At 54.2% G+C, this 69,571-nt stretch overlaps 1 protein-coding gene across 6 annotated transcripts; it reads left to right on the top strand.

Moving 5' to 3' along the window:
* Nucleotides 1-15,741: 15,741 nt before the first annotated feature.
* Nucleotides 15,742-50,339, top strand: LOC306644409 (uncharacterized protein). 6 transcript variants are annotated; one of them, XR_013759368.1, is made up of 9 exons: nucleotides 15,742-16,080; nucleotides 38,401-38,578; nucleotides 40,134-40,284; nucleotides 40,818-40,954; nucleotides 43,794-44,034; nucleotides 47,456-47,696; nucleotides 48,537-48,752; nucleotides 49,603-49,769; nucleotides 50,146-50,339. XR_013759368.1 is itself a non-coding variant. In XM_079111364.1 (4 exons), the coding sequence occupies exons 1-4, from the start codon at nucleotides 15,818-15,820 to the stop codon at nucleotides 40,862-40,864; spliced, it is 639 nt and encodes a 212-aa protein (XP_078967490.1). In that variant the 5' UTR covers nucleotides 15,742-15,817; the 3' UTR covers nucleotides 40,865-43,054. The 6 variants fall into 6 exon arrangements, 1 of the variants encoding a protein (XP_078967490.1); XR_013759369.1 differs by lacking the exons at nucleotides 47,456-47,696; nucleotides 48,537-48,752; nucleotides 49,603-49,769; nucleotides 50,146-50,339 and having other exon boundaries at nucleotides 43,794-45,371; XR_013759372.1 differs by lacking the exons at nucleotides 43,794-44,034; nucleotides 47,456-47,696; nucleotides 48,537-48,752; nucleotides 49,603-49,769; nucleotides 50,146-50,339 and adding an exon at nucleotides 42,044-43,054.
* Nucleotides 50,340-69,571: the final 19,232 nt, after the last annotated feature.

Genomic DNA, 69,571 nt, shown 5'->3' with positions numbered 1-69,571 from the left:
TCCCCGACTTCTGAGCAAAACGTCCTCCACAGCCCAGCAGAGGAGACAAACCAGAAGACAGCTCTGGGCGACTCTGAGGGGGCGGAAGTGCAGAGAAGGTGGCTCCTGTACCCTGGAGAACAGGACTCCTGGCGAGGAATGTGTAGAATGAGCAAGGGAGGCACTTCCCAGCAGAGGGACCCGGGGGCTGGTGCCAGGGCACAGCGGGGTGTTCAGAGAATGGGGGCACTGGACGGGCAGGGCTAAAGGACGTCGTGCTTTATTTAAAAGAGGGGGGCTGAGGGGGAGGACGGGGCCAGAGAGGGAGGGGAAGTCTGAGGCGCTTTCTCCACACACCCTGCTGGGCTGGGCCCCGGGCTGGGTGGATTCTCGCCTGGGTGGGGGACGCTGCTCATGCTCGGTCAGGAACAGGCCCCAGCTCATGGGCAGAGCAAAGGCTGCCTCCGCCAGAGAGCAGAGGTCGGGCTGAGGAGCAAGGTGGGCCCGGGTGGAGCCGTGGTCTCTGGGCTTTCCCACCGTTCTCCTACCAGCGCGGCGGGTCTTTCTGCTGAAGTGCCCGGTTCCCTGGAGGTTCGGAGCCTGGCTGTCTGCCTGATCTGTGCCGCCTACTCGGGGCGCTGGGTCCCTTTCCGCCCTCACGCCTGCCCCCCTCCCCGCCCCCTGCCAGACTCGTGGCCCCTGGACGTCCATCCTGCCCGGGCAGAGTCAGGGCCCTCCTGGCAGCCCATCCTGCTGCCACCCGAGGCGCGGGCGACGGTCACACGTTTCCGCTGGGCACACGTGTGTTCACGTCCTGCCCCAGACGGCCCCAGAGTCCTCCCGGGCCCGCCGGCTTCCAGAACATTCATCAGGGCCTCTGTATGTTTTTCTTGTGTGGGATTTGAAATGATTTCTTTAAACAAGGTCTAACGGGGATTGATTTCCTCTCTTTATTTTGAGAGGTTTGTTTTGTAATGTGGTTCTGTTAACAGTCTAAATTGTGGGAACTTGGGAGGAAAAAAAGGGAATTTTCTGACTTCATATAAATACGGATTACTTTATCTGCCTTTGAAGACTTCCATGTCTTTCCCTTGAACAGGCTGGAGCCGAGTTCGGTGGAGTCTTTTGCAGACTGCTGTGAGGAGAAGGGCACACTTGCCCTGGGACTCTGTTCCAGGCCGAGAAGGAGGCCAACTGGCCCTTCCACCCACCGGGGCCTCCTGCTTCTCTCCAGGCACATCCATGTCCACTCCTCTGCTCTCCACCGCATAACATTCCTTGAATCTGATCTTCACACTGGCATGAGAGCAGAGGAAGGAAACAAAAACCCTCCTGGCGGAGAGCGGAAGGGGCTTGCTGGTCAGCCGCGGGCCTGGCCTGGAATCGCCCCATCACCGCTCCAGAAGCTCAATCATCTCTGAGCCAATACTTCCGAGTAGTGGCTGTGCCAGGCTCTGAGCTGGAAGCGACTATGAAATGAACTCCTGGGCTTTTCCCTTCTCTGTTTGAATCTCCCTGCCTCCAATCCCTTGAAGATTGCAGCTCCCTTCTTCTCTTGCATGCCTCCAGAGACGGGGAGCTCACCGCCTACTGGGGCAGCCCATTCTGACTGTGGATGGCTCCTTACGCAGAGCTGAAACCCTCCCCTGGTGTATGTCACCCACGCTGGCTCCTGGGTGTTCCTACTTGCCCCCAGCAGTTAGGGACACACCCTACCCCATTCTCTCTTTTTTGGGGAGCAATCTTTGTCTGCCTGTGGGCTGTGGCCTGCTCCTGAATGAGCCCCAGCTTGGGGTCACCTTCCCCTCAGGTCCCTCACACAGGTGTGGCCCACCTTGCCCTCCCTGGAGAGGGACCCTCTGTCCCTTTTTCTGCATCTCCTGAGGTGACTCCCGGGGTGCTCGGTTGTCTTGGCCGACCTGTAGCCCCCACTCCAGACTTCTGCGGACAGCAGCCTCTTCTTTTCTTCCTGCCCACCTTCTGCCCGACAGCCTGGACAGAGGAGCGAGTTCATGTGCAGCGCTGCTTTCCAGAACCCTTTCAGGTGAGGCTGCCGCAGGCCTTTGAGCCCTGTGGATGCTAACTGGACGGCACTCCGGGCTGCGTTCCTGGGGGCCTTGCTTGCTGATGCATCTGGCCAGCCCACCACCCACTTCCCTGTCCAAGCAGGAGCCCTCCTGGAGAGGCAGAGCCCAGGAGAGGCCTTGGCTGGCTCTCTGGTTCATCAGCCGCTAATCCTTGCAGCCAAGCTATTTTCCAACTCATCCCTAAGGAGAAGGCGACCTACTTTGTCAAATGTCTATGGGTGCATTTCGCCTACTGAATCTGACTGACTCCCTAGCCAGGGAGTCTGTTAAGAAAGAAACAAAATTAAAAACAACTCATTCTGGAAGCTCGCCGACGGTTCCCAGGGCACAGGCCTCTCCTGGCCTCTTCTCCAGGTGTCCACCGATCCTCTGTTTACTACTCTGTCCCAAATAGGGTGAGGCTAACAGTTTTGTACCTAGGGCTGCACAGGGTTCCTGGAAAGGAGGTCACAGAAGGAGTCAGAAAAGGAGGCCGGAGCCAGAAGCTGGGGAGGGCCAGAGGCACAAGGCCGATGCCTGTTGGCATCTGAACATGCACACCCTCTCTGAGCACGCTCTCCAACCCCCCGCCCCTCTCGTTTCTATAGGGACAAACCGCAAAGTTGACAGTCTTGGTTTTAAGGTTGTGTATTTGGTAGCTTTAAACCTTTCTGTATGGGGCAACCATATAATTTACCTTTCAAACTGACGAGGGAGAGAGAAAGGAGACAGAGAGAGAGAGAGAGAGAGAGAGAGAGAGAGAGAGAGAGAGAGAGAGGGAGAGAGAGGGAGGGAGGGAACACTTTTAAAATAATCATGCCGGGACACTCAGGGTCAACCAGGGCTTCCCTGGACAAACCTGGCTCCCAGTCACACCAGTGTCTCTTGCAGGCACTTGGGTCATTCTGGAGCAGACTTTGTCCCCAGCACTGGGGCTGCACAGTTGGGAGTGTGGAGAATGGCAGCTGAGGGGCTGAATGTTTTGGGTCTGCTACAGCCTCAGCCACGTGATTCCCCAGCGCGCGTTTCCCTCTCACTGGCCACGGCGTGTGAAAAGGCACAGTCATTTCCAACGGCTCTGATGCCCTTGCGCTCAGCTCACTGAGAACATCGGTGGACCAGCGTCTTGCGTCCCAGGAGCGCGCCCCGTGGAAGGCGCCTCTCTTTGAACCCCAATGGCTGTTTATTTTTGGATTGGAAACTAGAAACTTAGAATTCCCTAAAGTCTCAGGCTCAGATCTTTCTTTTCAGAGATATCTTGTGGACCTTATGGAATGGAAGGCTCGGGAAAGGCCCCCAAGGGGAGGACTCGACAGCTCATTTCATCCAGGCCTCTCACATTACTGATGGACAAACCTGGGTTGAAAGAAGAGGGAGAGATTGAGTTAAGGTCGTCCAGTGTTTTCATTCCTGTGCGCTCATTTCAAGAACATTCCATGTGTGGTATTTTGTAGGAAGGGAAGCAGTGCCTGGGAATCACAGGCCATTTTATTATACACGATCACTCACTGTTCCAGAAGTCCTGAGGTCATGTGCAGACCTTGGCAGCGGTTTTGGGAAATCGCCTCCCTTGTCAAGTGCAGAGCCGAGTTAAAGACCATTTGCTGTGGAAGAGGAGCAGGACAAGAGGACACGAGGACAAGAGGAGTCAGTGCCTGCTGACCAGCAAGGTTGGAGAAGGTTCCTGCAGCTTCACTGGCATGTGGCCCTTTGGTGTGGCCCCTGTGAAGATGTCCCAACAGCTCAGTCTGACGCGTTCAACTTCTTCCTCCTCAGAGCTCCATCCTTGGGGCAGCTGTCCCCAGCCAGGACCTCCAAGCCAGGCCTCGGGGGGCTGGGTGGGAAGTGGGAGCATGGCCTTCACGGGCCAGGTGTGAAAACTGGCCCTCCACCTGAGCAACTTGCTGAATGTCCCCGAATGTCCCCTTAATCTCAACACTGGAGCCACCATGATTCCCTTCTGCTAGTTGTGTTCTGTGACATGCTGTGCCTGATAGCATCCGCTCTATGTGTCCCCACAGTGGGTGCTCAGGAAGGTCATTCTTTCTGTCCCTCTAATCCAGGGATCTGAGCTGTGCACAGGATGTTGCCCTGGGCACTATAGGAAGTCCCGCAGCATCGCTGGTCCCTGCTGCTGGAGGCTGAGTGTGCACACCCCAGGTCATGGCAATAAAAACGTGTCTGCAGACCTTGCCAGGAGCCTCTGAGCAGCACCCCATCCCAGCTCCAGGTGGTTTCTTTTTGTTTTGTTTTTGTGGTGCTGGGGATTGAACCCAGGGCCTTGTGCATGCGAGGTAAGCCCTCTACCAACTGAGCTATCTCCCCAGCCCCCAGCTCCAGTTGAAAACCCCCACTGCCATTCCCTTTGAGAGCCCGATGGCACCTGGCACCCCACTGCGGGGGAAGAGTGTGGATTTTGAACCAGACTGATGTGAGTTTAAGTTCAGGCTCTTTCAGCGTGGCCATGCGACCTTGGGCAAGACCCTGGATCAGATGTAGCTTTGTTTGCTCATCTGTAAAATGGCCTAACATCGGCTCTCCCTGCTGGTCATTGAAAAGGGGATTTATATGACGGTGTCAGATCCAGAGAAGACGTGGAGGACGGAGGTTCGTTCCATCTGCTCTCCTCTGCGATGTGCTACTGGGGCTCCTCACGTCAAACCTCACGGGTCCGGCTGGCCTTGTGTCGACCGGATGTCAGGAGGCCGGAGTCTGTAGCGAAAAACCGGAACTAGATCCGAGATGTGTGTCTTGACTTTTCCTTCCAATTCTTGAAACATTGCTGTCCTTGTTCGAGAACATGTATTTCCACATGCTGTTCATTTGTTTAAATGTACTTGGTAACTTTTCTCCCTTAGCCACAGAAATAACAGCTTTCCATTGTGACTCGTCCACCTTTGAGCAAATTATGGTTCCATTTGGATTACTTAATCCTCACCCGAGCCAGGTCCTACCTGGTGCATTTTTGAAGGGAAGTGAATCCCACAGAACAGAAGTGAGTTCCTTAAGGCTACACTGCAAGCCAGGGGTTCACCTGACTGGCCGCCAAGTCCTCCTGGTGCCACAGGACTCTGCCCGGCTGTGGTGATGTATGGGACAGCTGCCGTGGAGGTGAAGAAGAAGGTGCCAAGGGCTTGGATAGGAGAGAGAGACACAGGACATGTTCATTGTCTGGGTCTTCTGTCATCATGAACTACAGAACAGGTGGCTTAAACAACAAGAATTCATTTCTTAAAATTCTGGAGTCTAGAGATCCAGGGTCACAGTGTTGGCAGAGCCAGTTTCTCCCAAAGCATCTCTCCTTGGCTTGTCGATGACACCTTCTTGCCTTGTCTTCACATGACCTTTCCACTGTCCTCGTTCTTGTCCAAATGTCCCTTCTAAAAAGCATGCCAGTCATGTAGGATGAGGGCCCACCCTAATTACCTGACTGTAACTCCATCATCCCTTTAGAAGACCCTGTCTATGAACGCAGTTACATTCCAGGGTACTGGGGTGTTAGGACTTTGTCATTCGGCCCACAGCAAGAGGGGAGAAGGGCATCTGGGTACCAGGAACACAGGGAAATGGGGGAACATAACGAGAAGGAGGAAGACTGAGTGGAGAAGGCACAGCAGCCCCTGCTCATTCCTGTGGGATACAATCCAAGATCCCAGTGGGTGCTGGGTCTGCACACAGTACCTAACCCCACATACCCTAGCTTTCTAACACACATACCTTGATAAGGCTGAATTTATGAAATCAAGGTATAATGTATGCCTAATGTAAGGTGCTGTAAGAGATTAGCAGCGATCAAAAATAAAACAGACCAATTATAACACTGTTTTGCAGTAAGAGTTCTTTAGAAGTCATGTATTGTTCATTTCTGGAATTGTCCTTTTGGTAGTTTTGGGCCACAGTTGACTCTGGGCCCCTGAAAACACAGATGAGGGAGGCCAGCTGTAGGGGACACGGTGGCCATGATGCAGCCTGGGGTGGAGCGAGGGAGGGCCCAACTGGGCTGTGGGGTTCTCCCTCCTTCACCAGCCTTTCTGCTCTGGGGTCTTCCTGCTTCCCAGCCTCTCGCTCCCTTAGCTTCTGTGACTCTCCAGCATGCTGTCTCTTTCCTCTGTCTTTGATTCTCTTGCTCTGGAACTTGCTCAGCAATCTCTCTATAAGAGAGCAGACATCTTCGGGGAGTTGGAGTGGGAGGCAGGAAGGATTTGTTGCATGCAATTATTTCAGTAAGCTAAGCCAGGTTTTCACCCAAACCCACTGTAAATAAATGCTATTCCATGAACAAACAGGTCCCCTTCTCCCCATAATCAGCTCAGAAGCTGCATCCACGACACATGCCAGTCTGTCCCGTGTCTGCCTGATCCCTTTCCTCAGCTTGGCCCCTCAGTCTCGGTGCCTCATGTCTCACCCCCACCTCCACCATCCTGGGTGAAAAGGGAGGCAGGTGACTTCAGGCATGTCTGCCCTCCCTGGCAGCAGATACTATGGATCCCAGATGTCATCTTGACACAGTCCCCTTATGCGGACAAGGGGACACTGAGGCCCAGAGAGGAGGTGTGCTTGGCTCCAGCTCACACAGCTCAAAGTTATCACAGCGGCAAGTGTCGGTGCCCCTATCCCCTGCCTGCCCCGTGCAGATTCCCTCCCCTCACAGACCCGGCCCTGTGCAGGTCCTTCCCTCCCGTCCCTGCCTTGGCTGTGGCCATGTGCAGGCTGTGTGGGCTGCTAGGTTCTGCAACTTGCACCAGCCTCCAGGGCCCAGGGTTGGCTGCCCAGACCCCAAGGGTCACAGTTCCCAGAACATCCCTGAAAAGGGAGCAGATGGTGAAAGACCCTTTATTTCTGTCCTCAGAGCTTCTCTGAGAGGGGAGAGAGCAGGCCCAGCAGGTGAGGGTAGAGACATCCTCAGGAAAAGAGGTTGGAGCTCTGAGGGAGCAGCCTGGACTGCCCAAGGAAGAGTAGGGAACAGAGAGGCCTGGGGCTTGGAAACTGGCCAGGAGGCTGGAGAGGTGGCCTGTGTTCTCCAGGGCTGGGTGCTTAAAGAAACAGACATTTATTTTCACATTGTCCTGGAGGCTGGAAGTCCAGAATCCAGGTGTCTACAGAGCCAGGCTCCCTCTGAAAGCTCCAGGCGTGGATCTGTTCCAGGCCTTTCCTCTGGTCTCTGTTGTTGCTGGTAATTGTGGCATTGCTCATCACCCAGTCTGCCTCCACCGTCACACGGACTTCTTCCCCTGAGTCCATTCTCTGTCTTGTCCCTTTTTATAGGGACGCAGGTTGCTCTGGATTTGGGATTCACCCTACTCCAGTCTGATTGTCTCTTTATCAGCAACAACCCAATTGCCAAATAAGGTCACACGCTACAGTTTGGGGAAGGACACAAATTGTATGCTATTCTATTCAACCCAGAGCCTCAGGGGAGCCAGGTAATGGCAGCCTCGCTCTGCTTTCCCCAGGCCGGCAAAAATAAGTGTGGGAGACCAAGCTGGCATCAGGGCCGGGTGGATGGGGGAGTCACGGGCTTCCCAGGCAGTGAGCAGACACCCCTCTCCTCCGCTGGCCTCCACGACAGGAGCAGAAGCTCGGAGAGGCTCTGGGGCACCAATACCTGCTTATGATTCTTCGTGAGAGGTGGGAGCTGGGGGCACTCTGTCCGTTTGTCATCTGCCTCTGAAGGTGAAGGGGGTCAAACAACCATCTGCGCCGGAGCTCAGGGTGGGTGCCCGGCAGACCCGGGCGGTCTGACTGCGTGTACTTGGTTGGTGCAGCCTCTCTCTTGGAGGTGGGAAATTATTTCCTGAAATGAAAATAGCTTTGGCCAAGGCCACGCTGCCACATCGCTGTCCTGGGCAGCCTGGGAGACTGAGTTTAGACCTGGAAACGTGAGGAAGTGTCGCCACGGTGAGCTCATGACTCCGGCTGGGACAGAGCCCCGCCTGGGCTTCTGGAGGCTGGACACGGCTTCTACAGCGCCCGCCAACTCCATTATTAAAACCTCATCTGCGCAGCTCGTTTCTCATGTGTAGCATGCTTTAATTCAGCGAAGCTCTTTTACACGCTTAATCTTACTTAAACTTCTCATTATCCTCTTGGGGTCAATAGATAGTGTAATTTTTACTTTTCACAAGATAAAAAGCCGAAGGCCCACCAATGAGCAGGTCAGAGCATTGAGACTAAACCCTAGCATGACTTAATCCAGGGTCCCAGCACCCAAGGATCTCCACGCCAACGGACTCATCCCACACCTGCGGGAGGACAACCTGTCACTAGTCAGCCAGGATCCTTGGCCGAGCCGGGCCAGGGGGGCGGGCAGAAGTCAACAGACTGACAAAGTCTTTGCTCTCTCGGAGTCTGCATTCGAGAGGAGAAACTGGCAGCAGCCGGCGGATGGGATACCAGGTGGGGCAAGTGAGGCCCGAGGAGAGGGAAGGGACCTTCCAGCAAGAGCCGGAAGACAGCTGCTGCTGCTGCGTGCAGCGTGGACACAGATGGTGGCTCTGTCAGGGTGGCACTTGAGCAGAAGCCTGAAGCATCTGAGGGTACGAGCCTCGTGGCTGCACAGAGAAGCCTCCTGGGTGGGGAAAGCGGCAAGTGGGAGGAGCCTGCCCCACGTGCTCAGGAGCACAGGGAGGCCAGTGGGCTCACAGCTAGCTGCTACTTGAGAGGCCTCCCGAGGCAACAAGGTGTATCTTCCCAGGCCTTTCCAAACACCACGTACTTTGGAGATAAGAATACGTCAACCATTGCTTTAAAGTGCAAGACCCCGAGCAGCCTATTGCCCTGGGGACTCTCCCTCCTTGAGATTGGCAGTGGTCCATCTTCTCAGAGGATGTCAAAGACCGATGACGGATTTCTGGACAGGTCTGAGTAAAGGACAAAAGGGAGATCCTATAGTTGGCGTCATGAACCCAGCCAATTAGTGAGTCACTGAATGTCTGCTGCCCCAAATTAGCAGAGCAGCTCATTAGGGGCTGACCATGAACCTCCAGACTGGACTTGGGGGAGGGGACACAGTCCCACCTTGTAAGACCCTCTGGTCCATCTTGGTCTAGTCTGGGGTCTTGAAGATTCCAGACTCCTTTCTCCTTTTCGGAGTAGAATTCCCTGAATTCATAGACTTTGAGCCTCAGCTGTGGAGAAGTGGGGTTGAGTAAGAAACTCAGAATGACATCAATCAGTTAGTGACAAACAAATATTTACTAAGCCGTTCCTAAATGTCACACTCTGAGTTTGGAGAGAGGAGGGATACAGAGATTAATAAAACCTGGCTGTTTCTTTCTTGGGGCTTAATGAGTAGCTGGGGATAAGATTTATGTTCAGCAAAGGTTAAATAACATGCAGGAGAAATCACAGAGTAGTTTCAATGATAATTCATCTGTCTGACGGAGGAGGCTCAGCTTCTGGCCACAGTAGAGGTCATCTGGGGAGCTTTTAAGTGTACCTCAGCAGTGCAGGAAGAAAGGACCTTCGTGTGTCCTGACACTTGGAGGGAGGGAGTGCAGTGGAGTGCTCTGGGGACAGTTACCTGTCACCTCTGAGGAGGCGACAGACTTTGTAGGCCAGACAGGGCCTGAGATGTCAAGTCCAGCAGATCGGGAGGCGAGGCCAGAGATGCTTCTCACCTGAAGTCTCACTCTTCAGTTCTCAGACATCATGGCTCCGTAGGCTCCAGGTGAGCTGAGCCTCTGGGCCTCAGGTGTGTGGTTAGAAGAAAGGAGGGGCAGCCTCCATCTGCAGGTGACAGAGGCCATCTGTGCCACTGCCGTGGGGGACAGGTCGGGTTGGAGTAGCTGCAATTGGTCTCTTGGACGAGGGTGGACTGGGGGTCACGATGGTTGTGCTCAGTGCCTCAGTGGTGCCCGTTTGTAAAGGTGAAGCTTAAGTGGACACAACAAAAGCTAATGTATTCAAAGTCAAGTTTTGTCTTTGAGTCTAAAAGTGCCACTAAACAGGCTCAGATGGAGGTACAGATGTCATCTAGGGGCATTTGAGAAGGAGCCTAGAAAGTTCTAGCTAAGGGTAAACTCAATTTTATGGGCCGACTGTGTCTGAGAGTGTTCGGTCAACTGATGTGACTTCGGGCTGCATCACCAGAGATTCGGTGCAGGCTGCAAGGGGTGGGCGGCTCTCGCTCTAGTCTGTACTGGTGCGTCCTTTCCTGGAACATCATTTTTAGCTGTTTAGAGGTAGAGTGGACTAATTGGTAAGTGGTGGAGGATAAGGACTAGGGAAGGAGCAGAGAGACAGCAAGGTACTTCCTTTGGGGACATCTTGAAAGAAACCAGGGTCTCATCCTAGAGTTGAGGGGTGGGGGTAGCAGGAGGAAAGGATTTGACTGTGAATTTGTAGGGAGCTGGATGTATTCCATAGAGAGACGCCTTAGACCTTGGTTATTGATTGACAGTGATTTTCAGGGAGGCCAGAGAAGAAAGAGAACAAGGACCACAGTAGTAACAGCTGCCCCTTGTGAGGTCTTCCCACGGCTGTGTGCTCTTCACGGTATTCACCTCACTTAATTTTTACAGCAACCCTGTTAGGCAAATGCCATGATTACTCCCAGTTGACAGAAGGGGCAACTGAGGCGCTGAGGGCTGCTAACTTGCCCCGGGTCCCACAGGGATTCCACCCCAGGCAGTGCGGCTCCGTGCCCAGGCTCCTACGGGACCCCAAGAGGCTCCTGCAAGGATACCTCTGAGAGCCTTCCTTCCTCAGAGCCTGAGGATTTAGGGAGTTCCCTGCTGGGACCCTGCTGGAGTGATTGACTTCCTTGTGGGCTTTAGGTCATGCGAGGGGACAGACGCTGCTGAGTCATTTTCCCCAGCTGTGCAGCCTGGGCACAGAGCCAGGCCACTCGTCCAGCTTTGGTGACAGGTGTCGGCTGCTGCGGTTTGGCAGCGGGTCAGCAATTGGGAAGAGGCCTCAGAGGCTGACCTTAGGCAAAGCAGTGTGTCCACAGATGTCTGGGCTTGGGGACCTTCAGATGGGCATGTTTGAAGATAGGAAAGATGCGCAATCAGGAGCACAGAATGGCCACGAGGAGTCGGAGAGCCCCAGAGACCTCACTCAGAGCCAGGGTAGGGGACCCTCCTCTGGGACTAAATGGTAGCAGCCAACAAGCCTCCCCAGCATTGTCTACTCAGTCAGTATTTACTGGACACCTCCTCGAGGTCAGAGAGGGTGCCATGGCCATGGAGCCACAGGCTCCTGCTTCCCAGTGGTCTGCAGAGCTGCCCACTGCAGTGCTTCTCCAAGGTGTTCTGTGGGGGAGCAAGCCAGGAGCAACAGGCTCTCCCAGGCCCCTGCTGCCCAGGACTCAAGGCAAGATCTCGTTTTCGCTCTTTAGGAGAAGCTGGTTTCGCTTGCTGGGTGACTTCCAAGCCAACTTTCATGTACACAGAATGCCAGGCTCTGACCACCATATGGCCTTCCTGGGATGTGAGGGTGACCCCCCCACCATCTTTCTGCAAGTTGAGTACAGTAGATCCAATGTGCATGAGCAGATCACCTTGCCAAGCACAGACGCCGTGCCCAGAGCTAAGATCAAATGAAGAGGGCAGACATCCTGAACTGTGGGCAGCAGCTGCCATGTGCCTATGGACAGTGGCCACACTGTACCAACCCTGCCTGGCGTGGTTTAGGAAGCCCATCTGGGAACACTGTCCTGCATGCTGCTTCTCTTGTGCTTGAGCATAAGTCCTAGAAAAGCCTAGATCTCTGGCATTGTTGGCTTCTTCCAGATCTCTATCTTGAAGTGAGCAAAAGGACCCCAAACTGATTAGCAGTAATCAATCCATTTCATGGCATGTGGGCATCTCTCTAGGGAAGCTCTGCTCTAAAACACAGAGGTGACCATGTCCCCTGCTAGCCTCCTGCTTGCCTAGAACTAAAATCCGAGCTTTTCAATTTGGCAATCCAATGTCCTTCAGGGTCTCATCCCGGGGGATGCCCCCAGCCTGTCTCCCCTCGAATGTCCTGGGCCACGTCAGCCTTCTTAGCCTGCAGGGGTGGTCCCCCGTCTGGGATGCCGTCCCCTAGGTCTCCACTGCCTTGCTCCTGTGGCCCTCGCAGACCCACTTCAGGGTCACTCCTAAGAATCTCTTTTCAGAGTGCTTGTCATGCTGCCGGGGGTTCCTGGTTGACTGGCCCATGATCCCCGGAGACAGAGCTCTTCCTCTTCTCTGAGACCGAGCACTCACTGTGGTCCTCTGCCTAGGCGCCGGGGGAGGATGGAAAGGAAGGCGCCAAGACCAGGACAGAGGTACGCGTGGAAGCTAGAAGCAGCCCTAGTGCTTCCTTGCCATTTGGTGAAATTGATTGTGGGGCTCACTTCCCAGGTCACTTATGGGACGGGTGGGTGACCCCTCAGCGGGCATCTGACCTGAGTACTTCCCTAGCTCTGGAGCTTTGTGTTCTGATCCCTGAGCCCCCACAACCCCAGGTCCCACCCACATCTGCTTGTTCTGACCCCACCCATCGCCACACATCCTCCTGTCCATCAGTTTACTTCTCTTCTGGAACCTCCTTCCTCCACTGTCCCCTTCCTCCCACTTTAGGTGTCCCTCCTGGGAGGCAAATGTCCCCTCTCTCCCTGCAGCCTCCAGGGGCGTGGTAAGGCCCTCCACCACCAGCAGCTGCCTTGGCTGCATCGTTCTGAGATGCGTGTTGAGTGGCCTCCCCACTAGAGCTGGTCCTTGGAATCCAGAGTTGGCTCATTTTTACTTCTGTATCCAGCACCTCATGTGGCAGGTGCTCTGTTGTTCATTTGAATGAACAAAAGAACGAATAGAGAGGCTGGACCAAGCCCGTCTCACTCCTCAGACAGGCCAGAAAGGAAACAGCACAGGAGACCTAATCTCATAATTACGGGTTGCTCTGTAATTTGCACAAATAACCCACTTCACTGGGTCCCACGCCTCTCAGGAAGCTACCAGCTCCCGCCTCTCACCTCTGGCATCCAGCAAGGAAGCAAGTTTTGCATCAGCCTGCTCAGCGGGTCCCAGGCTGAATTACTGTCCCCTTTCTCATGGTGTCAGTGGCTCTTCTAGGCGCCATCTGTGTGACATCGTTCCACCCAGTCTTAACCTCCCAGCCCCTGCAGCCCTGCAGTCTTGCGTCATGGTGAAGTCATTCATCATCATCTCTGTGTTTCAGATCTGGGACTGTCGTGGGGAGGGACTGAGGTCAGGGACACAGCAGGTCTGCATCTCCAACCAGCCAATGTATCTGTTGCGTTTGGGTCCTCGCTGGTGCAAGCTGGGTCTTCAAAGCCCCCAAGACTTTTCTTTATCTTTTCCAGTCATGTGTGACTGTGATTTGCATCTTCCTTTCCAGAATGTCTTTAAAAAAATTAAGCTTCAGAAGCTTCCCAAGCGCCTTTCCTGAGATTGCCAACATCCTTCTCCCGCTGTTTCTGCCTGAACTTCCCAGGATGATTTGGAGTCTCCTTTCATGCAGCTGCAGTGGTAGATAGGTTTTATTTGAGTGGGGCCTGCAGGGGGGATCAGCTGCACGACCCCCACTCTAGACCTGCCCTCCACTCACCTGGGTGGAGCCTCCTGCCTTGCTGGTTCGGGGTGTGGGGAGCAGGTGGCACTCTCTTGAGAGGGAACTCTTGGACAGGAGAAGGCACCCAAGTCCTGTTATTGCTTCTAAAAGAAATTCCCTTTGAGTCAGTGGTTCCCAAACTGGTCTGATGAGAAAATGTGCTTGATCAGAACCTTTATGAGCAGAAACAGAAACATCTGCATTTAAAAAATAAAAGCCCTCACCCCCAAATTTTATTAACAGTCAAGACCAGGAGGAAAAAAAAAAAAAAAAAAAGAGTTTGAGCTATAGACTCAATTGATAGCACCTTCATTGCGGGCTTGAGAGGTCCGTACGGAAGTTCAAGTACTGATTTGATGAGACAGAGATATAAAGAGCCCAGTGAATGTTCAGAGAATGCCCCCAAAGGCTGAAGATTTCCATTCTAATTCTGATGTCATCTGCTTATTATTTTATACCTTCATTTCTCTTACTATGAGCCTAACATTATGCTCTGTAGGTAATTGACCGTTTAATTGTCACCACACCTGGCAGAGGTCCAGTGAGGTTGTCAAGTGCCCAGTCGCACAACCAGAAGTGTTTCAAAGCTCTGCCTTCCCTTGGCCACAGAGCAAACCCTTCCTTCACAGTTGCCGTGCGGTAAACCACCCGATAGCCTCGTTTGAGTGATTTCCAGTATGTGGCTGATGGGGTCCAAATGAGCCAGCCTGTTACTGTGCATGGGGCCGCTCTGACTTTGTCTTGATGGAGAAACGTGACTATTGTGATTGCAATCCCAAATGCCCTGTGGACGCTTTAAAGAACAGATTCGGATCCCTTTGTTTCTTGCCCAGAATGTTGAAGCAAACCTAAGATCTCCGCTGATTCCTGACAGATTTGAGTCTCTGCATTTCAAACATTTCAGACCAGCTTGGGAGCAGACACGTGATATTCTTCTTGGTTCTCTTGCATGGTTTATTTTTAAAGCATGCATCTGGCTGCTTTCTTATTCCCCAGAAGGCAGAGGGAAATTTCTCCAAAGCAACTGCTCAGAAGTCGGAGGATTGCAGGTCCTTCCTGAAGGTGGAGGCAACTCGGCAGGGGTCTTAAGGTGACCTTGGCCTCCTCCCCAGTTGGTATCCTTGGAGGGTCTTCCCACTTGCAGGACTCTGAGCCCGTGGGTGAGACAGAAGATTCTGATGACTCGTGTGTGTTTCCCTTCCCTGAGGAGTTATCTAGTCACCCTCTGATCATCTCCCGCCAGCTCAGAGAACCCCTTTCTGGCTGAGAGACTGTTGTCACCGTGCCATGAGTATTACTGAGCATTTGCTGTGTGACAGATCCTGGGCTAGACATACTAAACAATGCTACAATGTCGGCATTATGAGACCTTGTTTTTCAAAATCAGAGATGGAGGTGTAGGGGATTCAAAGCCTCGTGGCTCACGAGGGCAGAGGGGAAGTGATGGAATGGTCTGATCCCTCGGCTCACTTTGCCACTCTGTGTAACTTGAAGTCATTACCCTCGTCCATCGTTCTGGATACTACTGCCTGGGTAGTCTCTGCAGGAGCAAATGAGCAGTTAATTCATGTGTGCAGAGTGACTGGGAAAGCCTGTTTGTAGTCTGGGAACTCGTGGCCTCTGATGTGGACTGCTTCATGATTTTCCTGGAGGAGCCTAATTTCTGCAAGAAGTGCACCATGTGAAGTTCGAATAGCCTTTTGGGATTACAAATACATTCTCCCCCTCCGCCTTTGTCAAGGAGGAGCAGGAGACTCGAATCAGGAGGTTGGTATAGAGCTGCAGCATCCTGCAATCGCTAGTTCTTTCCTCCAAGGAAAGCTCAGACTTTTGTGGGCAGCCAAAGGCAAAATAGCTTTGTGTGAAATATGATTTCAGTTGGTCTCTATCCCAAGTCTCACTACACTTCTTTGTCCCTCTTCACTGAGATGCTGTCCTATAGCATCCTCCAATCACTAGGCTTATGCCCTAGGCCCCTGTGTCCATGACCTTTCTGAAACATTAATCTGACCATGTGCCTCCCCAGCCCATACCTTTCAACAGGGCCTCACTGCTTTCAGGGTCAAGTTCAAAGTCCTCAGTATGGGGCACGATCCACAGTGATTTGTTCCCAGGAAGTCTGCGCACCCTCTGGATCCTCTTCTTAGTCCCCACCCTGACTCTGTCCCAGCCATAGTGAACGTCCCCTGCTGGTCCACACTGTGATCTTTTGTGCCTTTGCATCTCTGCACATGCCCCCGTTCCCCAGAAAGCCCTGCTGCCAGCTGGCCTGCCTGGCAAGCTCGGCAAGTTCACAGATGATCCACGGCCTCTCCTCTCCTGCCTCCCCTGGCAGAGGTCTTATTCTCTCTCCTGGGCGTCCCAAACTTCCAAGCAAGACTGTCATGGCACATATCACCGGTGTTGTTGTGACTGCTGAGCTGTGTGTCCCCTGTGGGGCTGAAGTGCCTCCTCCTGGTGCTGCACACCATGCCCAAGACCAGATGAGGGTGGGGTAAGTGGACCAATGCAGAAAGGAGGAAGGCAGGCAGGGATAAGAGCGTTGGCTGCAGGATAAGAGGGGCAGGATGCCAGCAGCAGTAAAGCACAGGGGCCAAACTGCCTTGCGCAGGGTCTCAGGTCTTGTGAAGACCCCACCGTGAGGTGATCCTGTGAAGCAGGTATTGTACTCATTCTATCAACAGGGAAACTGAGGCTTACGGAGTTTAGTCAGTCATTCAGCTTCTTACCCAGTTAGTCACAGAATGGGAGCTGATCTAAAGATTTGAAAGCCCAGTCTTGGAACTACCTCTTTCTTGGTTAATTACGTGACCTGGCCCAATCCCACACTCCCTGTCTGTGGCTGAACTGGGCCTTACTGGAGGTCAGCAGAGCCCAGTGCCCCTTTCCGGATCTGAAATCCTCAGGTCTGCCTGGGACAAAGGCTTGTAGAAGGTGCAGGAACGCGTGGGGTGCTGGGTAGAGGTGCAGGAGCCTGGGGGTGTCTGCTTCCTGCAGCTCCCTGCTGTGTTAGTTCTGGATATCATGGGGTCTGGGGTGCCAGGAACCTCAGCTTAGGAAAGTGTCCCAATCAGAGAATACTTTTTAAGCTGGGGAAAAGCTTAACATGCAAATTTAGCTCTCTTTTTACAAAATATTTGGGCTTGATTCCGCCATACCAGTCCATTTAGGAACAGAAGAAATGAGGGCCAGGATATTTGAAAAACGTCCACGGGTAAGTATTTGAATGAGTTGACCTCTGGATGGAGGCCAGAGGATATTAGTGGGAGCTGGTTAAACTGCACCTTGATAATTAATTAACAATATTTAACGATGTCGTGGCAGAGACTGCTGCCACCGTTTCTTCTCTCTGGACTTGTTACTAGATGTTTCCCCGTCTCCCTTGCCGTTCAGTGGGGCCACTGGAATGTGGGTGCTCCTTCTACTCCTGGCCACTACAACCAAAACAAGCCCTGCACAATCTTCCATGCTCTTTCCCTAAGGTGATGACCTGGGGCCTCAGAGATGAAGGAGAGAGTCACAGATCAAACTCTCCTGAGTTCCTGAGTCACCCTGTGGAGACGTCTGCTCATCAAGACTGTTACAGTTTGGATCTGGAATAAAGGCTCATGTGTTGAAGTCTTTGTCCCAGTGCAGCTGTATTGAGAGGTGGGACTCTTGGGAAGTAGCTGGATCATGAGGGCATGGACCTCATCAATGGAGTCACCCATTGATGGATCGATGATTTGATGATATTATTGCAGGGGTGGAAACTGTAGAAGGTGGGACTAGTTGGGGGATGAAGGTAATTGGAGTGTGCTCTGAAGGTGTGTATTTGTCTCCAGCTCCTTTCTCCCTCCCCCTTTCTCTCTGTGTCACTCTCCCTCAATGTTTCCTTGCTGCCATGAGCTGAGCAGCTATCCTCCGCCATGCCCTTCTACCATGATCTCTTGCCTTATCTCAGGTCCAGAGCCATGGAGGCTGCTGGGCATGGGCCAAAACTTTATGAAACCACGGGCCAAAATAAATCTTCCCTCCTTTAAGGTGATTTCCTCAGGTATGTGTCCCGGTGACTAAAAGCTGACTAACATGGAGACCTTGATCATCTCTGTATCCCAGTGGTTTGAACAACGGGTGGCCCAGAGCAGGTGCTCAGTAAACGTTGACTCTCAACAAGCATCTTCACATCTACGTCAGATTCGATCCTTAGGACTATGTGAGAATATTGCTACTATTCATTTAAAAAAAATTTAGTAACTGGGACAGAGAATTAAGTGATTTACATAGTCAATGAACGCTGGACTTGTTCTCCTGTGCGGTCCTCTAGCCACCAGGGCAAAGTTGGGGTAAAATTTAATCCATCACTAGCACCAGGGCAGCGGGGCTCTTGACTTGGAAGTTAGATATGAACTGGTCAGGAGGAAAAGTGGGCACAAGAGCAGCGGACCCCAGCTTTGGTCCTTGTAAAACTTCCAGCAAATCAGAGCCATCTGGGAGCTTGAGAAGTCTGGCTCTCTAGACCCCACTCTGGAGACTCTCTTTTGGTAAATCTAGAAGGAGGTTCTGGAATCTATATTCCTACAGGGCCCCCAAAGCTTTCTCTAGGTAGCCAGGTCTAGTGACTAATTTGTAGCGAGACAGGCACATCCCTAGGATTAGAGGAAGCTTCAGATGCCAGCTCCGGCACTCCTCTGCAGTAGGACCTTCAGCATCCGACTTGGCCACCCTGAACCACAATTTCTGCACCCTTAGAGTGGGGCCCACAGCTCCATCCTCACTGGTGGCAGGGGGCCAAGCCAGACCTTTCCTCTCTGGGCAATTTCTCCACGGGCTGCTCCCCATGGGGCTTCCTGGGTCCCGAGTGCTCTAACCAGAGAGCTCTTCTTACAGTTCTTGCAGCCAGGTCGGGAGACCTGCCCTGGGCCCTCTGGACTACGTGTGTTTGGATGGGAAGAAGGGGGCCAGATGGCCTAGCTCCTTCTCCCACTCATAGGAAGCACCAACTTCCTCTTTTAAATCTAGTACATTTTTTTATTATTTTATTATCATTTCATTTTAAAATTACTTTACAAAAACGTGCATGCAGTGGCATGAATTTTAGCACAAGTGTCGGCCTGTGTAACTACCCCCACGGTCAAGGTGTCAGGCGGTTCCTTCACCCCAAACCCTCTGTGCGCTTCCTGTTGGGTCAGCCCTCTCTGGTCCCCTTCACCACAAGTCCTGGCAACCACCCATCTGTTCTCTATTGCCATAGCTTTGGTGTTTCAAGAACGCCAAGCCAGTAGGATCCTGCGATCACAACCCTCTGGCGCTGACTTCTTCCAACCAACATGACGTCTCTGAGGTTCCTCTGGGCTGACGTGCGTCTCTGGGGTTCCTTCTTTTCGTTTCTGAGCAGTATCCTGTTGACGGTACCGTGCTTTGTCTATTCAGGTACCTGTTAGAGGATATTCGGATTATTTCTGGGTTTTTGCCATAAGCATTCACATACTGGCTTTTGGAACGTAAGTTTTCCTTTCTCTTGGGTAAATACTCAGGGGAGAGATTGCTGGTACTGTATAGTAAATGTGTTTTTAACTCTAAGAAGCTGTCAAGCCGTTCTCTAGAGTGGATGTACCATTTCGCCTTCCCACCAGCAGCATATGTGAGTTTCACTTGCTCTGCCTCCTTGACAGTATTTTTAATTTTAGCCGTTCTACTATGTGCAGAATAGTATCGCGTTGTGGTCTTAATTTGCATTTTCCCAACAGCTAGAGATGTTCAACATCTTTTCATGTGTTTTGTGATGTGAATGTTCAAAGTCCTTTGCCTACTGTTTTATTTCTGGTGCTGGGGACTGAGCCCAGGGCTCCACACATGATAAGCATGCCTTCTTACCACTGAGCTACACTCCCAGCACCAGTTGCTATTTTAAATGTTTAATTAAAAAATAACTGTAAGTGTTTTTATGAGGTTGTATTGCTATAGATGACAACATAGATTTAAATTGTACAATTTATGTTTTTAAAATTTTTTTTTAGATGTCGATAGACCTTTATTTTATTCATTTATTTATTTGTGGTGCTGAGGATCGAACCCAGTGCCTCATACATGCTAGGTAAGTGCTCTACCACTGAGCCACAACCCCAGCCCACAATTTATGTTTCGACTTACTAATAAATACATAAAATTATCATCCCAGGAAGAAAAGGGGCATACCCCGCACTCCCAAAGTGTTCTTCATGCCTGTACAGAAGCCCTACCTACTCTGCTTCCATTCCCTTGCCTCCCTAGACCCCTATGGATTGACTTTTTCTCCTTATATTCTGCATTTTCTAGAATTTTATATAAATAAAATCATAGAATAGTATTTTGGAGAGAATCTGGCTTCTTTCGCTCATCATAATTATTTTCAAATTTATTCACACTCTGGTGGGTACAATTCATTCATTTTTATTTCTGAGCGTACTTCATCATATACCAGAATTTACCCATTCGTCTGTCGATGGGGACTTCAGTTTCTTCTGGGTTTGGGTAATTATGGACAGAGCTGCTGTAGATGTTGGGGTATACGTTTTTGTGACAGGAAATGATGTCATTTCCCCTGAATCTACCTTGGAGTGGGCTGGCTGGCCAGAACGTTGGGTGTGTGTTTCACAGCTTTACAGAGTGCTTCGTTCCTGCTCAGGGCTTTGAGAGTTCTGTTTACTCCACATTGTACCAACACCTGGTATGGTCCACCATTTTTTAGTATTAGCTGCTATGATAAGTGTATACTGCTGTCCCATCACAAGTTTTTGTTGTTGTTGTTTGTTTGTTTTGCAGTGCTGGGGATTGAACCCAGGGCCTTGTGCTTGCGAGGCAGGCACTCTACCAACTGAGCTATATAGCTCCAGCCCTACGGGGGTTTTTTTGTACTGAAAATTCAACCCAGAGGCATTTACTACTGAGTAAGTCCCCAGCCCATTGTATTTTTTATTTTTAGACTGGGCCTCACAAAGATGCTTAGGGCCTGGCTAAGTCGCTGAGGCTGGTCTTGACATTCACATCTTCCAGCTAGTTAATGATGTTGAGCATCTTTTTGTGAAAATTTGGTGCTTGTGACGTGCTGTCTACTTTGATGAAGCATGTGTTTGACTCTTTTGCCCATTTTTTGTTGGGTTGCTTGTACTCTTACCTTTGCCTTGAGAGTTCTTAATATAGTCTAGATCAAAGACCTTTTCAAATATGTGCTTTGCAAAAATTTCCCTCACTTTATGTCTTGTCTTTTAATTCTCTTACCACGGTCTTTTCATTTTTAAATTTTTATTTCAAAGTAATGATAGATTCTCAGGAAATTGCAGAGGGTAAGAAAGGTTCCTGAGCGTACTTTTCTTCTGATTCCCTAAGCGGTGACAAAGGAAGAACCACAGTGTGGTATTCTATCAGGAAGGTGACGGTGTATGGTGGGTGTGCACAGTTCCATGACATCTTGTCACAGTGTAGACTTGGTGGCCAGTTGGCCATCTAGATGCAGAACTGTCCCAAACCACCCGCTGTCCCTCTTGCTCCCTTTAGTCACACCGCCATCTTCCTCTCTACTGACTGATGCCTGGTGCCCACTGATCTGATTTTCATTTCTATCATTTTGTCATTTTGAGAATGTAATGGAACTGGCATCGTATAGCATGTGACCTTCAGGAATTAGCTTTTTCCCCTGTCAGAATGAGGGGACTAATGAGGTCGTTTTTAATGCACTTCCCCAATTTTGTCATCTATTTGGTGTGTTTTGAGCATACGCCTTCATTGTAACTGTTGCTATGTTAGAGCTTCAGTCTGCATTTCTTTTCATTTCTTTCTGCCATTTTTCACTGTTTTGTTTTCTCTTTACTCCTTTCCTGTGGAATTTACTAGAATTCCATTTTGATTTGTGCGTAGTATTTTTTTTTAGTATCTCTCTGTATTTAGATTTTTTAGTGATTGCTCAAGACATTACATTTACAGATACGGATTATGGATCTACCAACAGAGACGTTCTATTGGTCTCAGTGAAGTGTAGAACCTCACTTCCCTTTGTATCACTGTCTTCCCCCTCATTTATAATCTAATCGCCTTAAATATTCCCTTTATATATGTTTAGAACCAAATCAGAACCAGCCTGAAAAACTCAAGAAAAGGAAGAAAATATATTGTATTCACTGATTTTTATTCTTTCTGTTGTTCTTCTTCCCAGTTGTTCCAAGGCTGCTTCTTTTGCTATCCTTTTGTGTTTCATCAGAAACTTCTGGTGATCCATTCTCTAGTTTTTCTTTATCCAAGAATGCCTTGGTTTCTCCTTCATTTGTAGAGGATATTTTTGCTGGATATATGCATTCTGGATTTCCTTGCATTCTTTGGATTTCCTATGTGGACAGGCATGTTATCCGGAAGGTGATAATTTTGTCTTTCAATAAGTTTGTCTTTTCTTCCTCTTCCTTTCTCCACTGCACCGTGGAGGGGTCCTAGCGTGCTGGGGAATGGGACTGGGGCTGGTGGCCATGTCCCAGCATCCCCAGGAGTGCCTACTCACAGACAGTGCTTGAGGATTACCTGTGGGGACAGAGCCGATAAGGTAGGCTTTGTCCAGAAAGGGGAAGGGTCTGGATGTCCCTGATGGGACAGGACTCTACAGAGGCTGGGGATCCTCTAGAGAAGGGGAGGCCTGACTGAGCTTGAGGGTGTTGCAGGGTCTGAAAAGAGGGTGGCAGGGGGAGCAGATTCTACAAAACCAGAGAGAACTCAGGGGGTCTGGACCCACGGACACTTCTGGTGGCTCTGTGACTCAGCTCTTGGGGCCACGGGGCGCAGGGGCAGGATTCCTCCCTCTCACTCGTTCAGCACTGAGTCAGCAGAGTGCAACCCAGGCCCCCAGAGCCCTCTCACCATGAGCAGGTGTGAGCCTCATTCCTCCTCTGAAGGATGTCCCCACCACCCTACCGCCACGCCACAGAACTGGGTCTCCCTCCTGCCAATCCTCTTTTCTCTAGAGCTCCCCACCCCAGAGTCCTCACAGATGGACATTTGCAAGCTTTAAAAAAATCTTTCCAAACCTCTTCCCTGTGTGGTGGCCCCTCTCTGCTCAGAGACGATGACTCTCACCGGAAGGCACCCGTCCCTCCAAGGCACACCAGAGCATCCAGGGGGTGACCCAGTGACCTAGAAATGTGTGGTTTGGAAACTCGCCCTCTATCCCAGAAAGCACACCTCCTGTATCTGTGCCTGAGGAACACCGACGTACAACGTCCCCTTTCGCAGACCGTGAAATCCAGACCCAGAGAGAGAGGAAGGGCACAGCCCCACGGCTGAGGACTGAGGTCAGAGGGCCTGGGGACCTCCACCTGGACTTTAATAGTAAGTCGGTCGTGGTTAACATTTATGGAGCACTTACTCTGTGCCAGAGAGTCTGCTAATCATTCGTCACACTCTCTCCGTGAGATAGATACTGCTACTATTGATCTCATTTCACAGATGAGGAAACTGAGGTTCCAAGAGGTTTAGTACTTACCTGAGCTCATGCAGATTGTACAGAGGGCAGCTGGAAAGCCTCCCAGGGGCCTGAGAGCAGAGCCTGTGAGCCCACCCGCATTGCCCGCCTGCTTATGCTTCCCTGACGCTCCACTTCGACTGAACACCAGAATTTCTCCAAAATCAAAATGGCAGCCCTGGATTGGCTTTGCTTTCCTGTGGAGGCACAATATCAGTAGGTGGGGACCCCTCAGAAGTAGCGGTTTTGGCAAGGTGCTTAGGGGCTGAGGCCCCACAGCTCTGCCCCCACAGAGGAAGGGTCTTGCCTAGGCCTGGCCTCCCAGCCTGCTCTCCTGGCCTCCTTCCAAAGCCCACATCCTCCCAAGGTCTCCAGACCAGAAGCCCTCCCTTCCCAGCTCAGTGGGGACCCAGCTGAGGGGTGGCCCAGGCAGGCATGACAATGCAGTCTAAAATTACCCAGCTGAAGGCTGTGTGCCTCCACCCTTCCTGCATTCCTCCCAGAGGCTGGGCAGCCCAGAGAGGCCTTTGTGGATTTCAGTGATTTATATGGAGGGTTGAGCTCCCAGCCAGTTAGCTACCTTGGGGGCTGAGGTTCCAGAAGGGTGCAGGGGACACACGACCTGAAGCAGGCTGGCCAGGGAAGCTGAGCACTCTCCTGGGCTCTTCTCTTGAATAGGAGGGTTTCTCTGGGCTTCTGTGTTCCCTGTTCTTAGATTGCCTTTCATACCTATTTACTCAACAAGTTTTAACCAGATACCTCTTCCTCCAGGAAGCCTTCCTGGGCCTCCCCGCTGCCTGTCTAACTGGAGCACCTTTCCCAGTAGAATGCTCCCTGCCCCCAACCCACAGGATGCATCACATGATCCAGTACCTGTCCATCCAAGAGTCTATCTCCTTAAGAAAAAGAACCAAATTCTTTCACTGCGGGGTTCCTAATCCCCAGCCCTGTGCCCAGAGTGGAAGCCACACTCAATAAATGTTTGTTGAAATAATTGACTCAAGCGAAGAGGTCAAGGTGCAGACTGAAGAGCGTGGTGTGCTCTGCTCTGAGGTCTGGCTTGGTGAGATTCAGCCACATAAGGAAGTTAAACAGTCCCTGCAGGTACTGAGTGAGGAAGCCTGTCTCCAGTTGGGCTGTTTTAGGACCTGCCGGCCCTCAGCTCTTTCTGTGAATGTGTCTCCACTTCTTTCTGAACGCGAGATTTCAGATAAACCTGTAGGGCCTCGTTGCTGGCGGGTCTCTTAGAAGTTTCTATGTCCCCGAGAAGGAAATGGAGTCTCAGAGAGGTTCAGTAACTGGCTGAGGTCACACAGCCAGTAGATGGCAGACTTGGGACTACGTCACGGTTAGAAGGCGGTGTGGGTCTTGCCTTCACAGGGCTTTTGTGCAGTATGAGGCACACAGTTCTCAGACAAGGACTTGGCGCTGGGATAAGTACCCAGACAGAGACGGGAGCTGGGACTAAGAGGCTGAGGAGAGCTGGCCTCGTTCACGGGGAGGGGAAGGCAACAGGAACGGCCTGGGGCTTCTGAGGCCTCCCGAATTTGACCTCCCTCTCGGATGGAGGCCACCCGCGGGAAGAATCCACAGGGGCTTTACCATCTTGTTTCTTTCACTGAGATTTTTATTGTCCCTTTGGTCTTGGAGAAGTGTGGTCATTCTACACGCGCGTGTGCAGTGATTGGCCGAGGGCCTGGCGTTTCTGTCTCCTCAGGTGTGCAGGCCTCTCTACCTTGCGGGAGGCTGGCCTCTCCGGTCTCCTGCATCCCCTCTACCTCTTCGCCGTCGAGCAGACTGCCTCTCTGAGGGTCGGATTCCTGGCAGCACCAAGCCTTTGCCCAGAGGTGGAGGACGGCCCACTGTGTCCTGCTCGGCCACCTTTCCACCCCTCCAGGCTGACTGTCCCTCTAGCCCTCCGTCCGGCCCGTGGCAGGTCAGGGCAGAACCTCTGCGGGCTGCTGCGGGTTTCTCTGGAGACGAGTGATGAATGTGCAGGGGATTAGCCGACTATCCTGGGCGCTGGCCGTGCCAGGAGCTAGCACATTCCAGAAGGGCCGGAGCTGATGGATGCCTCCAGGGAGGGAGGGCCGGGAGAGCAGAGGCTGGGCTGGGGAGGGGGATTCCTGACATTCCTGGGGCTGGGGCGGCGGAGCCTCTGCAGCGAGGACGGACAGCTGAGCGAGCAGGCCCCTGGGCGGTGGGGAGACCGTGATCTGCGGGGCCCCATCCCCAGCGGAATGTTATCTCCGCTCTAATCACTTGCAGGCCGGGAGGAGGCCGCACCGCACACCGCTCCCGGCTCGCTCGCTGTCTCCGCCGGGCTGCGGGCTGAGGGTGCCCCAAGGAGGGTCTGCCTGTGGGGCGGGAAGGAAGGGCCCGAGGCCCCGCATGCCACCCACATTCATGGTGATTGGAGCCTGAGGCTGGGAAGGGGCGTGGAGGCTGCCGGCTTCCAGCTCCCAAGACACCGGCCTGGCCTCACCCACCGTCTTTGTCACCCGGCGGAGGCTGACTTTGCAGGGCACCATCAAAGTGCTTCCTCAGGGACTTCTCCCCAGGGCCTCAGTGTCCCCAGCTGCCAAAATGCGAGCTTGGATACAAAGATCTCCAAGACCGTCTGTCCTGTCTTATGTTCTTGGACCTCAAAGCCCCACTGGCCACCCACCAGCACAAGTGGGGCTGGGGAGCAGGGCAGGTGCGAAAGGAAGGAAGGGGGAGGTATTCAGTGTCTTTCTCTTTCTTTTTCCTTTGAGAAAGCTGTAAAGTGACGGTCCCTGGAGCGGCTTTACTGGAACCCGATCTCCCCAGGAAGTCAGCAAAGTGGAAATGTATCAAGCTCAGGGCAATTCTAGGTTCCTGTGTGACCTCCTCTAAGTGACTCAACCTCTCTGAACCTCAATTTCCTCAACGGCAAACAGGGTCATAATAGTGCCCTCTCCTGGTGTATAGGGTTGGAGAAGTTTCTCCCAGGGCTTTCCCTAACAGCAGGGGCCCTGGAGGACTGGCACTGGTAGCTAGGGGGCCAGGAGCTCCAGGACTGAGCTATTTTGTAGTTTTCCACAGGGAACTTTGTTTAATATGGAAATGTGACTTCACATTCTTGTCTTTTAATTCTTTTCGTGAAAAATCAGAGAGCTTCTTCTTTCCGGGGTTTGGTGGATTAAAACTTTGAGTCCCTCCCACCCTCCGTGGAACCCCCAGAGGACGGGCACCAAGTCAAGATCGTGGCTCAAATTTCCCATTTAGACCATTAGCAGCCCCCGAAACAGGTCTTTCCCCCCATTTTGTAGATGAAGAAACTGAGGCCAAAGGAGAGTAGCCTCACTCGAGGTCCCCAGCGAGTAGGAGGCAGAGATGGGTTTGCTGACGGGCAGCTGGTGGGGTCTCGGGTTTGTGTAGTGCAGGGGGTCTGCTGGCTGAGCTTCAGACGAGCCAGAACCCTTGTCTCTAGAACACGCCTCGGGGGCAGTCGGCCCGATGCAGCGGCTTTCAAGTTCCGACAGGCCAGGGGGCTTTGCTCCGTGGTCCCCTGCATCTAGGGGGGCAGCATGCTCCAACCAGGAGCCGTCCACTGAGCGCTGCCCCAGGGTGAGGCCAGCAGGGGCCTGCGGGAGGGCTGGGAACTGCAGGAGGGTGTGGGCAACCCTCCCTGGCTGGACACTCAGCTCTTCTGGGAGGACTCGCTGGGCTCCGGAGACCCCAGAGGCCCCAGGTAGCCGGGCTCTAGTTTCCTCCAACCAGGAAGCTGGACTGCACCTGTGGGGGAGAAAGACCCTTGGCGATGATCTGGGAAACCCCACAGTTCTTGGCGCTGTCCCTATCAGAGCTTCCTGGAGCCCTGAGGGCGGCCACGGGGTGGGGCGGGGCGGGCCGTCCCCATTACCTCAGGGCCTTTGCTGTCCTCCTTTTTCTGGTCAAATCAAACAAAAACAAAACATTTGCCAACACGATCCTTCGGGCTGTGCTATATTAGGAGGAGCCATTGTGAGGGAATCTAAAGTTAGCTCAGCGTTAATCAGGACCTGTCGCCAACACAGAGGATTCAGTTTCCAATTCCTCATGTCACCCTCCAGACGAGGTCACAGGCAAGGAAACCCAGCGGGGGACGTGGTCCCGCCGTGGGCTGGCTTTGAGTGCCGGCTCTGAACCTCGCCGGCCTCAGATCCAAGCGTGATCCAACCGTGAACTTGGAGCCCCAGTTTCCTCCGTGTGGAAAGAGGGGCCAAACCCGGTGCATTTCGGGGGGTCGTGTGAAAATGTAATAAGGTGATGTCGGGAGAGCTGGGCCAAGCATCCGTCCTGTGCCGGGGCTGTCTAAAACATGGTTCTCCTTCCCCTGGGCGGCCGGAGTTCCCACGGCCAGCCTGCGGAGCCCCTGGGCGGCCCTCAGCGGGTCTGGCTCGGCGAGCGTCCCGTGGATCCCTTCTCACTTTTCAGGTGCACAGAACCCTGGAGACCAGTGGGTCCCATTCCGGCCGGGACCCCTTCTGTGGCCCTCTCCTTCCGGCCTGCGATGGCGGCAGGCTCGCTGTTTCTTGCTCGTCCCTTTTTCTCCAGGTTATTCAGCTCTGCTCTGCTTTGAACCACAACACCCTCTGTCCAGATGTCCCCCTGGGTGTGCTCAGGAGCCTAGGCCGCTGCCAGCCTGCTGCTTTCTGTATCCCATAGTGGGGGCCAGGGACCGGGCCAGAGCGCTCCCTCCAGATCCAGCATCCGAGACGAGGCCTGACTGGTGGGAAGAGGGACTCACGAGGTCTTGACTTGGGCCCTCAGCTGCCCCACCGCGGCCTTGAGCCTCAGTCCTGCCTTTCTTTGACCAGAGTACCCGGGCCTCACCCTCCCGAGCCCTTCAACCCACCAGACATTGCTGAGGTTGCCTCCTCTGCATAAGCTAAATGCCCTGCCAGGCCTGTGCATGTCCATGTCCCAAGACCATGGCAGCAGCACCACAGCCCGATTGGGCTCCAATTCCAACCCTATGACTTCTTGGCTATGACCTTGAACAGTTGTCTTGACCTCCTGGAGATTCTGTGCCTTCTGCTGTTTAACCGGAGGTTGGATGAATGGACTTTAAAGGAACGCTTTCATCTAAAACATCTGACGATGTATTCTAGCCGCGTGTTTTTGTGTGGGGGCGCTGAGGTGTCACCTTTGGGGGGTCACTAGGTGGAGGGCGGGGTGGCTGGACATCTGCTTGGGCACATCTCACACAGGGGACACTTGCCCCGCAGGATTCCTCTTGGGGCGTAGGTAGAATGAAGGAGATGTGTCAGGCGTTTAGGATGAAGTGGTCACGTGAGACCTGAGAGGTGCACCAGGGACAGGGCTGCTCAGGAGCTGGCTCTGGGCAGCTGGGGCTCTTCACTGTGTCAAATGGTGCAGGCAAGTTGAACCTGGAGCAGAAAGTTGAGGCTCAGTGGGGGAGAGCCAGAGAAGTGCCCCAGGCCACTTTCTCTGCCCTTCCTGCAAGTGTGGCTCGGTGACTTGTTCCCCCAGTCAACACTGGGCCTGCAGGTAAAGCTGTTGGTTAGAAGAGATGCCACATGGCTGATCCATCTGCGAGGAGCCTGCCCCAGGCAGCTCCAGGGTGCGATCTGGGCTTTCACTGTGACGGGTGGGTGGGCCGATAGCAGCATCCCCTAGGGAGATGGAACTCAGCAGAGAGAATTCTAGAAACCTCCTCCCCAGTGACCTTCCCCTGTTCTGATCCCCAGCCTCCTCCTTGATGGGCCTGCCCTGAAGTGGTCAGGGTCCACCTGGATACCTGGCTGTCACCCAGCCCCGACTCTCAGACTGAGCTCATTTCCTCTCCTACTGGCCCCCTGCAAGCCACTGGTGATCCCCAGGCCACCTGGCCAGTGTGGCGGTTTGCGTCATGTAGAATTTTATGGGCACTCTGCTCACCTAAGGGCTTGAAGTAGGAAGCTCTTAGCTGCAGAGCACAGCCATGGAAGGCAGCAGACAATGCACGTGCGTATCAACCAAGGCAAACTCCCCCGCTCCCGTGGAGCAGGTTCCTGTCACCTCAGCTTCTCCCGTCAGCTCGGTGGCATAGAATTGTGTGTGAAGCCAACGTTACTGACTTAATCAGGTCGAATCGGTCTCCTCCGGAAAACATGACTTCTCTCCCTCGTGGGTGTGAACAGCGGTTCGGAAGTAATTGGGGACGTCTTGGGAAATGGAACCAAGAGGCAGCAGCTTGGAGGGGAGGTGATGGGAAAGAAATCGGAGCCATTGTGTGGAGAAGGGTCCTTTAGAGCAGGGTCACACGGCCGGCACTTCCACGGGCTATCAGGACATTAAAATTTGTTTAGCATCATTAATGTTCCATGTGCTTTGTTAAAGAAGTCAGGAATGCTTAGAATCCACTTTATACTACCAATACAAGAGGCTGGAAATATAAGCGTTTATTGCTTCTGATGGAAAATGTCAAGAATCTGTAAGAGTGGCTTCTATAAAATGGTTTGATTACCTCGCTCACCAGAGGACAGGGAATGATGGTAGGAAAGGTTTTCCGAGAACTCAAAAAGGGCAGACGGTATGGGGGAGGGCAGGGTGTGGGAAATTCTTTTCTTGTCTTTTTTTGTACCAGGGATTGAATCTAGGGGCACTTAACCACTGAGCCACATCCCCAGTCCGTTTTTGTTTTTATTTTGGAGAGTCTCACTAAGTTGTTTAGGGCCTCGCTAAGTTGCTGAGGGTGGCTTTGAACTTGTGATCCTCCTGTTTCAGCCTCCTGAGCTGCTGGGATTACAGACATGTGCCACGGCACCTGGCTATATGGGAAATTTCTATGCCTTCTGCTCCATTTTGCTATAAGCCTAGAATTGCTCTTTAAAAAGTATATTAAGACAAAAGAAAGTTGAATCCATTCCATTTATTGATACTTGATTTTATGTCTTGCACTTTAGGAGTCTTGTTGAGGAAGTCAAGTCCTAAGTCCACATGATAAGGTTTGGGTCTACTTTTTCTTCTATTAGGCACAGGATCTCTGTTCTAGTGCCGAAGTTTTTGATCCACTTTGAATTGAGTTTTTTTTTGCAGGGTGAGAGATAGGCATTTAATTTCATTTTCTTACATATGGATTTCCAGTTTTCCCAGCACCATTTGTTGAATAGACATATTTTTCTCCAATGTATGTTTTTGGCACCTCTGTCTAGTATGAGATAATCATATTTATGTGGGTTTGTCTCTGTGTCTTCTATTCTGTACCATTGGTCTACCTGTCTATTTTGGTGCCAATACCATGCTGTTTTTGTTACTATTGCTCTGTAGTATAGTTGAAGGTCTGGTATTGTGATGCCTCCTCCTTCATCAATAAATGTGATACATTCAAACAAAAAAGCTTTTTCTCAGCAAAGGAAACAATAATGTGAAGAAAGAGCCTACAGAATGGGAGAAAATCTTTACCACATGCACCTCAGATGGAGCACTAATCTCCAGGATATATAAAGAACTCAAAAAACTTAACACCAAAAACCCACATAACCCAATCAATAAAGGGGCTAAGGAACTGAAGAGACACTTCACTGAAGAAGAAATACAATCCACCAACAAATATATGAAAAAATGTTCATCACCTCTAGCAGTTAGAGAAATGCAAATCAATACTATTCTTAGATTTCATCTCACTGCAGTCAGAATGGCAATAATTGAGAATATAAGCAACGATAAGTGTTGGTAAAATGTGGGGAAAAAGGCACACTCATACATTGCTGGTGGGACTGAAGATTTGTGTAGCCCCTCTGGAAAGCAGTGTGGAGATTCCTCAGAAAACTTGGAATGGAACCACCATTTGACCCAGCTATCCCACTCCTGGTTTATACCCAAAGGACTTAAAATCAGCATACTACAGAGACACAGCCACATCAATGTTCATAGACGCTCAATTCACAATAGCTAAACTGTGAAACCAGCCTAGATGCCCTTCGTCAGATGAATGGATAAAGAAAATGTGGTACATAAACACAATGGAATATTACTCAGGCTTAACGGAGAATGAAATTCTGGCATTTGCTGGTAAATGGATGCAACTACAGAATAGTATGCTAAGCAAAATAAGCCAATCCCCAAAAAACTAAGGGTGAAAGTTTTCTCTGATAAGCAGATGCTGATCCATAATGGGAAGGGGTAGGGGAGGATGGAGGCACTTTGGATTGTGCAGAGGGCATTGAGGGGAGGTGTGGGGCAGTGGGGCAGGGAAGGACGCTGGAATGAGACAGACATTATCACCCTATGTACGTGTATGATTACGTTACTGGTGTGACTCTGCACCATGTACAACCAGAGTGCGTTCTACTGTCATACGTGAACACACGGCCAGTGAAACTCCACATCAGGTACATCCACAAGAATGGGAAGTTACACTCCATGTATGTATGACGTGTCAATGCATTCTACTGTCATGGATGACTAAAAAGAACAACTAAAAACTAAAAACAACAACAACAACAAACCAAAAGGAAGTAATGTGGGGTTAGCATGTTTTGCTTTTTAATGTTCCTGCTCCTGACGTGACAGAGGAGTTACTTCTGACATCTGAGGGGTGCAGACTGCACCTTTTTCTAAACCTTCATTTCCTTCTCTGTCAAATGGGGATGGACCCCTCAGCTGCCCCTAGGGCTTCAGTGAGGATCAAATAAGCTACAGACGGGAAAGCACCGGCACACAGCAGGCACTCAGTACTTGCTCGGTTTTTATGATTGTGTTTGGACTTGAAGGGGAACATCCGTTTCTAGTAGCCTGGCTGCTTTCTGGGTGGCGTGAAGGAAACAGAACCTGATTTAGGTCTGAAGTCACAGTCATTTCGAGTCGTTCGATCTGCACCCTCGGGAGGGCGGGCTGGCTGCCTGCTGTGGCTGTCACCCCATCCCCGACCGCGGCCGTCCAGCGCCAAGGCCCTGAAGCGCTGAGAAGCTCTGATGGATGGGAACAGGAAGCCCCCACCCTGGGTAGGCACTGGCTGGTTGGTTGGCCAGTGTCTGCAGCATGCAGTGACGCCCCACCGTGCTAGGCAGTGGCCCTTCTTGGACTGCTCTGTGCCTGCCACCTGAGACTCTGCCTCCACTAAGTAGCAGACAAGGCCGTGAGCTTTGGAGGAAGGACCCAGGTCTCCTGTCTGTGTCCCCAGAGGGTGGTCAGCAGAGGTCAGGCATGGAGTGGTTCACAGGGAGTCAGGCAGCCTGGCCTCTCTGGGCCTCAGTTTCCCTACAGGGTCCTCTTTGCCCCACTGGCTCCAGCGTGATACCTTGTTTGAAGGGACTTCAGGAGCTGCCAGGGCAGACCTGGAATCTGAGGAGGGACAGGTCACTGTGGAGGCAGCATCCGCCCCATCTCAGGGTGCCTGGGCTTCTCTTCTTGTGATGTGGCCCTCAGTCAGAGCTCATGCCCCCGGGCTGTGTCCTTGAGTCCCTGTTGGGTCAGCCTGGCCAGACAGCAGCCATGGAGGCCGTGCGAATAGAACTTCCGGTTTCCTCTTGTTGGTTGGTGTGAAGGGACTGGCCATCAGGAGGGAGGTGACGTGGATCGGGCCACCAGGCCTGTGAGCAGAACCCTGCAGCTGCAGCCCCCAGCCCTGCCTGCACCACTTGGAACGGACACTCGTCGCCCAGTGGCCTCTCTGTCCCCGTCTCTCAGTGCCACTAGCACGTGAGCTGAAACGTCCTGTTTCCTGATACTCAGGGGAGGGAGTGTCCGCAGGACATCTTCCAAAAATAATATTTTTGCTCTCCAGCCGCAAAATACACAATATCCATTCTTGTCATCTCCGAATCTCTGGCAGCAACTCAACAATTCTTATTTAGAACAATATAACAATCTGACTTCTGTTTTGGCCCCTACATTCTTTTGTCTCCTCCAGCAAAGTGTGAAATATGCGTTTCCTGGCCATGGGACAGCGGCCCCTGACAATGCAGAAATAATAACGGACACGAGCCAAGGCAGGTGGGGACGCGAGCTCCGTGATGCCAGCCCCTTCCCATCCCGTGTCTGGGTGACAAGGGACTTCAGAAATCGGCAGCTGTCAACAGCGCCTCGTGGCCAGGGGTCAGCAGCATTTTCTAGCTCTTTTTTTCAATCAATCAAGAATGATTTCAAAGGCTGTCCCTGAGCAACCCCACAGACCTCGCTCCTCCAGGTTCGTGATGTCGCCGTGGCTCGTCACCTGCCCTCTGTAAACCCCAGTCTCCTTAGATGTAAAATGGAGGAGCGCCAAGGGGAGGTGGCATGAGGGGGAGGACCGAGGGGCGTCTGGGTCCTGGCAGTGCTGGCTTGCTGGGGGTGCTGGCGGGCGTCCGAATGAGCGGGGGGCTTCAAAGGAGGCCGCCCTTGAGCTGCTGGCGGCCCAGGGTGGAGGTGCCCCGGCAGGGCGTCTCCAGCGCCAACTGTGGAGGTGTGGACAGCGTGTGCCCCATTGGCCATGGTCCCGGATGACCCAGAGTGTGCTGTGACGTGGGGTCGCCAAAGGGGAAGTCGGGGTGCCAGCAGGGGCTGGGGGTGGGAGGACCGAGACCTCTGTTAGGAAGTTTGAATTCGGCTCTGGAGGCGACAGAGGCCCCGGAGAGCTCTCCAAGGGACCTCAGTCCACCCGACAATAGCAGTAAGGACACCAGTGACCGCCACACTGCGTTTGCTGAGATCCGGGTGCCGGGCTTGAGCTGAGAGTGCGACAGGTGTTAACTCATTCAGGTCTCCCGACAGCACGATGCGGTCGGTGCCCCTCTGTCTCCCCTTGTTCCCAGAGAGTGGCAAAGCCACCACCTGCACTCGAGTCACACCTCTGCCCATGGGTCCCCTTGTCAGGGGGCGTCCTCGGACGTCGTTGATGGCAGAGCCGCTCCTGCCTGTCATGATCCCCTTGGTCAAGGTGACCGCACACGGGTGGATTCGAACAGCACAGCTTGGTTCTCTCACGGTCTCGAGGCGGAAGGTGTCAGCGAGGGTCGTGGTCTCCCGCGGGCTCTGAGGGCCAGTCTGCTCAGGCCTCTCTCCGGCTGTTCTTTTCACTGGCCATTCTCCCGGTGAGCCTGTATCTTTGTGTCCAGGTTCCCCTCTTCTTACAAGGACATCAGTGTTACTGGACTTAGGATCCACCCTCATTCAGAATGGCCTCAGCTGACCTTGATTCCATCGGAAAAGATCTTATTTCCAAATAAGGTCACATTCACAGATTCTATATGGACACAAATATTGGAGAGACACCGTTCAACCTAGTATACTGTTTTATCTTCTCAGCCCTGATGTGTTAGTTATTTATTTGTTTATTACTTCTCTCTCTTACTAAAATTTAACCCTCATGAAGTCAGAAACTTTTGTTCTATTGAATTAGAATCCCGAGGGTCTGACACAGTGCCTGACATATAGAAAATATGGTAATAAATATTTGGAGCATGAATGCACAAAATTTTGAACTGCGGCACAGAGAAGCTGCCTGTCTTACTCAAGGTCAGAGACTCCGACCTTGGTTCCCAGGCACATTTCCAAGGGTGCGACTCTGCCATGTCCTTAAGAGCACCATCCCTCAGCCCTGGCCCTGCCCTGGCCCAGGTTCTGGGGAAGGAACCCAGAAGCCTCCAGATCTTCCTAGCCTGCTGGGGCCACAGCTCTCTGGAGAATTTAGCTTCTCCGCAGAGCTCCCTTCCTGGCCTTGACATCCACACCACTGACAGCGTCAACAACTCAGCCTCAAACGTTCTGGCCTTCAGATTCAAGAGGCAGAAGCGGGAGCGCTGATGTAGTACTTATTCTATGGAGAGTCTCATGTGCAGGCTTCCGTCAATACCCTGCGCAGACTTGATGCCCTCCGCAGGCTGCGAAGCACCGAGTTTTGTCAACAGTCACGTGCGTAAATGTGGAAGTGCGTCTTCTCCCCGTGGAGGCTGCGGATGAGGGAGTGGGACAGGCCAGGATTTCCCTCCCCCGGGAGGCAAGGGGGAAGCCTGGGGCAGTCTGGCCTGGAGAACCCAGGGGATTTATTGTGCGGCCCCTGCAGGCTCCTGGCTGCCCCTGGAGATGGGATGCCTTCACCTGTCAGCGAGAGCCTCCTCTGAGCACCTGGTGCCTGCATGAAGTGCCCTCCGTGCTCACGGCTGGGCCACCTGCCCGGGTAAGGTAAGGTGCTAGTCTCCTTCCGCCCTTCCAGTACACGTGGCTTGGCGCTGCCCCAGCCCCGCCTTCTCCTGCTCAGCTAATGGCTAACTCACACTAGAGCTGCTCTTTCTTGAATGTCTACCTTGAGCCAGGCACTGCAGTGGGTGTGTTGGCTAAATTGGATCAAATCCCTGCAGTCCCCATGGGGAAGTAGGTTTTGATTATTTCTACTCTGCAGATGAGGAGGCTGGAAACCCAGGAGGTTAAGTGGTTAACTGGCCCTGTCTCCTCACCTGCGTTGGCAAGTGCCTGGAGTACTCAAGACCCCCTGAGGTTGGCTTCTGCCCCTGGGGGTCTACTCAGCCGGTGGGACCTGGAGTCAGCCCAGCCCTGCCCTCGAATCTTAAGTCCCACACAGCTGGAGGCATCCGCTTGGCCTCTGGGGCTCCATTTGCTTGTATGCCAAGTGAAGATGCTAACTGCTGTGATCCAATATGTGTCACCCTCAAACTCCTGTGTTGAAATGTACCCCCTAAAGTGATGGTTTTCGGAGGTGAGGATTTGGGGAGATGATTGGGCCATGAGGGCAGAACCTTCACTTAAAGGTGTTAGTGCCCTTAGAAGAGAGGTCCTGGAGAGCTTCCTTGCCTTTCTACCATGAGAGGACAAAGTGGGAGACACCATCTATGAAGTAGGACACAGGCCCTCATCAGTTGCCAAATCTCCCAGGGACTTCATCTTGGTCTTGCCATCCTCTGAAACTGTGAGGAATGCATTTTTGTGGTTCATATGCCACCTAGTTTATGGAACTTTGTTATAGCAGCATGAATAGACGGAAACACACAGAACCCATACTTCATAAAGTTACTGGGAAAAATGAAATACTGAAAAGGAACCGAATTTATAAAAGCCAAAGCACCTCACGAGATGTTGGACATCATTTTTGTAAGGAAGTGGCAGTCTGCTCCTTTACCTAGGACCCCAGTGCGTTACCTGTGGCTGCATACGCTCACCGACGTCCAACCTTCCTGCATTGCGCTTCCCCGTGGAAATCTAGCTCTCACCAGCGAGCCTCAGTTTGCTCATCTGTAAACCAGGGATAATCCGTCAAGATAATCATTGTGAAAGTGCTTTGAAAGTTACCAAGTGCTGGAGAGACAAGAGTGATTGTTACTATAGGTGATTCAGGCCTCAACTGTATTTAAGAAAAGAGCAAAAACATTGCTGCTGTGATCTGAATTTTTGCATCCTACCAAAACATATGTGTTGAAATCTTATCTTCGTGCGTTGGATTAAGAAGTGGGGGCTGCTGGGAGCTGATTGGGCATGAGGGTGGAGCCCTCCCAAGTGGGATTTATGTCCATGTGAAAGAGGACTGAGCGCTGTCTGGCCCTTCTGCTCTTCCACCATGAGAGGACTCGCAGAAGGCACCATATATGGGAAACAGGCCTTTTTGCTAAACACCAAATCTGCTGGCACTGTGACCTTAGGTTTCCCAACTCCCAGAACTGTGAACAATAGGTTTTGTTGTTTATATATTATCCAGTCTAAAGTCCTTTTTAAATAATCATCCCCCTGGACTAAGGCAGAGACATCTCCTGAATTCTACTGCTCAAGCCAAAGCTTTGTCTAGGGCCATATTGATGCTGAGCGTTCAGGGTTCTTCCCTTTTCAAAATTTCTCTCTTCCCCACGCCCACCTTGGTCTGTTTCTTAGTTTTTGACAACAGAGGAGTGGAGAAAAGTTTCTCTGCGGAATGAGTTGAAAAGACTGTGACTTGTTTGTGACAGTATGTGCTGCTGTTTTTCAATGGCGCCGAGTCCTGTGAGCTTGCCTTGGTGCCGGCCATGTCCCCAACCTAGTGTCACCGCCTGCCACTGCGTTTACACAGTCCGTTGAAATAAACGCCAGCAAAAGGAAGAGAACTGGAGGTTTTCATTCCATCCTTAGTGAGGACAGAGATCTATTTGTGTTTAAAATTTAAAACTGACATGATGTGAGTTGGTTGTGAGACATAATATTTTTATTTGGTAAGTGGTTTAGTTTATACATGCAACACTTGACTGAATTTGTGTAGCATCTTCAAAAATGAAGTGCATTTTTCATCTTTAATTGCTAATTATCTGTTTTAAAACTAAAGAACTGAGCAGGAAAGCATTGCTTATGACTGAGAATAATTTGTTTGTGTAGAAGAAGGAGCAATAAAAACGGTAAGCTCCGGAAGTCAAGTACACTAGACAGGCCGGGGGGCAAGAGGCATTGCCATTCAAAGGCAGGTCTGACCTGCACTTTCTTGAAGTTTTAGGCTCAACCCTGCTATGGACTTGGATGTGGTTGGTCCCCCAAAGGTTCACGTGCCAGAAGCTTGGTTCCCAGTGTGGTTGTGTTAAGGTCCCCACCCCAGGGCCCTTTAAGAGAAGGGGCCTAGCGGGAGGTCGTTACTGGCCATTCCCTTCTCTCTGGCTTCCTGTTGGATCGTGTGCTGGTACCCTCTTGCATGCACGCCTGCCATGATACCATCCACCACAAGATCCTCACCAGAGCTGAATCGATGTCAGAGTCATAACTTTGCACCTCCAAACTGTAAGCTGAGAAAACCTCTTTTTAATAATAAAGCATCCATTTCCAGGCATTTTGTTATAGTAACAGAAACCCTGATGCCTTAACATGGATGTTTCCTGCCCAAAGATCACTTCACCTAGGGCCGAAGGCAGTGTCCAGGCTCTGGTGGTGGCTGGTGAGGTGGCGGTTTCAGCAGTGGCACCTGGACATCAGGGTTCCAACACAGGCTTCTCCCCTAACTTGCTGGGCAATTTAAGCAGGGCCTTTACTGGCAGCCCTGTTTCCCTCCTGCATGAGTAGTGCCCAAGGCCCGTTCCACCCCCTGCCACTAGGCTTCTGTTGAGGCCTGCTGTCACCTAGGCTGGCAGAGTTCACTTCTGGTGCATTCTTTGTCATCTTCCTCAGCCTGCTCCCTGCCCCTAGTTATCTGTCTGCAGCAATCGTCTCCTCCCCTCTAAGATGTTTCTTTCTTTCTTTTTCTGTAAGCCCAAATTCCTTGGGAGGGTAGAATTCAGTCCACTGAGTAACAGGGCTGTGACGTCTGTCACAGAAACATTTGCCAGGGGGCTCTGCTGAGCCCGCAGCCCTCGAGGAAGCTTAGAGGTGGGCTTGGTTAGAGGAGGGCGAGACTTGGCTTTGGGGTCAGACCTGGGTGCACACTGGCTTTGGGGATTCATTCCGAGTCTCCCGTGTCTTTCAAAGGGAGGCGAGGATCCCTATCCTGTCCCAACTGACGGGACGCCCTGAGAGGTGCTGTTCAGAAACACGAGGGCGACTCTCCCAGGGTAGTCAGCGCCAGGCCCTGGGGGTCTCCGGGAGCATCTCCTCCGCCCCTCTGGACGAGTTCAGGAGAGAGAAGAAAGAGTTGCTCTGGGTGAGGGTAAGAAGATCTGAGGCGGGGGGCAGCAGAGCCCCTAGGTCTGAGAGGAGAGAGGAAACGATAGGTGTGGGGCACATGGAGGAGGCGTGGAGGAAAGAGGACCAGCCCCGCTGAGCAGAGGCTGGGAGAGAGCAAGGCCAGGAGCTGAGATGGCCAGAGGGCCCGTGGTCCAGCTGACCTCCATGAAGAGGAGGAGGGGGCGTCCAAGGCCAAGGAAAGCCCAAGCAGAGCTGAGGAGCTGGGATTTGTGTAGGAAGAAGCTCTCACGACCACGGTCCACTCTTCAAATACTCACAATGGATCACCTGGGGCCATTGTTGGATCCTGTCCAGGGAAGCAGGGAGGAAAGAGGGAAGGATCTATTTGAACCTGTTCATGTGACATGGTTGGCGCCAAGAGTGCCACCCAGCTGAGGTACTAACTCTCTCTCCTTTCAGGAATATCATCATGTGTAGTTATTAAAATGGAGGCTACAAGAGCTGAGGACCAGCCCAAGGACACACTCAGACAGATGCACGGCCAAGAAGGGGGTGTGAGGCTTCAGCCAGAAGATGGGAAGCCATCTGCAGTCAGAGGTTGGCACTGCTGGCAACCAAGATGCAGCTGGCCAGCATGAACAGAAGGGGGGTTCACTCCAAGGATGGTTCAGTGACCCCACGGGGACGGGAAAACAGGCCCAGGCTAAAGTCAAATGGCAGCACTGGACAGTGAGGATGTGGACGCTCCACTGTGAAGCACTGGAAGCTGTTATTGCTCCACTGTCGTGCCTGGCCTTGGACAGTAGGCTCTGGACATGGTCACGGTCACCTGCTAAATGGTCATTCCTGCCCTGCGAACTCTGCTGCAGCAACTACTTCCGCCCACCCCATACCCCCATCCAAGAGTGACCACTTCCTGTGTCTCTAGCCCCAAGTCAAATCTAGGCAGCTACAGCTGATGGGGAGAGCTCAGGAAGGAGCCCGCTTTGGCCAGACAGGGCTGGGTGAGACCTGCTTGTGTCACGGGAGGCAAGCTCTGCCTCCCACCAGGCCTCCAGGGTGGCTAGTATCCCACACAGAGAGAAGCTTCAGATTTTTCTTTTTGCCATTGAGAATGGCAAATGTCCACTCCACGTCACTACTGGGTTCACACTGTGTGGGAGGCCGATTATTCAGGGAGAAGAAGGGAAGGACGAGGAGAAAAAGAAAGAAGACATTTCCACCAATTTTGGACCTCAGCAGAAAAGACTGGACAGGACTTGTCAGACTCACTTTAAAGATGAGGAAACAGGTCCAGCAAGTGGGAGTGGTTCTCCGTGGGACCTGGAGGTCCTTAGTGTACGCTGGCCTTGTACCCAAGACTTTGTTTCCTTGCCCAAATGTCTTTCCAGCACAAAGACCAGGGCACTCAAGGAAATAGGGCTGTTCTCAGAACCAGCTCTGCCTGTTTCCTACTTGATCTGGGCGGGGGAGGAGGGGCACAGGAATTAGCATTGGATCAGAGACGTGGCCCTGCCAGTGTTCTGTGTGTTTATTGTGCCTGAACTGAATCTGCCTCTTGTTTGTGCCTCTCCCAGGACGGGTGTGTGGGATGCAGCCAGCCAGCGGCAGAACTCGAGGCTGCCCATGAGGGCTACACGTGGCTCCTCGTGTTTCGTATTTCGATTTGTCACCGTGGAGAGCTCGGAGCACTGTTCTCAGAGGCCACAGCTAGCAGCATCTCTGGTGGTATGGAGCCTCTGCCGAGTCTGGGTTCAAATCCCAGTGTCTGCCTGGGAGGGAGGGCTGCAAGCAGGCCCGACAGGTGGCCCAGGAGGCCCCTGCTTCCCTCTGCAGCTTGCCCTGTCTGCTCAGTGTGGGCATCCTAAGCAGCTCCTGCGGGAATTATTTTGGTTTTGGGGGGGAGAGCAAAGAATTCGGAGTCCTCAGACCCAATACCAGGCCAGATGTGCTGTAGCACAGATGTGTCGCCTTGGGCAAGACACTGACCAGCCCAGGTCTCAATTATCCCGTACTGGGATAATTTGGGGGAATAATGAGCTCGTAGATGAGAAAGCTCAGCAGCTGGTGGTACACACAAGGTCCTCCGTGAGTATCATGAGTGAGCCACGGAATAGAGCAACTTGAAAGTGCCCCCGCGTCCCAGGGAGGGCTGTGCGCTCTTAGGAGGGGGGCGTTCAGCGGATGGAGCTGGAGCTCCCAGGTCTCAGGGTTCTTAGGGCCTCTAACGTCATATCTCGTCCAACATTGTCATTTTAAAGGTGGAGAAACAGAGCCCTGGACTTTCCCAAGGTCACCCCGTGGTTGACAGAGCCAGGAACACTTAACCGGGTCCTTGCCCGGGTCCCGTCTCCTCCGAACCTCGCTCCTTTCCAGCTTGCTCCCTTCAGACACCAAGGTAAGCCTGGTGGTACCATGAGTAACACAGAGCCGTGATTTCAAACCCACCAGATCTGGATGGCAGCTCCCGGCTCTGCCCATGCTCCCAGGCTTCAGGGCCTCGGTTTCCCTCATCTGTTAAGTGGAAATCTTGATGCAGACCTCTGTGGAGATCGAGTGCCTGGCTCTGGGAGACCCCGGACGTGGCTGAGCAGAGAGCATCAGAAGCCTCTTCTCCCTTGTCCTGCGGGCTTGCCGGGTGGTCACTGGTGGGGAGGAGGAAGAGGTGGTGGTGGCAGCTGGCTTTCTGGGCAAGATGTGGGGCGAGGGCTGACGCTGGCCTCATCCCAGTCTGCTTCTCCCTGGAGGAGGGAGCAGGCCCAGCAGCCGCCCTTCCCTGACCTTGGCACTCCCATCTATAAAACGAGGGTGTTTGCTTAGATGATTTCAAGAGCTCTTCCATCTCTGATGTTTAAACATTCTTTAAATGTATTAATTTCAAAACTCCTGGCAGTATTTCCAGGGGCCAAATCTCCTACCAGGTCAGTGTTGAAATAATGACTAGGGAACTCATTAGCGGTCTCTGCCCATACAGGCAATTCCTGGGGGGGACACATTTTCTGCATTTGGGCACATGCCAATTTTCCAACATCTCATGTTCTCAAATAATAACTGCTATTTCTACTAGACGGATCACTCACAAAGGTCTCTCTGTGCCAAGGTGCCTGGGGCTGGGGTCTGGGCACACAGTCTTGGCAATCTCTTCCCTCTGAGAATGTGTCTACACCTGCGAGACAATTAACCAAATAATTTCAGTGAAAACCCCACCACTTTACACCTGAAATATGCTAATAATCGGGAGTGTTTCTGACTTTAATTATTTGAATAATTGCCTCAGATCCTCACGTAGCATATTTAAAAGGAGTATCACTTAAGTGAAGATTTTCCCCCAAACAGTGCCTGTTTCTAAACCTTCCATCACTGGTTGGGAGGGGGGGTACTGCTGCTGGGGCTCCTGGGGTCTGGTGGGCCATGTCTTGGGCAAGGCCGGGTGGCTCCATCTTGCTCCCATCTGACACCCGTTTCTTCCTCTGGGGCTCTTATCCAGGTCTGTGCAATGAAGACACTGAATTCGCTCATGGTTGAGGCGATGTTCCCTGGATCCTGCTCTTCCCTGAGGGGTTTAGGCGGTTCTCAGAGCGAGGGCCCTCCAAGGTCACGAGGGCAAGGGGCATCTGCTCTTTGCAGAGGGTCCACAGGGCTCCTGGCCCTGCCTCCCTGCCACCTCACACCCTTCACGGCCTCGCTGAGCTCAGAGCTGGGGACTGGGAAGGGGTCCCAAGCTGCCTGCAAATGCATCGTACCGTCTGTGAAGGGCTTGAGCTTGTCCCTTTTTGGCCCTCATGTTGACACAACCCAGAGACTCTGACCGAGCTGGGCTGGGGTCCACAGAGCAGCGTGGAGGAGGAGACGCATGTGGCTCCTGACAGAGGGAGATGAAAGGAAGATGGCGACCCTGCTGCCCCTTCTGACCCCGTACCCTGCTAGTGGAGGTGCAACTCAGCCCTGGCGGTGCAGCCCTCCCAGCCTGTGTCACTAGGGCAGGACAGACTGTGACTGACAAAGACTGGATTGGCTATTGGGAAGGCTTGAGGGTAGCCCTGCTTTGTCCCTCCTGCCTGTGCCATGCCGGCTGAGTCTCCAGCTCCCCAAACTCGGTTCCCACCTCTGCCCAATGGAGGCACCAACACCTCCCAGGCCGGGTTGTCACCAGGAAGTGGGAAGGACCAGTTCAGAGCCACATGCAGGAGGAGCCCTGAGCACAGCCATTTCTCCCTCTCTGCCTTCTACAATTCCAAGGAGGAGACACTTACCCAAACAAAACCAGTATCCACGGGTCCCAGGTGGACCTCCCAGGTGACCTTCCGCCCCGGGCAGGTCCACTGACCTGTGACCCTGAGGTGCCGACAGCATCTCTGCCCCCTGGGAAAGAGCAGGTCACTTCACCGAGTTTGTGCAAATAGATAAAGAACAAAGTGGCCCATCAATCAGGGCAACAGGAAAAACAAATAATTCTCTCCCCCTTGGGAAAGGAGCAGTAGGGCCGTGGGTGGGGGACGCTGGCCAGGTAAGTTCCCTGGGGGCTTTGCCTGGTGCAGCACCCCTCTCCTCCACCTGGGCGGAGGAGGGGAGAGGAAGGTGCCAGCTGGGGCAGGGGGCTCAGGCCCTGTTGTGGCAATGTCCCTGGCGGATCTGTTTCTGAACTGCATTCAAGGGGAGGAGTTCAGTGGCCTCTAGGTCTCTGCTTAGAGTGGGGTCCCTGAGAGAGGTGGCCTGGGGTGGGGAGGCCCGTCCTTTCTGTGGCCCTCACTGCTTAGTCTACAACACGGTGAGAAGGAGTGGGCCTCACAGGGCCTGGATCAGACGTCCCTTCCTGAAACACCACACACGCCGGCGGTAGACAACACCGTCCTGAGCCTTGGTTTCCCCGGCTGTGCAGTGGCAGGTTAGTCCCTGCCCTGCCCTCTTCTCCTACGTTGGAGGGAGTGACAACGCTGTGCCAGGTGGCGGGGCTGTGCAGTGTCCTGGGCCTACGGTGGCCCACAGGGTTCAGGCCCCGGCTCTTTGCTGGAACAAGTGGGAAAACTGCATCCCCTGGCTGAACCCTGTCCCCTTCCTTCTTTGTAACCAAGAATAGTGACAGCGCATATCCCTTGGGATTTTTTCAAGGGTTAAAGGACACATTACCTAAGACACTAGGTGTATGTACTAGGTGTCCACTAAAAAAAAAAAAAGCTGTGTGCGTCCTTAGCTAATGCAAAACCCACTGTCCTCCCCCAACCACTGAATCATTGCAGGACTGGGTGTGAAGGACGGAAGTGGACAAGCCCTGTGGCCTGGGTCACCCCGTCCAGACCTGCCCCAGAGCTCACGGCTCCCCTGCTTGTCCTGCTCCATCCACACCTGGCTCCTGCTGCTCCCTGAAAGCCAGGTCCTTTCTGCTGGAGTCGGTGGGCTTGCTGTTCCAAGAGGGACCAGCTGTCCCCCTTTTCCTGGCTGAGTCGCTCCCTGGATGCATGGGGGTCCTTGCTCCCCCAGGTGAGGAAGGCCTTCCCTCGGGAACCCACAGGCCGTTTCCTCGCCTCTGCTCTGGCCTCCTGGTCAGTCCTGTGAATGGCCAGCGCTTTCTTTTTCCTGCAAAACTCTGGTCAGCATCGGGTTTGTTTGTTCATTGGTCTGCTCTCCCCGCTGCGGGGTGATCACCCCTGAGTGGGGAATTGGGTTTGTTTTCCTTTAGATAATGCTGTCCTCAATCCTCCCACCCCCCCAAGAGAAAGGTACAGTCGCACCCCTTGTAAAGGAAAGACTCTGAGGCCTGGAGGGGTCCAAGCGCTGGCTCACACCCCACGGGGCTGGGGCTGGGCCGGGCGGCTGGGTGGTGCCCTCCGGCTCCTGGTTTTGTTTTTGTTTTCTTTGCATCTGTATCCCCTGGCGCCTGGAATAGAACTTGGCAGGTAAAAAGCATCTGATACATTTTAATTGAAGGGACGAATAAATGATGAATCAATGATTTTTGGACCAAGACAAAAGCAGCGAACAGGCCAACACAACATCTCTAAAACGAGGATCAGAAGTAGCGTTATGTCTGTCTGCCTTGACGGACAAGCGTGGGCTGAGCAGGAAGCGGGCTGGGTACTGAGCCTGGAAAGAGGGACAGAGAAAGTGTAGCAAGACTTCAAAGCAGACAGCGCCTCTGGGGGGGCGTCTAAACAAGGGGAGCAATTAATCGGGTGATTCCAGCCCCCCCGCAAGTGGTCTCAATTATCTGGCTATTTGAAAACTATTCGTTTTATGGGTGATGAGTGTTAATTGGCTATTGTCCGGAAACGGTTTCTCCAAGTTTGCTCCTTGGCATTCCAGGGGCCCCCCGGCAGCTAGGGAGGTTCTGGAGCCCCTGTGAGACTCCCGAAGCCAGGTCTCAGGTCTTCAGCGGGCTGCCGTCGAGATTAGAGGGCCCGCAAAGCACCAGCCCCAGGCCTGGAATCCTGGCCTCAGTCCTTCACAAATCTGCTTCATTCCTGCCTCCGGGTTCATTTCTCGTCCCACCTGTGTAAGTCCCAGCCCTTCTCCTACCTGCCCCCAGACCAGCCTCGTGTCTTCAGTTCTGTCAGCTCTTCCGGGAGCAGCCAGTGAACTGTGAAGGAGGAATTGCTTTCCTCCCTCCCCAGGTCTCCCCCAGAACAGAGTTGCCCTCCCCGGGGGGAAATGACTGAGTCCTGGGTCGGGTGGGGGAGGAATGGTAAGGTGAGGAGCTGCCAGCACTGATTTCCTGTGGCTAGCTCAAGCCGGGCCTGGTGGCACATGCCTGTAATCCCAGCAACCTGGAGGCTGAGGCAGGAGAATTATAAGTTCAAGGCCAGCCTCAGCAGCTTAGTGAGGCCCTAAGCAAGACTCTGTCTCAAAATAAAAAAATAAAAAGGGCTGGGGATGTGGCTCAGGGTTAAGTGCCCTGGGTTCAATCCCCAGGATCAAAAAAAAAAAAACAACACAACACCTCCTAGGAGCCTGCCAGGGAGGGCTGTTATGATCCCACAGGGAGAGTGAGCTTTGCAGGGCTATATAGACGCTCTAAGTCCAGATAGCCAGTGAGCAGGGAAGCTGGGACCAAAACCCAGGGACCTATGCTTTTGGAATCATAAAGTTATGGAACCCAGAAAATCAGAGCCAGGAAAGTCTTGTGAGCTCTTACTTTACAGACGGGAGCATTAAAAGTGGCTGGTGGGGACGATGGTGGTGACACATCAGAACAATCATGATTGCTGCAGTGGCCACTGGCGTGAACGTGCCCTTGCTGGGCGGGTGCGCTGTGCCCGGCGGCAGAGGGCCCCGCGACTCCCCACCCTGGGATGGCACGCCCTGAGCCCCTGCGAGGCCTTCTCCTGCCCTACCTGCTCTGTGTCACCTGCTGACCCTTCCCAAGGTGGCCTGGCTTGCGGCAATCTCCAGCAGGAGCGCTGAGGTGGGCGCCGGCTCTGAAGCTGCCGGGCTACGTGCAGAGGGTGGACCCTCCTGTCCCCTGTGTCGCCTCGGTGTTGAGGGAGCAGGGCCCAGAGCTGCCTCCTTAGTCCTGTGCAGCAGCTAGAGACATCCTCCTGGGCCTCACCTCTGCCATGCTCCTTTCAGAGACAGTGGCGAAGTCAGGACACCGCCTGGCCAAGTGCTGCTGCTTCTAGGAACATCTGGACCGACCGCTCCTGAGGCAGTGCGGAGGGTCTTTGCATGTCCTCCTTGGGTACAAATGCTGCCCAGGGTTTGGGCTGCTGCCCTGGGAGCCTTCCTTGATCCTTTGCCACCTTGGACCTCACTTCTCAGCTGATGGACAACGCTGGGTCTTGGTGCTGACCCGGGGCAGACTCCCATGCTCCCTGGCCTGGCCCTCGGCTCCCTCCTTTCTGCCAGGAGCTGCTCTGGGGTGTGGCAGCTGGACAGCACAGGTGTCACTAATGTGCAGTATGTGAGGAAAGGGGACAGGGCCACTTTTATTGGATGTCTGACAGGCCTTGGGCTCCTGGGCAGCTCGGCCAGCCCTGGGCATCTGCTCCAGGCATGCTGGGTCAGGGTGACCTCACTGTTGCCCAGGCCTCTCTAAACAGCAGTGATTGACTTGCTCCCAGTTTCCCGAGGTAAGCTCTCCTTGGCCCTCAGCTGAAGACCGCAGACCTCGGGCCATCTCTGGTCTGCAGAGCCTGGCAGCCTTCAGTGCCTTCCCTGGGCCTGGGATCCGCCTCTGAAGCACAGGTGAGGCCACACAGGCTGTGTGCCTCCAGCTCGGGCATCCTCCCGTACCCTCACTGCATCCAGAGGAAAAAGTAATGACCTTAAGTCATAAACAGGTTTCAGCCTCTCTCCAGAGCCCTGCAAACCAGCACGGCGGACATGCTGCCTGAGCGTGAGGAGAAACAGAGCTGTCGGTGGGTAGTGCCATCAGGCTGGGTAGGAGAAGCGGCCCCCCGGGAGCCTGGGCAGGACAGGTCTGCTGCTGACTCTCACTCAGGCTGAGGGTCCAGAGGGTGAGAGGCAGCTGCCTAAGAACTGGAGGGCCCTGGGGGGCCTGCCGAGGCCTGAGCGAAGGGCAAGCCCTCCATCCTTGGCCGCCTTTGTGCCTGTGGCTGTGGGAAGGGCCGCTGCGGCCTACCCAGAGGGGCTCTCTCCCACCCTCAGGCTCACTGCTCTGTGCTTACTGGTCCTGGGCGCCCCTGTCCCTCACACTGAGCCTGCCCCTGGCTCACTGGAGCTCTGCCTTCCTGCCCAGGGCTCCTTCCTCTCAGCTCAGCCTGGAGCTCATGGCGGTGGGCACAGCTCACCAATGGGCCTCGGACATGGTACTCCCGGCTTAGGGAGGCGGGCACAGAGAAGACAGCTGCGGAACCCACCGGGGGTGAGCTGGTGGTGGAACGATCTCTGTCTGCATGGGCGGTGGGAGCCATTTTCCAACAGTGACGTTCTGTTGATTTTGCAGTCTCTCAATTGCACCTCCGAGAAAATCAGTTAAGTGTCATTCATGCCTGGAAACGGCTGGAATGCTCCTCAGTGAATGGATGAATAATTACGATGTGCCACATCCACACAGTGGAAGGGTTTGGGCAATAAAGGGAAATGAAGTCCTGCCACACACTGCAAGGCAATGGTCCCGGGAAACGGCACGCCAGGAGGAAGAAGCCAGGCGTGAAGCACGCATGCTACGCGATTCCTTGTTTTTGGTACTGGGGATTGAGCCCAAGGCTCTTAACCACTGAGCCCCAGCCCCGGCCCTCGGATGCACTTTATTTAGAGACAGGGTCTTGGGGAGTTGCTGAGGCTGGCTTTGAACTCACAATACTCCTGCCTCGGCCTGGGATTACAGGCCTGTGTCACCCATGGCCCCGCCCATGATCCCATTTCTATGAACCGTCCAGGATGAGCAGGACCACAGAGACAAACAGTAGGTCCCGGGTTCCCGTGAGCAGAGCAGGGTAGTGACTGCTCAGGAGTCCAGGGTTCCTTCTGGGGGGCAATGAACACGTTCTCAAATTGGTCCTGGTGGCAAGTGTGCCATAGAACCGTCCCTTTGAAGTGGGTGAAGTGTGTGGTATGTGGATTTTAACAGCAGAGCTATTAAAGTTATGCCAAATTAAAAAAAATATTACTATTTAGCCCTCGATAATTGATCTCTGTTTCTTCCAACATTAAAAAATAATAATAGGATGCAAGGCTGAATGTTTTCCCTGATAAGTGGATGATGACATGTAATGGGGGTGGTGGGGGTGGGGAGTAAGAGAAGAATGGAGGAACTTTAGATTATGTAGAAGGAAATGAGATGGAGGGGGTATGAAAAATGGTGGCATGAAATAGACATCATTGACCTATGTACATGTATGATCACATGAATGGTGTGAATCTACATCATGCACAACCATAGAAACGAAATGATGTACCCCATTTGTGTGCAATGAATCAAAATGCAGTATGTAAAAAATTAAAAAAAAAACAACTTAAAATAAAAAAAAAATAATAATAAATTTGACCAGCACCTTACAATTTTCCCTTGGTTTTTGTCTCAGGGGATGCTCATCAATTGTAACTTAGAGAAAGCAGCTCTCTACTGTTGGACATGCATGAACTGTGGCCCAGACAGATGGACGCTGCATTCAAACCCCAGCTGTGTGGTACGGGACAAGTTACTTCAATCTCCAAAATTCATTTTCTTCATCTGTAGAACGCGAGGCAACAACACTAACCATGAAGGGGTGTGTGTGGATAGGATTAGGGACAGGCAGGTTCACATCCGTTATGGAATTAGCACTCAGTAAAAAGTATTATAAACATTGATGTGGCTGCGTCACTGTAGTACACTGATTTTAAGTCCTTTGGGTATAAACCGAGGAGTGGGTTAACTGGGTCAAATGGTGGTTCATTCCAAGTTTTCTGAGGAATCTCCATATTGCTTTCCAGAGTGGCTGCATCAATTTGCAGTCCCATCAGCAATGAACGAGTGTCCATTTTCCCCACCTCCTCACCAACATTTGTTGTTGCTTGTATTCTGATTGGAGTGAGATGAAGTCTTAGAGTAGTTTTGATTTGTATTTCTCTAATTGCTGGAGATGTTGAACATTTTTTTATATATTTGTTGATTGATCATATGCCCTTCAACAGATGAATGGATACAGAAAATGTGAGAGATAGATAGATAGATAGATAGATAGATAGATAGATAGATATCATGCTAAATGAAATAAGCCAAACCCCCAAAACCAAAGGCTGAATAATTTCTCTGCTATGCAGAAGACAATTCACAACAAGGGGAGGATAGGGAAGAATAGAGTTACTTTCTATTAGGTAGAGGGGAGTGAAGAGAGGGTATGGGGAAGGAATGATCGTAGAGTGAAACAGACATTATTACCTCATGCACATTGTGACTGCGTGACTGATGTGATGCTGCAATATGCATAATCAGAAAAATGAGAGATGACACTATTTATGTGTGATCTATCAAAATGTATAAATGCATTCTACTGTCATGTACAACTAATTAGAACAAATAAAATTAAAAAAGAATTAAAAGATTTATGATAAAATCAACTTTGTTCTAAAAAAAAAAGAGGTTTTATTAGCTTCTCCCCCTCACAGGTGAAGAAGTGGGGCTTGGGACAAAGGAATCACCTCGACTGAGCAAGAGGAGCTGCTCCGTGGAGGTGCCTGGCTCTGGACATGGGTCCTCCCGTTCCTGCCCGGCCATCCTGGCTCACTTGCCGATGACCCACGTTCCAGCTGCTGTATCCGAGCTCTTGAATCAGGTAGGTACTCAAAAAAAAAAAAAAAAAAAAAAAAAAAAAAAAATGCTCTGCATGAACTTAGTGTATCACAAGAGAAAAGCCAAGAATCAGAGGGTTAAACGCAACCTGTAGAAAGCACCGATTTTAGTTCCATGTCTGTGGGGCTGACCTAGAGTCTGCGTCCGCTCCACGTACCGTGCATGTGTCTGTACAGCTCTGCGGGCCGACTGCTGGCCGCTGTCCAAAATTCCTGTGTTGAGATCACGTGATGATCATGATTCTGTGATCAAGGCGTGGTGTCAGGAGGGGGTGCTGGGGAAGGGACGAGAGCGGGGCTCTGCCTGCATGAAGGGGATCAATGTCCTCAGAGAACTGAGGCGCCCCACCTCCATGGCAGGACACGGTGGGGGGCACCACCTATGCAGCAGGAAGCAGGCCCTCACCACATGCTGCCTGGACCTTGGTCTTGGTCTTCCGACGCGGTGTTGTTAGGGCAGCCCAAAGGGACTGCGGCCCTGGCTAGGAACCAAGGACCCGCACTACCTCGGAGCTGCCTGTGGATGAGCTGTTGAGGCCAGCGCTCCTGGGTCACACGTGACCAAGCAGGAGACCGTTAGCAACCGCCACCGAGCAGCGGCGGAGTGTCCACGGCTCCCGGGGGGCGTGGACCTTCTCTCCCTGGGTGTCCCAGAGGTCAGCATAACCACCAGCTCTGCTCCAGCAGAGATCCACGCTGTTTCCTTGGGTGCAGCTGCGTCCCCCACTCGGCCCCCCAGGCCCGGCGAGGTGGCACTGCTGCCTATGGCTGCCGTGGGGCCCCAGAGGGCGGAGGCTCCGGCGACTTTTCTTAGAAGAAACACGAGGAAGCATTTCATTCCCATCCAACTTCTCCTGGAAGACAGATCCTGCAGCCCCACAGGGCGGGCCTGGCCACGTTCCCCGCATGTTGACGTTGCAGACGAGGGCGTCTCGCTGTCCCCCTGACTCCTGTGGCCTTCCCAGCCCTGTCTCCCTGCTCAGCAGCAGGTGGGCCCTGGTGCCCCAATGGCGTCACCCAGTCCTGCCAGCCAATTATTTAATTTTCTGACCCGAGCAGGCGATACAGGCAAAAGGCTAGCCCAACCCGCTTTGGTCAACTCTCCATCCAGGGTTTTACTGTGCCCGGTGTGGGGGACGGAGGCAGAGCAGTGGAGAGAAGCTGACTGGGCGTGTGGACCCGCGGACCCGCCCGCTCCCAGCACTTCTGTGCGTGTGGCTGACGATGCAGAACAGAAGAGACGCGTTCTCAGGATTTTCAAGTGGACATTCCAGGGGCACTAAGTTCATTCACATTGCTTTGCAACCCTCGCCCCATCCGTCTCCAGAGCCCCCCACCCTCCCCAGCTGAACCCCGTCCCCACTCGCTGCCCGACCCCTCCTCCCTGTACTGGCACCCCGTCCCTATGGATTTGAGGCCTGGGGACTCCTGCCAGTGGGGTGGAGCTGTCTAGCTTATTTCCCTCACCTGGACGTGTCCGAGTTCTTCCCTGTGTAGGGTGTCTGGCTGTCCTCCCTCTGGGGCTGACCCCCTAGCTGCCTGACTGTCGAGGCTCTCTGGCAAATGGGCCGGGAGATTCCTGGGACGCCCTGACCTCGAGCTTTTGTCCGACGTGTGGAATGATCAAGTCGCTGTGCTCCTGGGTGATGGAGGGGATTGGGCAGTAGGTGTAGAAGCTTCTGGAAGCTGGGGAGGTGACTGGATGGATTCCAGGTTTGCTCTGTGCCTTTCAACTCTCTCGGGTGGATTGTTCTTTTTTAGGTTTTTGGGCTTGGGCAGATGGGAGGACGGTGAGCTGGCTGTGATGTGTCCATCTCTCCTGTTTCTAAGCCCTTTTGGTTATTGGCTTACCTGTTCTGTGCCACACTGTGGCCGCCTTGACTTCATTATGGACGCTTCTTTTTATTTGCTAAGATTGTTTTTTTCTCATTACTTCATCAAGTGTCTTTTGGAAGGAAGCAAACTACAAAAACAAAACAAAAACAAAAACAAAAGCAAAAGCACCCCTCGTCTGTCATCCGTCTGTCAACCTGAGGCATCTGGCCCACCCCCTCCAGGGCTGCCTCCGGTCACCTCTGTCCCTCTTCTTCCTCACCCTTCCCCTGTCTGCCTGGTCCCCTGTGGGAGCCTCGTCCTCTGGTCAGCACAGTGACCCGCTAGCGCATGTCTTGAATTCTTCAGGTTTTTCTTAATCCGCTGTTGCTTGTTATTCTTTGAATTTGGTGCTGTTTGTGTAACTGAGATCAGTAGAAAACTCAGCTCTGATTTGTGAGGGTCTGTGCTATTTATTGGTGTTGAGATTGCTTATTAATTATGATTTACAATGAAAAAATCTTCTGTGGGGCCTCACCTCCCCCAGGATGGTGCCCATGGTGAGTGAGGTATATGAGGCTTGTCCTCCTGCGCTTAAGGTCCGGAGGGACTCCCCAGCTGCCCAGGCGCCTGTGCCCACCAATCCTGCCCTCTCTGTGGGGCCCACTTGGCTCCAAGGCTGCACAGCCGGACTAACAGGCCGTGTGTACCTTGGTGAGGCCCCTGAGGCTTGGCCGCCTGTTGGCTCAGTGTCTGCCTCTCCCTCTCGCTCGTTGCCATCTCAGAGCAGGGACAGATGCACCAGGGATGAGTCACGGTCCTGCAGCTGGTGGTACATGGGAAGGTGGCCCCCGAGAGCCAGTTGCAAAGGAAGGTGCAGAGAATTCAGTGCCAGGAGGGGTTTCAGTTAGAACTGGGAAAGTGGGCAAGGCCTGCTGATGGGAAGTACCTGGCAGATGGCACCTCAGGCCGTGGGCACACCAGCATCTGCCCAGTGGCAGAAAAGTGGATGGGGAAGCCAGTGCTGTCCCCTGAGGTGGGGCCTCAAGTGGAGGGAACAGATGGGGAATCGAGGGCTGCTTGCCCTGGGCAGTGTGGAGCCATGGAGGCTACGGGGAGGGAGGCTAGTCATCCTGCTCTGGGGTGGCCGGGCTGGAGGCAGGGAGACCCATGCAGAGGCTCCTGGACATCAGGGACGAGATGGTGGAAGTAGAGGGAGTCGGAGGCAGAGGGGCCTTCGGTACCTCCCTGAGTGGAGCGTTCTCTGTGTGTCGCAGGAGGAGAGGGGGAAGGCACTCTCCACCAGCACGGCAGTTCCAGAGAGCGCCTCTCGCAGCCCAGTGTTTATTGTTCTCTGTCACAGTCTGTTTTCCGTTACATAATGCATCAGGCTGACCCCAGCCCACAGACTGCCCTGGAGGCCTCCATCGGCCTCAGCCCTGGGGCCTGTGGTGGGGCAGCGGGGCTGAGCCCCTGGGTTCCTGAGAAGGGCAAGTCCAGCAAGCTCAGCAAGCCCAGCAAGCCCAGGGAAATCAAGGCCTGTCAGGGCCGCACACCACAGGATCTGTCCTGGGACAATCGATTCCCCAGGTATTTGGTTTACTCATCTGCAAGCTGAAGTTAACAAGTGCAAGTGCTGGTAAAATACTATAGGATGGGAGGAGGTTGCTCGGGGTTGAAGAAAAGGAGCAGAAAACGGTCTCAGTCTGTCTCAAACTGGACCCTGGCCTCCATGACGGACGTGGTCAAGTCCCTCCTGCCCTGTTTGGGGTTTGGGGGCTGGGAAAGGGCTGGGGCAAGAGCAATTGCCCCCAGAGCCCCGGAGCCAGCGAGAAGAGACCTGAGTGAGGCTGGAGTCACGTCCAAGTCCCACCTGGAGCCTGGGAGGGTCTAGAACGGTTCTAGACCGGCCATGACAGAGAACTCGGTGTGTGTGCATCTGTGTGCTGGGCCACAGGGCGCCTGGGGTGGGAACCAAGGATAAGTTCAGTCCCCCTGGGTGGAAGAGGTAGCTCCTCTGTCCCAGGGGTGTTGAGGAGGAGGAATATGGGACAGGCTGGGACCCACGGGGAAGACCAGAACTTTCCATCCATGGCTAGAGATGCCAGAAGGGACTGTGAAAGTCAGAAAGGTAGGTTCCTCCACCACTGATCTGGCAGAGCCCACGGGGGTCTTCAAATCCATCCACAAGTTGCTTATCAGCCAGCAAAAATGTCACATGCCACAGTTCTATCCTGTTGCAGGTGCTGTGCACTGCATAACAAAGCAGAGCAAGTCCCCACCTCCAGGAACGGCCTCCTGATAACCCAAGAAACAACTTGTGTTTGGAAAGTGACACAAGTCCTTCCCAATATGCTGTTTGTGGAGTCCCACTGCAGGCTGGGGAGAATATCTTCCCAGCGAAGGAAACAGGGGTCAGGAGGCCGTTAGCCCAAGTTCAAAGAGCACATGAGTGGCAGAGCCCACAATGTCCTCGAGCCCTGGCTTCTCTAAGAGCTGCATGCGATCCTCCCGTAAAATCAAGCGGAGCACTTTGTAAACCTCACCCGCTCAGCCAGGTGAGCTCTTGTCCTGAACGGGAAAGGAGCAGGCAGCGCCCGCTCTGGGGGCCCCAGCAGGGGGACGTGCCTCCAGGTGAGTCTGGCGGGCAGGGTGGGGCAGTGCCCCGGGCCACCCTGTGGCCTCCCTCTGATCTCTGGGCAGCGGGCTGTGTTTGTTTTGGAAGCTGAAGAGCCAGACCTGGCAGTGAAGGGGAGCAGCCTTCGGGGTCCAGGCCCCGGCCTGCCGTGGGTGGGATCCTCCTGTCACCTCTGCGTACCATCCATAACCCTGAGAGACCGCCTGTCACCTTATCTGGCAGCTGGGATTTTAGCAGTCCCTTCATTAAGCCTGGAGAACAAAGGAGGCCGGGCGAGGGTCTCTGGACGTCCAAACACCCGCTCACCCCGAGGTGAGGCTGCGGCCGCCCTGGGGGCCGGGCGCTGTTGACAGATGGGAGGAGATGACCGCAGGCGGGGGTGGCGAGCCTTCGGTCCACCTCCGCCGGGAGGCGGGTCCCCCGACCACCCTGTGCTCCGGCTGGCGGGAGGCCGCTCTCAGGTCCCCGACTGGAGGGCAGGCTGAGAGGCAGCAGGTGCCCCAGGCAAAGCAAGCGCGATTTGCTGGGCAGGTCCGCGGCGGCCAGGGGCGGGAACTCCCTCCGGACCGGACCCCTGGGCGCCATCAGAGACCGGCTGCCCGAGGCTGCCCACCAGGTGGTCAGCGCTTTCCGCGTCTGCTCCTCCGGGGAAGCCGGAGGCCCTCCAGGGCTGAGCCCTGGTCTGCAGCAGTGGCTCTGCTCGGGGTGCTGCGCCAAGTCCCTCCAAGCCGTCAGGGTCATGGCGTCCAGCACCACCCCGAGGATAACCATGCTGGGAGGCCGCCACCGGTCCACTGCCCGTCAAGCCCAGGGGCACGCGGCTCGCCCGGGAGGTGGGCCTGCACCACTCGTTGTCCCCCGTGAGCCGCTAGGGTCCGGGGGAGGGCCGCAGGGGGAGGGGACGCCCTGGCATCCTGTCCTGTCCAGCTCCGACGTGACCCCGCAGGCCTGGACAGTCCTGGCCCCCCTGGAGGGCTGACTTTATGTCCAATGCTGAAGAAGACCGGCCTCTTCCTGAGGGTTGGGAGGCCTGTCCCCTCACCAAAGAGGACCGTGTGGTTATCAGCCTCCAGGCCAGTCCTCAGAAGGGGACCGGACGTGATGTGAGAGCTGGAGGAGGCTGCTGTGAGGAGGCTGCTGTGAGGAGGCTGCTGTGAGGAGCAGCGGGCCCCACTCCTGAGCTGGGCAGCGGCTCTCGGCCAGTTACCGCCTTGGTAGATGGGAGGGTGGACCTTTGGGAAGGCCCCTTGAGTGATGGAAGCAGGACTCGTCCTGGTGCAGATCTGGGGGCTGCTGTAGGCACGGTGACGTCACAGCAAGCCTCTGCTGCTTTTTTTATAAAAACTTTTATTTATTTTCATTGTTTTTTTTGACAGTGGTATTATTTAAAAAAAATTGTTTTCATATCCGCATATAGAGTAATGATGTCTCTCTTAATCTACCCACCTTCCCATCCCCACGGCCCCACCCCTCCCCTCACTCCCCTCTGCACAATCCAAAGTTCCTTCATTCTTCCCTACCCGCCCCCCACCGTGGATCAGCACCCACTTATCAGAGAAAACATTCAGTCTTTGGTTTTGGGGTTTGGCTTATTTCACTTAGAATGATATTCTCCAGTTCCATTCATTTGCGTGCAAATGCCACAATTTTATTCTTCTTTAAGGCTGAGTAATATTCCATTGAGTATATATACCACGGTTTCTTTATCCATTCATCTGTCGAAGGGCACCTAGGTTGGTTCCATAATCTAGCTGTTGTGAGTTGAGCTGCTATAAACATTGAAGTGACTGTGTCACTGTAGTGTGCTGATTCTAAGTCCTTTGGGTATAAACTGAGGCGTGGGATAGCTGGGTCAAATAGTGATTCCGTCCCAATTTTCTGAGGAACCTCCACACTGCTTTCCAGAGAGGCTGCACCAATCTGCAGTCCCATCAGCAACGTGTGACTGTGCCTTTTCACCACATCCTCGCCAACACCTAGCCTGTACTCTTGGTCACTGCCCTTCTGACTGGAGTCAGATGACATCTGAGAGCAGTTTAAGCCTTTGCTCCTTTTCTCCCCTGGTGTGGGGCTGCCAGCCTCCGGGACACTTCCTGACTCTCCTCCTGGACTCCATGTGAAGGGGCCTGCTCGCCACCCACCCGGGCCTGCTGGGCAGTCACCACGGCTCAGAACGCCCCTCCTCTGGCTTGTCCTGACCCCACACAGGGTGTGGGCTCCTTCCTGTGGGCCCCGGACGGGCCTGGCTCCTGCTCAGGCTGGGACGGTGACACAGGCGGGAAGCACTGGTCGAGGTGCCCCGGTGGCTTCACCCAGCGAGTGAGTACTCACACACGGCGCTCGGACAGCACAGGACACAACACGCCCGGTACACATCTCACACGTAACAACCCACACGTAACATGTGACACGCGCACACACAATGCCCTCGATGCACATCCCGCACGACACATGTAACACGTGGTACACGTACACACATGTACACACATGTACACACAACACACCTGGTACATATCTCACACGTAACACGACACACATGTAACACGTGACACATGCACGCGCACATGCTCAACACACTCGACACACATCTCACATGTAACACAACACACATGTAACACGTGACGCACGTGCACACACACACACACACACACACACACATGCCACTTATACCCACGACCCAGTTGAAACCCCAACATCGCAGCCTGCTTGCCAGGACAGGCAGCCTGCAGGGTGGACAGGTCCCCTGGGGTCTACTGACCGGGCTGACTCACTGTGCGGCCCTGGGCAGCTCCCTGGCTTCTCTGGGCTCCGTCTGCGTTTGGAGGGGAAGATGATCTCGTGACCTCGAGGGTTTCCGGCAGGAAGACTGTCTAGGATTCTGAGAAAAGGGGGAAGCAACACACAGCCCTGCAGCGGGGAGGGAGAGGCCTTCGGCCGTGGGGGACAAGTGGTGTCCAGGTGCCAGAGGGCAGAGATGCAGCCAGGGAGCAGAGGCCCCTGGAGAAAAGGCGCTTGAGAGGGAGACCGGGACTCCGCACCCATTCCAGGAGTTGGCCGTGGGACAGCAAAGACCAGGGGTCAGCCGCGAGTCCCCATCTTTTCTGTCCCTGCCAGTGACCGCCACTGTCCACGACCGACACTGCCCTGGGCTGGCCAGTCACCCAGCAGATGGCCCATGGCAGCCCCTGGGCCCACAGGCCCCTTGCCTGATGGGCTCCTGCAGGGCTGTGGGCCTTCCCCGGGCGGGGTGGGCAGGGCGCCCTCCGCGTCCTCCTGTGCCAAGAGCCTGAGGGGACAGTCACGTGGAGGAGGAGGCGTGTCCGCGTCCCTCCCTGGGACACGGGCTTCTGCCACACCAGGAGCTGCACCCGACTGGGGAAGGGTGGAAAGGCGTGGGCGCTGGAGGCCCGCCTCGCGCCCCAGGAAGGCAGCCACTGCGCCTGCCTGTCTTCTGCTCGTCACTTGCAGAAGCTCCTTGGACTCGGAGCAGGGGAGCTTCCAGAGGCCCGGCTCACACCACCCCCAGGAGCAGGAGCCGCGCTCGCTGTGCGGAGAGGCAATCTGGGCGAGGAGCCACCCTCTGGAAGGGGACATCTGCCTGGAGACCGCAGGGCCACAGGGCGGGGACACGGGGAGCAGGCGGGGCTGGAGATTGACGGGGCCTTCCCCGGGTATGCCCTGCGCGTCGACTTGCCTACAGCTTACCCTCAGTACCCTGCAGAGCACACTGACCACAGAAATGGCAGGTAGCTCTCTTCAGTGAAGTGACAGAGTCAAAAAGTCTGGCCCAGGTCTGACTGCCTAGATCTGCTGTGTGACATTGGGCCAGTTACTCAGCCTTGCTGAGCCGGTTTCCTTATGTGGGTTGTGCATAGTGGTCACACCTGCCCACTGAGGGTGACAGAAGACCAAATACACTGTGTTTAGCAGGTGCCTGTGCACTTGAGGGGCAGCTGAGCAAATGAGTCCACAAGAGGCCACCTCCTTCACAAGGCATCTGTCCTCAAGTTATGGACTCAGCATCTCTGTTCTGTGTGGAGAGCCCAAGAAATCTCTTCTGCATCCCTACCATACTGCTGCTGCTATTTTGTTTAACAAATAGAACGTCCTGTGGGCCACACAGAGTCCTGAGTATTTTAATAAATAATAACTTTTTAGTCTACCAATGTCCTGATTCTAGAGGTGTTGAAATTGGTGCACAGAGAAGTTAAATCACTTTCCTAAGGCCACACAGCTCATCAGTGGTGGAGACAAGATTCAAATCCAGATATTCTGGCTTCCAGGTTCCACCCTCCCCTGCTACACAGTGCTGCCCCCATCGATGGCCTAACTGTGGGTTCATTTGCCTCCTCTGGATTATGAGCCCCCCAGAGGGCAGGGCCTTAGAGGACTTAAGTCTGATTTGCACAACCGCTCGTGCAAAGTCGGGCCCAGAGTCAATGCCTGAGGAAGGCGGTGGAAGCTTGCACCCTCTCCGGGTTTTCAGATTCAGTACTCAGTTGACAAGATCAGACACCTTGCATGGCTTTGGGGACAGTCTTGCAGGCTGCCCTGATTCTCCAAACGCCCTGGAATTCATTTTCTCTGGCCGTGTCTGTCCTGTCGCTTCTCCTGGGGGGGAGGAGGAGAGCAGGTCCCTGGGGAAGGTCCACAGGGAAAGTGCCGGGTCTTAAAGAAGGAGCGGGGGAGACGGGGGGCTCCTGCAGCTCTGATGACGGGGAGACACGCGGTCTGAGATTCCCGGGCCGTGCCTAGACATCGCTTCATCTTTCCTTTCCATTGTCTGCAGACACAGGCGAGTCATTCAGTCCCATCTCCACCCGCCACCCATCCGTCCACCCATCCATCATCCATCCGCCCATCCATCATCCGTCATCCATCCACCCGTCGCCTGCCCGTCTGTGCCCACCCCTCCTCCACCCCATCCATCCACAGGGCGCCCGCCGAGCTCACCCAGAAGGCCGTGGCGCCCCAGACGCACACCGAGCCCGCAGAGGGAGCCGCCGCTCACGTGCTCTCCATAGGCAAATTCTGAGGGTCAGGGTGCCTTGTACCCAGTTTTGGGGCAGCGAATTCCTGGTCTTTGTAGTAGGTGAACCAAGATGGCTCAGGTGTGATCCTAACAGGGGCTCAGTTGTCATTTGGGAATTGACACAGAATTTGGGGTCTGGTTCTCAAGTGGAAAGAGCTCATTCCGGGACCTGAATGTTGGGAAATCTTTAACGTCCTGAGGCCTGACGCCTGGGGCCCTCGGTCACTTGAAAAGCAACGCCCTCTTTGGCCGAGATTAGCTGGTCCCAGAGATGGCCCTTCCTCTCTGCTCAGGCTCCACATCCTGAGGGCTGCTCCTTCCTGGCCCGACTCTCCGCATGGACGGTTTGCGCCTCACTCACCACACACACGGCCCCCTTGTCCCGGGAAGGCGGGTGGCTGCCCGGAGCTGCTGCTGGAAATGGCCTCCCAACAGATGTGCCTTTAATTTGTTTCCGGGTCAGTGGCCCCCATGCCCCCAGGAGGCCACCTCCCAGGCAGGAGGCCCTGAAATAGCCCCGTGTGCACGACCCTGGCTGGGGTTATCCATCACTGCCCAGCCTCTGCCCGGATGCCTCGCTCTGGTGGCGAGGCGAGGGGAAGCTGCTCCGTCCCCTCGGGTGATGGCCCCTCAAAAGGCCAATTGTAACCACATGGACGGGGCCTCTGCCCTGGTCCCGGGGTCAGCCCAAGACCCCTTCCTGAGCAAGACCTCGAGGAAGGAAGCAGGAGGGTTTGCAGAGTGCCTCCAGGGGAGTGGGCGGCCCCGTGAGGGGGTCTCCTCTCCATCCGGTGTCTGTTTCTGAGCAGTGGGTATCATGGACACCTACCAGGCCCGGGACCATGCCTTTCCTATGCGCCCAGGCCAATGCTGGTTCTCCTGCACCGGGTTCTTGTCTTCCATGCCACACGTGGGGAGGCCGCCTCTGAGAGCCTGTCTCCCATGCAGAGTCACCGAGGAACCAGGGTAAGCACCCAGGGCTGTACGGCTGGCAAACTGTCCCCAGCCCAGCACGGAACAGAGAAGTTAGGGTAAGATGGGAGTGTCTCCTCTATCCATCCCTTTGCCTGAAAATGGGAATGATAATAGTTATTGTTATCGTTAATTGGCTTATTTTGAGGTTGAATTCAGTAATTCATGATGGGAGCCTAGTGGGTGCTTGGTGCTCCGCTGAGCGGTGGGTGCTCAGCATTGCGTGCAGGTGGCAGGCCCGCGCCCGAGTGCGTTTGGGAGGCGCATCTCCCCTTCCTCACACCTGTGAACTGCTGGGGACATTTGCTTTGCAGAGGTCCTGAGCAGCAGGTGACCTGCCTCACCGACCTGGGAGCCAGCAGATGCCGGGCCGCCAGCCCTCTGTTGTCCAGCAAGCAGGAAAGAGCTGCCCAGCAGCGTCACCAGGGGTGTCCACGAGGTCCAGAGTGCCGTCCACCACGCTGTCAGGTGACGACTTCTGGTGTGTCCACCACAGCTCCGTGGCCCATCAGATGGACCCCAAGCCTTCACCGTGGTTTCAGAGTTCTCTATGAGCAGGCCCACCTAGAGTGGCCGGCCGCCGTCCCTCTTCTCCTGCTGGTCGCAGGGCCACTCAGGCAGGACTACTCCAGGTGCTCGAAGTACCTCGCAACCTCAGGCTGCCCGCACTCTGCTCAGGCCTCTCCCGGGCTGAGTCCTTCCTGCCTCCGTCTCTCCAGTGCTGTCTTGAATGTCCCCTCTGGCAGCCCCTCTGTCCCCTCCTGTGTTTCTGGGTTACATCCTGTGTAACTATGTGCTAAGTACACCGTAGCTTTGGTTCTGTGGGCCAAACCTGGCCCGCTGCCTGCTTTTCTAAATAAAGTTTTATTGGGACGAAGCCACGCTCATTTGCCTATTATCTCTGGTTGTTTCACATTGTAAGGCAGAATCGGGTGGCTGCTTCTGAGACCAGATGGCTACCTGAACTTGAAGTGCTTGCTGTCTCTCCCGTCACAGGACAGAAGCCCCTCTCCTAGACTGATCGCATGACGGTCATCCCACATCCCGTGGAGAAAGCAGGAGGTCAGGAACACATGTTTTCCCTGCAGTGCCAAGTGTGGCCCTGGTGTAGGCCGAGCATTCTCCAGAGGGCTCTCGGGCCAGGTGACAGGATGCACGTGCACCTCGGCGGGCGGTCCCCGCTGTGTGTGGACACAGGCTCCTCTGGACTCTGACAGAGTGTGGTCCAGGGCCAGCTGGAACCTTGCTTCTGCCCTGAGCATTGTTGCACATACTGGACAAGAGCAGCAGGGGCCACTGAGCTGTCAGGACCCAACGGGGCCTTTGACCGAGGGCCCAACTAGAGCTGAGGAGGGGCAGCCACACATTAGCAGGGTCCAGAGGAAAGTCCCAATGCCTCCCTCCTGTGACGGGGTGTGGCCCCCCAGGCCCTCTGCGCCCCCACATTTCTGCTCCGGCTCCCCCCCTGCGGGGCCTGGTGGGGCTCACGTGACCCAGGGAAGCTGGAAGCTTGGGCCTGTCCCCTGGCACACCTGACGCTCCTGCTGGCGACTCCCTCACAGAACTGCGTGTTCCACTGACAGGGACCAGGCTGCCTGCCCCAGAGTGCGCTTCCTCCTCCATCTGCCGCTCTCTCTGTCGGGCTTAGTGTCCCTTCCCTGCCTTCCAGGGCCAACTCTTGCCCCAAGCTGCTCCTGCTCAGCTCTGTGCCCTGTCTGAGCTCGGGAACTCTTGGTTTTGGAACCTGGTCTGGCTGCAGGGATCTTCAGTACAAGGAGGTTTGGGACGAGGGTAAGAGGAGGGGCAGAGGGTGGCGCCAGCCCACCTGTGACCGGCTCCTGGGGCTGCACCTGCAGAGGCCCTGCTCCAGCCCCTCTCAAGCCTCTGAGCCTCCCGCTGTTGCAGCCTCAGACTGAGCCAGCATGGGGAGTGCACAGGACCCCTCTGCTCCTTGGCAGGGTGTGGGGCTGGAAGCTTCCAGGGTCAGACGTCCACTCGTCTTAGCTTCTTTTCCTCTGCTAAGAGCTGAAGACCACCCCTTACCCCCCAGGCCCGTTTTCCACTTCCCTTCACATTCCCCAGAGAGAAGGAGGCCGTACCAGGTCTGCTTCCGGGGCCTGGTGGGAGAGGACCAGGGTTCACTGTGCTGGGGTGAAGTTGTAGCAGCCAACTCAGCACACTGGACTTGGCCGGTCGGATCAATTGAGGGCAAGGTGAAGGAGTGGAGTGAGCCCCGCGCTCAGCTGTGTCAGGACCGTGGATTGTTATCTGGGAGTGCTCGGGTAACCAGCTAAACCAGGTTCCCTTCTAGTCCTAGTTTCTTTTCCTAGGAAATGTGAATAATAACATAATAATAGTAAAAGTAATAAAGCAGCCCCTATGTCTCAGCGTCATCAGAAGGAAAACACACCCCCCCAGGGAGCCTGGCCCCCTGAGGGGCTTAGCATGTTGGGGCTGCTTCTGGCCACACCATCCACCCCACGGGGCCACGCTGCCTGGAGCCCAGGGGATGTCCTGGGAGTCCTGAGATGCCAGGGGAGAGGCTGGGGAGGGGAACACAGGCAAGCTGTGGCAGGCGACAGGAAGCGGCTCTCGCGGCTGGCAGCGAGCTGTCTCTGGCTTCTTCCCCAGGGTCCCGGATGCTTGCTAGAGGGTGTTTCCTGCGGCGGTGCCCAGTGGCTGCGGGTTGCTGGTGTGTGGGAGGTTTGCAGCCTGCTCGGCTTCCCTCCCCGCTCCCAGCTCCCAGCCAAGGGTCCAGCAGGTAGAAAGGACAGAGGACAGGGACCCCCCCTCTCCCTGAGCCCTGGCCCGGTAGCAGGTACGACAGAGCACAGTCAGTCCCTGTCCTTTGCCGGTTCAGTCCTGGACGATGAGTTTTTGTGATCTCGAGATGGATGCCGTGGCACTTTTGCCGTTGGTGGAGACCAGGCACAGCGTGGCGAAGACTTTGGTCCTGTGCACCTGTCTCAGCTCAGGCCAATGGCGAGACGCGCTGCCGGGCTTCAGCCCCCATCCTGGGCACGAGCGTCCTTTCTGAGCCTGCTTAGCGCGCAGGTCCCACATTTCTGTGCTTCTTGTTGGGATTTCATTGTTTAAAAGGGACCCCGTGCTGGCCAGGGCTCCTCAGCGCCAGGAGAGCCCGAGGAGGCCGGGCGAGTCTTGCGGGAGGAGCTTCCATCAGGTGGAGCCACCCCGGTCAGGGTGAGTGGGTCGCAGGAATGGTCGGTCAGGGTCTTTAAACAGGAATGCACGTCAGATGTCGCACTGACAGGTGCTCCGCGGAGCCTGACGCTGCGTCCCCCGGGATGATGGCGCTGTGTTTGGGGCAGCTTTGTAGAACGCAGTTCCCAGGAATGGTGAGGACTGGCTGTTACCCGCAGCGCCAGGCAGAGTGTGCCTTGGGAAGACCCCAGCTGGCTGGGGGCAGAAGCCGGACTCCAGGGAGTCTCACGATTCGGTTGTGTTGGGGTCTCGGATGATCATTATGAGCCCTCCTCTCCTTGTTCCAAGAAAATAGTGAATTTGGCCTTGGAAGATTTGGGTCGATCCCAGCCACAGGAGGCCCTGAACCCCCAAAACAGCAGCCAGGTAGTGAGTCTCTTCCTCCTGCTCTCAGCTCACTGCCCTTGGCTGCAAAGCAGGGGCTCTGGTTCTGGAGACCTTGAAGACCTCTCCAACTCTGACTGGCTGCAACTTGTTGAGATTTGGGAAAAAAATGACGATCTTTGCATTCCCGGGTGGTACGACTTGTTAAGTATGTCCCTAGAGCCACACCCAAAGTTTACTCAGCTCTTCGCTCTTTCCCTGACACCCTGATTTAGTTGTCACAAACACTTATTGAACAGTTATTATGTGTCATAAAAAGTGCCACGGCTTTTACATGTCCTTTTATATTAAAAAAAAAAAAAAAAAAACACCCACAAACCCCCTATATATCAAGTTCTGTCCTAAGCACTTGATTCATGTGGACTCTTTAATCCTGACATAGCTGCCTTAGTCATCTCCCTTTCACCTGGGGGGACCTGAGGCACAGTGCCTTTAAGGAGTTTTTCCAAAGCTGCACGGCCATGGGATTCCAACCTGGGCACTGATGTCCAGGGCCCATTCTCTAATCCCTGAGCTCCTCTCTCTGGTTCCCTGTCCGTCCATACTCCGCTGCTCACTGATCAGCAGCAGGGCCATCCCCTGGGAGGTAGTTGGAGATGCAGGGTCCCAGGTCCTGCTAAGTTGGAGATGCATTCACACGAGACCCCCGGGGAATCAGGCACCTGCGGTCAGAGCACTACTCTTGGACCAGGCGGGCTTCCTTCTGCTGAGAAGCAAGTGGAGCTCTGTGGATTAGACTGGCAAGGCCACACAGGGAGAAAGGCAGAGGTGCCAAGTCGGAGGCACCCTCCTCCATGCTGGCGGCCCTGTGGGAGCGGAAAGCTGAGCTGAGCTGTGGGGCAGACTTCATATCCGGGTGCTGGTGGATAAAGCTTTCCCTCAGAGGAGAAGCTCCAAACTAGAGGCCCTCCTGCAGCCAGGGGCAAACACCTGGAAGAGATTAACGCCCAAATGTGGGGTTACAGAACTGGTCCGCACAGCCTGGACATAGCCAGGCAGAGAGCAGACCCTGGGCTTATCAGGGAGTTTCAACAGAAATAACCAGAGTCAACTGAAAACGACTCAGGATCACTGTCAAAGGTGGGCCTCAGGCCAGGAGCAAGAGTGAGGATCCTTTTGAGGGTGACCAGGTGCTACAGACTTTTTATGATATAAAGCTTCCTCAGGAGGCAGCCAGTGGGACCCCCAAGCTGTGTCCCAAGTCCTCTTGTGCACTTTTGCAAAAGGACCAAAGGCTCTGCTAACAACTGTCCCAAAGCTACAGGCTCACTTCCTCCCGAGAAGGTCAGCCCCAGTCCAAGCCTCCTAGGAAGGCTCTTGGAGACAGTTAGTCTTCTCAGCGCAGCGCCCTGCCTTGAAGACCCAGAACAAATCCCTAGCCTTATGATGGCTCTCCCCACGGGAGAAGGCGACATCGCCTCCGGCTCTGCAGCTGGGGCTGTTAGCGAGTGGAGCAACCTATCCTTTGGGTGGCACTTAGGAAGGAGGGTGTCAGGACTTGAGCGGAACAGGGGCCTCCGTGATCCCCAGAGGGAGCCTTGCCACGGGGAGGAGGCTGCTCAGAAGGCAGAGAGGGCGTGGGGGAGGGTGGAGCATGAGAGGCAGGAGGGGCGCTGGAGGGGAGTTGGCTGGACATCGTCTTTACGGCACTGCCCTCAGAGCCCGGAACGTCTGGGAGGGCCAGGAGCACGCTCTCCAGTCTCCCTGGGGCCAGCCGGGAATCCATGGCTTCTGTGGAAGGGTCTTTGAGCTGGGCGTGAAAGGAGACTGGGAGCGTGGGTCTTCGAAGTCGGACTTACCCAGGCTCTGCCCCCTCCCCACTCTTCTGAGCTTTACTTTTCTCATCTGTAAAACAGGAGCGATAACTAACTGCTAATTTTGGTGTCTCAAATGTTCAAATGCATGGAGCCTCCGTGGTTAGCAGTGTCTGACAGACAGAAGAGACTGAGACCTTTGAAACTGTTTTAATGGACTTGAGCAAGGCCTTATATTGTAGCCTTTACACATATACGTTCATGGGGGGGACAGAGAGGAAAAAGCAGCTTGTGTTTCTAGTCACCACCCTTCCCCTGCGGATCTTGGTTCAGTCCCTCTTCTGCCCCGAGGCCATTTCCCTTGACCGTGGGGTGCCACGCAGATTCCCTCTACCTGTTGGTCCACACTGTGACCCGGACCCTCAGACTTTTCAGGTGCCATTTCACTTCATTTCACCCCCACTGCCAATCTGGGGCACTATTGTCATTACTTTGCCATGAACGAGAGAACTGAGCTGCAGAAAGTTCCAGAGAGGCTGAGTGGCATGCCTAAAGTCACACAGCTCCCAACTGGGGACCAGGGTGCTTTCCCCTGAGTCTTCTCCATCAGCTACCTTCCAGGTTGGGTTGGGAGCCGAGGGCGTGTTTGAGCTCTCATCTCTCCCAACCCTGAGTCTTCCTGGGCAAGGCTGCCCCACACCTCGGGCTCCTGGCCAGGCCCTGGAGCCAGCGACCCCCTTGCCTCTGACCAGGCCCCACGCAGGCGGGTTTCACCAGCTCCCCGGGCAGCGCCCCTCCCTCTGGAAAGCAGGATCAGCTGCAGCTCATCTAAGTGACCGGCTCCACCAGCTGAGCACCGAGTCTGACCTGCACGGCCCCATTCCCAGCCCCTTTTCTGAAATCTGTGATCTTCCTGCTTGAAATGACCTTTAATTTCCCTCAGGAATGAACAAGCGTTTAGAGGTTTGGTTTCAATTACACCTGGAAGAAAAAAAAGTTTGACACAAATTTCAAGCCAAATAAATTAGAAAACCACAGACCTGGAACACATAGTGGGGACAGGGTCGGACTGGACTCCCCGCCCTGTGGCCGCCCGTGCCCCAGGGCCACCCAGGCCGCCTCCGGGGCTCATTGCTCCCTGTCTCTTCAGGGCTTGAGCCTCCATCCCCCTCTGGGTTTCTCCCAGCCCTCTCCTGACCCCTCACAGAACATGCCGCAGCCATGGTGAAACTAGGTTCCTCACCCCACCCCTCCCCCTCCCTCCACAGGCCTGGGCCTCGCTGGCCTCGGTGGCCTCCTCCTGGAAGCCTCCTCCATGACTCTGGACCATGCAGAGCAAAGTGCTGGACGGTATCTGAGTCCCAAGTAATCTGACTCCCAACCCCTGGGCCACCCTCTGCCCCTCAATGCCAGCTTCTGACTGGGGACATAGGGCATGTGACCCATGGTGGAGAATGTGGGGATCCCTTAGAGTTGAAGGCCCAGGGATCCCAGGGACTCAGGAACGATGGTTCACAAACAAGGTCTACCAAGATGGGCCAGGCTCAGAGGTGTAGCCTTGACTGAGACGTCAGCTCATCCCTGTCCCTGAGGACACTGACCGTAATGGGGCCAGAGCGGGGACTGGCCCTGCCTCCATCAGGGGGCAGGGGTCATCCTGGAGGGACTCAAGCCTGCGCCAAGGCCGATCCTAGGAACTGCACTGTCCTTCCCAGTCACAGGCCAGAAACCCCAGCTCGTGGCTCTCTCCCCCAGGCCCAGGCTGTGATGTCACCTGGACTGTAATCAAGGACGTTTCACCTGATTAACTTGTGAACTGAGAGTGCGCACTTAGCTGTTTAATAAATACTGGTGAGAGAAAGGAAGGAATAAATGGAGAGAGGAAGGAAGGAAGCAGGGAAGGAAGGAAGGAAGGGAGGGAGGGAGGGAGGAAGGAAGGAAGGAAGGAAGGGAGGGAGGGAGGGAGGGAGGAAGGAAGGAAGGGAGGAAGGAAGGAAGGAAGGAAGGGAGGGAGGGAGGGAGGGAGGAAGGAAGGGAGGGAGGGAGGGTGGGAGGGAGGGAGGGAGAGAGGAAGAAAGGGCTGGTGGAAGTTGAGACACCCCAGTCAAGTGCCCTTGGCCTTGGCCGTGTGGGCAGAGGGGACCAGGTAGGTGGGTATTTGTAAAGGAGGCTTTACAGATGCTTCTAGGAAAAATGCCAACTTCCCAGGCTTGATCCTCCAGGCTGCTGTGACCTGGGCCTAACAGTCACTTGCAGTCTGGTCCCCGTGGTGTTGAAGACGCCAGCACACACCCTCCCTTCATGCAGCTGACCATGGCCTGGCTCCTCACAAGACGCTTGCCTCCCTTTCCCGTCTTGGTGCCACTTGGTCACCATCTCCTGCATGGTGGGGCTTTTTGCTAGGCTTTGAGGGTCCCAGGCAGCCAGCGTGAAGGACCCTTGTCTCTGGGAAGACAGTGGGGGAAGGAGATGGCAACGATGCAGGTCGTGAGTGCTGCCGCAGAGGTAGGTCTGGGGTAGGGTAGAGCCTTCCGGAGCTCAGAGGGAGCTAGCTTCCCAGGAGAGTGCGACCCTTGGACAGACCTGGAGGGTGACAGGAATCCCAGAGGAGGAGCACGTGCCAGGCAGTGGGTGCCTTGGTGCAGACAGTCTTTCCTTAATCTCCCCTGGGCAGCCTGGAAGCTTCCTCTCTACCCCTGAGGCCTGATCTTCTCTCTTCTGAGCAATCCCAGGCCTGGGGCCTCCTGCTCCCCACGGACCACTGTGCCACCTTCTTCAAACCCTTGGCCTGGGACTGGGTCTGTTTTATTTCCTGATTGGACGTGTGAGTTCAGGTCTCTTTCTTGCTCCTACTGCTCTGGGGCTTTCTTAGAAGCAGGTGGCTCGTTCTTCTTGAGAGAGTCCCTGGCAGAGCTGGGTGGGCACTCGGCTGGCACAACTGAGACACAAGCAAAGCTGTGGCAGCAGACACTGCACTGGGCACCAGGGATGCAGAAACAACACCTGCCAAGGAGAGGGCACGGAGGCTCTCCCACCCGGGGAACACCAGCCTGCACTAAGCACCTGCTGTGGGCTCTGGAAGCTACCCATGTCCAGGTTGCTGTGACAGAGGAGAAATCAGAAATCAAAGCTCAAAGGCACAGATCCTGACGGGGCAGAGCCAGCTCTCAAATGCAGGGCGTTTTGACTCTTAATTCCACATTTTTCCTCCACAACTCAAATGCCCTCCTCGCTCCCAGGATCATCCCAGGACAGACTAGGAGCCAGGTGAAGCCACCTTGAGAGTCTTCTCAGGGCTCTCTGAGAAACAGGTTCTCAGGCCCCAGGTCATGAAGTCCTGTCCTGGATGTGTCCTGAACAAGGAGGCAGTACAGGCGAGGGGGCAGGTGCCTGGTGACCCTGGGACCCTGGCCTGGCCCTGCTCCCTCCCCTGCATGAATGACAGGGATCACAGCCCACCAGCAATCTCAGAAGCAGCCAAGCAGGTTTGTGCATTGGAGAGCAAAGTCAGACTGTACCATATTATCCAATTTTTCTGGCACCAAAATTCCTGCACCCGCAGCCGGGTGGTAGTGAATCTGACCGCAGGCATACCGTTCTGGCAACATCAATGCGTGCAATCAAAATCAGAGGCACATGCATCAAAGGCCCGTGGGCTCGGTGAGCCTGGGAAATGACACTTTGAAGGGAAGACCCTCCAGACGAACTGCTAGAATTCCACAAGTCTGCACCGTGTGTGCCGAGCAGGGTCCCGGGCACTGGGCACAGCCCACATCCCCACACCCCACGCCCACCCAGGGACAATGGAGGCCAGGGGCTTTGAGAGCATTTCAGTACTGCTGAATGTCCCCGAGGCTACAACCGAAAGTCAGGACGTGCAGTGTATAAAGTGTGGTCACACCTGTGCCTGCAGCCGTGCTGTGTCCCCACAATGCCCTTGTCCTGTGCGTGGGTGTGGGGGTGTCGCCCCCT

The sequence above is a fragment of the Sciurus vulgaris genome (assembly GCF_902686455.1).
Source record: "Sciurus vulgaris genome assembly, chromosome: 14".
NCBI classification, from domain to species: Eukaryota; Metazoa; Chordata; class Mammalia; order Rodentia; family Sciuridae; genus Sciurus; species Sciurus vulgaris.
This window is presented reverse-complemented; position numbering and strand designations above follow the sequence as displayed.

Excerpts from the sequence above, each read along its gene's own strand:
- LOC306644409 (XM_079111364.1), top strand. The coding sequence starts at position 15,818 with ATGCCCCCGTTCCCCAGAAAGCCCTGCTGCCAGCTGGCCTGCCTGGCA. Across the intron at positions 16,081-38,400 it reads CAAGACCAGATGAGGGTGGG|GGAGGCGAGGATCCCTATCC; the intron begins GTAAGTGGACCA and ends TGTCTTTCAAAG. Across the intron at positions 40,285-40,817 it reads AGCTAGCAGCATCTCTGGTG|GTGGAGAAACAGAGCCCTGG; the intron begins GTATGGAGCCTC and ends GTCATTTTAAAG.